At 42.0% G+C, this 69,307-nt stretch overlaps 2 protein-coding genes and 1 long non-coding RNA gene across 3 annotated transcripts; all 3 read left to right on the forward strand.

The window, feature by feature from the left end:
• The first annotated feature begins 5,680 nt into the window (after nucleotides 1-5,680).
• LOC135546040 (cullin-3-like) lies at nucleotides 5,681-33,319 on the forward strand. Its single transcript, XM_064974124.1, has 16 exons — nucleotides 5,681-5,931; nucleotides 9,304-9,501; nucleotides 22,853-22,966; nucleotides 23,622-23,782; nucleotides 24,354-24,468; nucleotides 24,653-24,881; nucleotides 25,327-25,472; nucleotides 25,764-25,940; nucleotides 26,827-26,997; nucleotides 29,458-29,565; nucleotides 29,936-30,060; nucleotides 30,200-30,296; nucleotides 31,678-31,812; nucleotides 32,104-32,290; nucleotides 32,870-33,015; nucleotides 33,128-33,319. Exons 1-16 carry the CDS (start codon nucleotides 5,869-5,871, stop codon nucleotides 33,257-33,259), a joined length of 2,304 nt encoding a protein of 767 aa, XP_064830196.1. The 5' UTR covers nucleotides 5,681-5,868; the 3' UTR covers nucleotides 33,260-33,319.
• Nucleotides 33,320-46,949: 13,630 nt separating this feature from the next.
• Nucleotides 46,950-51,465, forward strand: LOC135545232 (protein FAM124B). Its single transcript, XM_064972861.1, has 3 exons — nucleotides 46,950-46,972; nucleotides 47,166-47,959; nucleotides 49,783-51,465. The coding sequence occupies exons 1-3, from the start codon at nucleotides 46,960-46,962 to the stop codon at nucleotides 50,611-50,613; spliced, it is 1,638 nt and encodes a 545-aa protein (XP_064828933.1). The 5' UTR covers nucleotides 46,950-46,959; the 3' UTR covers nucleotides 50,614-51,465.
• An 8,649-nt stretch (nucleotides 51,466-60,114) lies between these two features.
• Nucleotides 60,115-67,485, forward strand: LOC135546041 (uncharacterized). The gene is made up of 2 exons (XR_010456536.1): nucleotides 60,115-61,867; nucleotides 64,948-67,485. It is a non-coding gene; the product is annotated as an uncharacterized LOC135546041 (long non-coding RNA).
• Nucleotides 67,486-69,307: the final 1,822 nt, after the last annotated feature.

Below are 69,307 nucleotides of genomic sequence, written 5' to 3' on the forward strand. Positions count from 1 at the left end.
TTATCATCATTAGTCATTTAGGTCAACATTGGATCATTCAGAGATCCTCACTGAACTTCTGGGAGAGAGTTTGCTGCACTGAAAGTAAAGGGGCTGAATAATTTTGCACGCCCAATTTTTCAGTTTTTGATTTGTTAAAAAAGTTTGAAATATCCAATAAATGTCATTCCACTTCATGATTGTGTCCCACTTGTTGTTGATTCTTCACAAAAAAATACAGTTTTATATCTTTATGTTTGAAGCCTGAAATGTGGCAAAAGGTCGCAAAGTCCAAGGGGGCCGAATACTTTCGCAAGGCACTGTATATACTGTACTCTATATCATCTTCTGCATCCTTATGTAATACATGTATCACTAGCCACTTTAACTATGCCACTTTGTTTACATACTCATCTCATATGTATATACTGTACTCGATACCATCTACTGTATCTTGCCTATGCTGCTCTGTACCATCACTCATTCATATATCTTTATGTACATATTCTTTATCCCCTTACACTGTGTATAAGACAGTAGTTTTGGAATTGTTAGTTAGATTACTTGTTGGTTATTACTGCATTGTCGAAACTATAAGCACAAGCATTTCGCTACACTCGCATTAACATCTGCTAACCATGTGTATGTGACAAATAAATTTGATTTGATAACCTGTAACCTGTTGTTTTCGGCGTGCATGACAAATAAACTTTGATTTGACTGAAATCTGCAAAATTTGAATTGGGACACTTACTGATCATGTGCCATGGTGAAACTACTTTGATGGGCTTCATCTCCGGCGCCACAGTCTTTGCCCTCTCAAACTTCTGTCAGGATACCGACCTTTTTAAAGCTAAAAGTAACTAATTTAAACATTGTGTGCTCTCTGATATGACATTCATTGAAATCATAATAATTTCAGATATAATAGAATGTGATTTGATAAACAAAATGTTATTTCACTTGCACAGCTGTCCACCTCCTTGACAATTCCCCGTCAGAAGAAGCATAGGTTGATTTTGGCAATCATGCACTTCACTCCGAAATGGCCAACATGCATCTCGGTCAGCACGGCCTCCTTTTCCTCCTTAGTAAAAAATCACCCTCCTGTGTGGCTGGCCATCCTTCTCCGTAGGCAAATATGCAAAAATATTAAACTGGATTAAATTTATGGATTTTGATGGGGACTTTTTTATTATGTTACGTAGATTGACATTACAATATATATTATTTTACAGCAGCAATACCAACACTGTCATATCAGCAAACATTTCTAAAAACCAGTTTTCGCTTTGTCATTATGGGGTTTTGTGTGTAGTTTGATGAGGGGAAAAAAATGGTTTAATCCATTTTAGAATAAGGCTGTAATTTAACAAAATGTGTTAAAAGTCAAAGAGTCTGAATACTTTCCGAATGCACTGTATGTATTGAATAATGGCACAATAATTTGGGCTTCTTTGGGCTTGGGCTCATTAAATGTCTTTAATGTTGTGGTCATAAAATGTATTTAATGTATGGCTCATCAGGCTCAGGTAGCATCAGGCTTGAATTTTAGATCAAGGCTCTAATCAAATCCAGACATAGGCCTAATTATATACTTTTGAATTACACCAGGTTCCCTGGTTAAAAAGTGATTTATTCTCGGGATGGAACATTTGTAAAATACCGGGAAAAATAATCAACCCTACTCTGCATGCATAGCCTACAGTGCATGTTTTTATGTAGAACAAATTAAGTAGCTGTTTGCACTGGAGGTTTTCGCTCCCTCCTGGCATGTGTTAGATAGGTTTCCACAGGTTGATGTTGCTGTTGTATGAGGAGTCCCATCCATCCTCCTGCAGGCATGTATGCAGGAATGTCTCTGTGGCTATGCCACAGTCCTACCTGGATCCAACAAAATGTAGTCTTGTTGGCATGCTAATTCTCGATGCCTTTCTCTGTTTGATTTGTGGAGGAGAATCAACCCCACCCCTCTGGAAACTATTGTATTTTCTTATTCCTTTTTCGACTGAGCCTGGACTCGAACAAGGATCTCTAGTGGCACAGCTAGCACTGTGATCAGTGGAGGCTGGAGACTTGAAAAACTGAGGAAACCCACGTTATAGACACACGGAGACGTCAAAGCGTGTTTCAAAAATCGCCAGAGTAATTGTTTTAACCTAAAGAATTTAGTAAAGACATTTATTGTACAATATTATGGGGAATGAGAATGAGAGGACTACATACACCGTTTTGGGAAGGGATCACAGCAGTGATTGAATGAGGGTATAAGGCATGAATTGAGGTTTTCAGTGACTTGACTTCTGTGCGGGACAGGATTTGACTGGGAAGACAAAAAACAATAACACAACACACTACACAGTTAAGACAAACGAGCTAAGAATGAGTTAATCCAAGCAAGGAGTAAAATCATTTATGTGTAATGTGATTGAGTATACATACAGTAATGAGAGAAAATTGATAGGGGTACTCACAGTGGTTGGAGAAGAATCATTAAATGTAACAGTGGATGAGTGGGAACATGAGACGTGGCTTCAGTTCATGTCAGGAGAGAGTTGACAATCGCAGTGGAGTGAAGTGGTCACTTCTCAAATCAGGGAACAGGAAGAGACTTAGAACTACAAATAGCAGATACATTCCATTACAGCTGCGCCATCGTAGGTTTGAATAACACGTTTGTCCATGAAGTTAAACAAAGACTGCGCATTTCGCCCACTTGACACATCAAAGTAGCCTAAGAAACGTTCCTGAATAAAGCCCTGATCATCTACATACCTGACAATAACTGACAACAGCAAGTAGACTTGAGGCAAACAGAGTTGGGGGGCAATTTTTACCCACTGGGGCCTGGAGTATTTCCTTATCTGTTAACCTAACCAGGAAAACTCTGGACCTTAAGGTCCCTAATCAGGTCACATGTGGGGGGGCGAGCAACCTTATACTTGTTCATATGAATTATATTTAGAGGAGAGTAGGTGTGGGATTTCCTCTACCTAGACAGAGACAACAACTGATAGAGACAATAGAACTCACAGGGCTGAGCTTGCTTTATGCATCATGCAGGCCTATGCAACTGCAGGCCTTTAAAAAAATGTACTTACATCTGTCATCACTATTATGTTTATTGATTCATTCCAGTTAATCATTTTAGATTGAAATCGTATAGGCAGCCTAGCCAGCCCAATTGAAATATAAACCAAATTTGATCACATTCACATTTTCTCCTGACACACAAATGGACTGTAAATACATAACGCTACCAATGAATTACCCTGACCAAATGGAGAGCGCCCATAGTAGGCTGCTCTTATTAGTAGCCTACAGCTGATCAGACTGAAAATGGTCTCGTTTTCATCCCATTCATCCCAGTCAAATCTCGAATGTTTAGGTGTGGCCGAGGCTGCTACAACGTTTATTTAAGAAGTTTTTGCTTGTCTTTGTCCGGAGTGATGTTTTATCATCTTTGCTAAATAAATACCGGAGGAAAGTGGAACACCTACTTGAGCGCCCTGCGTCAACCTCTCTCTTTAATGAATGATCCCAGAAAAGACTGAAAGTTCCATATGTTCAACAAGTAAAGCATCGAAACGTGCAATTACTGCTACAAGCTCTTTGTGGTTGCACTTGTTAGTTAGCGGAACATTCCCTCTCGTGCCCTCCCAATTTTTGCATGCACAAAAACGCAGTGGTGTTGATAAACCGCTTGAGAATATCTCTGTTTCTTCTTACTTTCTCGTTGTGTTGCCCATCTGAATACTGTTGGATCCTGTGTTTTACATTATAGCCATTAACATATATATGATTGAATATTATCTGCTGTTGGCTTGTGTGGATGTATGTATGTGGTATGCAACATAGCTGACTTGAAACATTGTTAAAAGGATCAGGGCCATGGGACTTTCTCATGATGGAAAAATACAGAGAAGCATGAAGACAGGAACTGTTCAAATTAATTGGGAGGGGGGCACATTCAGAGCGGGGTGTTGCGAGAACAAGCGGTCTTTTGTTAGATAACAGGAGCCAGGTGCGAGATAACGGTATGAAGCATGAGAACCTGGATGTTCTTTACAAGCAAGTTACATCTATCAACAGACCCGCCTGAGCGCCTGCAATAGGCTGGACACGTTTAAACCACGCCCAGTCTCTACTGTGATAGGCCAACAGACGGGTTGGAACTGTCTATCACAGTATAAAGAACACTGTTTTACATACGTCTTGTCAGTTCCCTGTTCTGCCCTGCGTGGTTTTACAGTGAGCCCGTATATACGAAAGTTGCATTTGCCATTTATTACTTAGCTAATAAAAAATACATAGTATAAAATCGGTGACTCATTGTTATATTTATCCCGATACCAGATTTTAATTTACGCAACTCTAACAATACGCAGACCTTCGTCATGATCGATGCGGCTTTTTCCCAGAAGCTTGAATCTTATAACGTTATGCTCTCTGCTTTTGTTTTGCCATTTCGCTGAATGTTCAATGTTCTTCAGGGCACTGTGCCCTGCTATCGCCCAAGGCTCAGAATTCCCAAAAAGAAAAAATACAGACGGATTGATGAAAGGCTCCAACGTTAACCAGCTATACTTTTGATAGCAATTGGTATTGAACGCCATCACCTTTTAATCTTTCTTCGTGAAACTGATCTCAGCCAGTCGACCTCGGTTTTAATTCGCACCTTTTCCGTGTGCCCCAGAGAATGAAAGGGGTTCAACAAAAAGTAAAAACAATTTGAGGTAGCGTTGGCGGCGAAAGGTGCACACTCGAACTGGTAGCAAGCTTGTTATCATGGAAAATTGAAATTAACTGCACTAACTGGATACAAAAAGTTATAAAACCAAGAAAACAATGTATAATTAACCTCATCCATAATAATCTAATTTGAATTGAATAATTAAAAAAATGCTCAAATAAATATTTTCAATCTCTATCCAATAATGTCACCAATTCACCAAGCTTCTCAACACATAGATCCCACCCAATAATGCTCTACAGTACAACCTCAATACAACGCACTCGGTTCCTTCTCTGATCCTAATCGTATGATTGGATGGAAAACGTGTCAGTTCATACTGAAAAAGCTTAGATTTTTTGGAGGTCTTCCAGAATTGGTCATACTTACCATGTAGGTCTATGGAAGGGGGTGAGGTCTACGAGCCTCCTAGGTTTTGTATTGAAGTCAATGGATCCAGAGGAGGACAGAAGCTAGCTGTCCTCCCGTACACCTTTGTGCTGACCTAGATAGTGCTTTTGAAGTTACTATAGACCTTCATTGCAAAATAGTGTGTTTTAATCAATTATTTGGTGACATATGAATATATTTAGTATAGTTTTATCTAAAAAGCAAAAATGTTTTTGTGTTTCACTATTTTTATTTTTTATGAAATTTCACGGAGGAGGATGGTCCTCCCCTTCCTCCTCTGAAGAGCCTCCACTGGCAGAGACAGAGCCCAAACAATTCCTAGTAAACTGGGATGGAGTGGGTGGTAATGCTATAAAAACATTTAAGTATTTGGATTTGTCATGTGTCATTTGGATAAAAGCGTCTGCTAAATGTCATATATTATATATAATTATTTAAGTGTTTGGCAAAGCCCAATGGAATTTATTGATCAAAACATTTTATTCATGAGAAAATTACCCCTTCCCAGCCCAGTACCCTTAGTCTCGCGTGAGTTGCATCGTGTGAGCTCTGCGCAGTGAGAACTGTAGCTTGGTTGTCCGCCATTGCTGAGTGTGGAGATCTTACGTTAGAGAAACATTGCCGTTTGGTTGTCAACAACCAACTACGGACTAGTGAGGCTCGAGTGGAAGCTCCACAAGTATACTTCCCTGTACCTAACCAGATAATATTTTCATGAAAAAACAGAACACACAGACGAGGTAACCATGTCCAATCTCAGCAAAGGCGGCACAAAAAAGGACACCAAGATGAGGATACGAGCTTTTCCTGTAAGTACACACCGCTAATAGGACCTGTCCCTGCCAGCAGCAGGCGGTGACTGGACCACCGAGGTTCGAGTAACTAGCTAGCTGGGGAGTGCAGTTTGCAAGGCCGGTCTTTCAGTAAAAACAAGTAGATAGCTAGCTACCCCCTACAAGAGGTTATGGATAGCTGCTTGCTAGCTACCTACTGTTAGATACAGTAGCTAGTAACATTACTGTTGTCAGACAATTATTAGCTAGCGAACGACCAACTGTTATTTTACCCGGAGAAAAACATGGTTTCTAGCTAGTTAACTAAATATTTGGGTTCGTAGCTTTGTTTGAGGCTGAACGACTTGTTTTATTTAAAGTTAGGTCAAATCAGAAACTGGTGGGTTGGACTGGAGATAATTGTTGTTATTCTGCATGACATGGTTTGCTGAATCACGTTCTTTTTGTTAATAAAAAAGCACGTTCTTGAGTTACATGCCAATAAAACCTTTCGATACCCCGACTATCTTTAACTGTTGGATAGATAGCTAACTTTAGCATCGACTGTTACACCTAGTTAATGTAACGTTAGATACTTTGTCTTTGAAGATTGAAGTAGCTAACGTTAGCCTAAGTTTAATTTGTAAACAGTTTGCTAAAACTAATGGACAAAAGCTGATGGGAGTAAGCTATTGGTTGACATCAGTTTTCAGAAGATCAGTATTCAGTTATGATGGATGTCCCTCCACTGAATCCTCAATGATCCCCTATAGTAGCTCTCGATATCCCTTCTCTCCATAGGGTTTCCAGCAGTTAGCTTTGCCCACTGCTGGCTCCATGTGAACTACAATTCCGACTCCGTGTTTTAAAGTTTATAAACGTAAATAATCATTGCTTGGGAAAAGGTTTTCGAAACAAATGGCCCTTTCATATCAGTCAAATAATCTATTTTTAAAATATTTTTTATATATATTTTGTTCCCTCTTCTCCACAATTTCGTGGTATCCAATTGGTAGTTGGTCTTGTCCCATCGCTGCAAATCCCGTACGGACTCGGGAAAGGCGAAGGTCGAGAGCTATGCGTCCTCCGAAACACAACCCAGCCAAGCCGCACTGCTTCTTGATACGGTGCCCGCTTAACCCGGAAGCCAGCCGCACCAATGCTTTGGAGGAAACGCCGTACACCTGGCAACCGTGTCAGCTTGCATTGTGCCCGGCCCAGGAGTCGCTAGTGCGCGATGGGGCAAGAACTCCCCTGTCGGCCAAACTGGACGACGCTGGGCAAATTGTGCGCTTCCCCATGGGTCTCCAGGTCACGGCCGGCAGCGACAGAGCTTAGACTTGAACCAGGATCTCTAGTGGCACAACGAGCACTGTGATGCAGTTTCTTAGACCTCTGCAACACGCAGGAGGCCTGAAAAATTATATTTTAAATAAAAACAATTATTCACTTATTATTCACTTATTCACTGTATAAGTGTATAAATGTGTGCCTCCAGTTGATGAACTACACTTCCTCCCAGTTATGCTTACAGGGGTGTTCGGAACAGGCTAGACAGCTAATTGGCACAGTTGGTCTCCTCTTGTCTGTCTTCTGTAAACAAGCGTGGAAATATGGCCATGTGGGAACACTAACCCTATTAATGTGTGTAGTAATTTAACATTTTGTTTTTATAAAATTATTTCTCGCTGATATGAGAGATACGTTACTTGTGTTTCCAAAACCGTACCTCTTTCGCATTAACGTTTAGAGCAAGCATCGAGCTTAAGGTAGTTAGCGTCTATGTTAATTATTGTGACATCCGGTAGCTAGTTTTGCCAGTTTTGTTAGTTTAATCTTCACCAAGGCAGTGACTCATCATAAACGTCAAATTACCTTAGGCCTTAAATGAAAGGATCATGTGCTTAGCCCAGTGTTTAGTTGAACGTTCACTGCCATCAGATCATGTTACCTCCCCTTGCTGTTCAGATCTCCATATGACAAAACTTTAAATCATTATCATGAAAGGGATGGGAAGGATATGAGTGCTCCTCAGATTCTATCCAGTTTGCCATCTACTGAGTTTCACACTAACCCATGTGAAGCGGCTGAAGCCACTTTGGAACACACTTTTGATATGCAGAGAGATGGTGTAGAATAGATCTTTAAAATTCTTGTTTTATGTCTTGGCTAGGACTTCCTAGGGTCCATTTCAGACATTCAGAGATGTCCTCAGAATCAGCAATTAGTCTGGCCACAGACTAAAATGATGTTGAGTACCACAGAAAATAGGACTGTTTTGTGTAGTTCTGGTCCAGGGTGTTAGTGCACTTCCTCTACTAACGTTGACCAGAGCGAAACAAAACTGTGCAATCATGGTCCGAAAAAGGTTCAGGCCCTGTACCTGGATTATTAGTGGGATACAAGACAGTTAATTTATTGTGGTAAGTTTCTAGGTTTTATAAAAATGACTTGTGAGTAAAAGGCCTATTAGTTGCAGAGGGTTTCACTTCATCGGGATCCCCGTCCCTCACTCCAATAAGAAATCCAAATACCAACCTTGCATAATTGTTCTCGGGTTGAGTAGGGTCATGGATTGTCCTGCTATGTTACCTCCCGGATTCTTGTGAACCCTGTCCAATCACACCGATACTTCCTGTGAAATATGCTTGTGTTTGAATGGTGCCATATCCAGACACCTTATATGCAGCTTTTGGCCAGCCTCACTTTGGAGAGCCTCCAGGTTTAACAGGCTATGTTTGAGTGTGACAGCCAAAGGTGACAAGGGATTTATATCAAGCTGTGAATATGGCCATGTTTATCCGAGTGGGATGGTTGGCTACAGTGCAGTTACTGTTTGTCCAGTTAAAATGAGAATTTGGGGGAAAGGCAAATGTTACGAGGCACAGTTAGAGGTGGCCGTGAGCAATATGATATATAAATATAAAGCACTTTCATTCATGCTATGGACTGGATGGAACCTTATTGGGAATATTGTCATGATATTGCAGTCCTGCACTCTTAGTTCATCACACGGAACACAAATAGGGACACACCTCTGTTTCCTTTACAGTGATTTGTTTTAATATACTTTAAATCATGAATTTTCAGGAGGAGCATTCTTTTATCAATGTTACACTCAAACTGTTAGATATTGCAATATAATATAAGCACTCTTTAAATAAGTAGGGGTTTTGGGGTTGCAGAAGTGCAGCAAGTGTTGACTTGTTTCGTCTCTCTCGCAGGTTGCTGACCTAAAGAAGTAGGCTAGCCTAGCAGGAGACTGATAAAAATGGAGGCTATGCATATGGTGTCTATCAAGCTTGCTTTGCTCCAGTTCTCCCTCAAACGAGGGAGCCAAAGATCCCCGAAACTTTGGCCTGTCAGTCTATTTGTCTGCTCGCCTCTCACTCCCTTTCTCCACTGCAGATGACGATGGACGAGAAGTATGTCAACAACATCTGGGACCTTCTGAAGAATGCCATCCAGGAGATCCAGAGGAAGAACAACAGCGGGCTGAGCTTCGAGGAGCTCTACAGGAACGCCTACACCATGGTGCTGCACAAACACGGCGAGAAGCTCTACACAGGCCTCCGGGAGGTGGTCACTGAGCATCTCATCAACAAAGTAAGGCCAATGAACGCAGGGTGGTAGACTCGTGCTCATCCCAGCGCAAGTCGGGGAGTTGATTCAGTACTGGGTGCTGTTCATTAGGGCATGTATTGGAATAATGTTAAAACGTTTTACAACAGACAATGAAAACGAGCGTTTCTTATTGGACCAGTCCAGCTAGTCCCTCCCTGTTTCAGCCAGATTTCTTTAGTTTGACTTTTCATGAACACTACCCTGGTCTGGATTAACATCCCTTTGCTGGATTTGTGTATGGCAGTAATCACCGTCGTAAAATCACTGGCAGAGTATTTTCTGTCTTACAGGATCTCTACAGTGGTAGAATAGTCACTGAGCTTGACCACAAGATGTTACTCACCTCGACCATAATAACATTTTCACTGCTGAAAAGCAAGGAAACAAACCTTGTCTGTTAATCGAATCCAGGCAATATTAAATTACAGGCCAATTGCCCTGTTCAGTGTTGGGCCTGTTTGGTATGCTGACAGCGTGATGAAGTGGAGTGCTCATATTAAACCAATTACTGTGGAAAGCTCAGAGAATCTGTCTGACTATGGCTGGATGCGGCGAACTTGCAAAAGAAAGCAAACTATCCGGAAAACATGAGTTGCTTCCATTCATTCAGAAGCCTTATATTTAGTGGTTGGAATTTAAATGAGTTAAGTTTGAGGAATGGGGCTATCAGAAGGCCCAGCTCCACTCGGGCCCAAAGGCATCTGACTGGAGATTTGAAAGCTCTCTTTCAGTAAACACACACAGTCCTGATCTATGACAAGCTCGGTTGATTGAAAAAGTATTCTGTTTCGGAGAGCAAAGCAGGATTTTTGTTTTTGCTTTGTGTTTTGTCGAGTTATGTAGGTACTAGGAAGCAGATCGATCTGCCTTTTGGTGCTTGAATCAGTGATTGTGATAGCCTTTGACCTTGGGAAAGTGTTTGTGTGATTTAGTTCCACAAACTATCCTATCACATGATCCCTATAACGTTCATGTTTAAACCACACACACCATGTAGGTCAACATATTCCACTGAATGAGTAGCAGCAGGAAGCAGCATCAGATTATCTTAAAGCCGTGACAGGTTTCTATGGGGTCTGCAAACTATTTGGATACAATGACATTACTGGGCCAATTAAATATCTATGCAGGGCTAGGGCTTTGGCGGTCATTACATTTTTTCAGCTGGTTGATTGTCATTTAAATAACTGCCGGTCTCACGGTAATTGACCATTTAATTAACATAAAGATGCTTTGCATCTCCGGTTTCCACTTATAGCCACTGATGCGGACCTTTGGAACATCTACATTTTAAAACATCTAATAAATCAATTTAATATAGCCAGCACATCACAATAAATATTTTTTTTTAGGCAGGAAGAAAATGTAGCCTATTCCAGAAGAACAGAATAGCATATTCCTTTGGTAGGCCCTGATCTGGCTGTGCCATATGGCAGTTGGGTACACTAGTTCATTTATCAGGCAATATTTGCTTATAATTCCGGTGGCATTATTTTATAGTAAGAGTAATACAATTGAACATAACTGAATAAAATTGGGTATTTTTCTCCCAAACGATTTTCGATGGAGTGCGCACATGCGGCTATTCGGTGTTGAGCGGTTAACAAAGAAACAGGTCCTCCAATATGCTTAATTTACAGTTATTTATTCAACTTTAGTTGTGATAGAAACGTTAGGTTATATGTTTTGATTTCTAATACATTAAGGCTGCATGAAGCAAAGAATGATGATATGAAAAAAGTTGCATGAAAGGGAAGTGCTCTGCTCTTTTTCTTGCGCAGGCTACACACACACCTCATTAGTCTCACATTCAGAATTTGACATGCACTTGATAATATCCTCACGCAGTATTCTCCATTTAATCTGGTCTTTACATATGTGTGGAATTATTTTTTTATTTAGAATGGCCCACAAAAAATGAAAATCATCCATAGCCTGCACTCAAATAGCGAATGGAGGTTATGTGCAGTTACTTTTTTAATATCCCAGGTAGGCTACACTGTTTGTAAAGCAGATTAATGTGCTTAATTTAAATATAGCAGCACGAGAAATCTCATCCTGTGTTCTTGGAATTTATTAAATAGTGGCCAGTCAAAACTCAGTCAGAACACGTTTCACCAGGCTGTGTAGGCTATGGGCTCTCCAACCATGTTCCAGGGGTCTTGAGCATATAGGCTACGTTTTGGATTTATTTGGCCACTTCAGTTGTGATACAAACCTTAGCAAAGCATATAGGCCTATGGACTAGGTTACATAATGCATGCAGCTATGATTTGAAAAATTTGGAAAAAAATGATAATATTTTCATCATTCAGACTATTCTCAATTTAATCTTGTCTTTACATATACTAAATCATGTGAGTGGGTGATTATCATGCACCTGTCGGAAAACAGGGGCAGGGTAAAAAAAGACGTCTTCCATATGCACTAGAATAGCTAATGGATACGCTTTTCCCACGGTTCATTTTCATGCAAGCCAGTTAGGCAACTTTGGTTGAAAAGCGAAGCAATTTGCTTAATATTTGGAAAGCTGAGACGTACATATAGTAGGCCTAGCCTATAGAAAGCTAATGGGATTCTCCTCTTTTTAACAGATTGCATAGCATAGCCTATAGAAACGCAACAGGAACACTTTCATTCCATGCATCAACCAGCTATGAGAAGCTGTCTCTCCCTGTGCAGAAGGTGATCCTATTCTGCTCAAACTCTGAATGCCAGGGCTCTCATGAAGTATTTACTTTTAGATTTAATTTGTATTGATGTCAGAGTGATAGAGGGACAATAGAGTGCTGAGTACCGGCCGTTAGCAAGTTTTCTAGGCTACTAATGACAATCAGAGGCATCAGATGACAGTGGTCATGACTCCTGACTGCCAGTATGGCTGTACTACAGTCACCATAGGCCTATATAGGTTGGCATGCCTAACTTTTTAGATTATCAATCATCGCTCTGGATGTCAATATTTCAGCAGTGGCCTTAAAAAAACACCACCCAATTGGCATCTCAGAATTAAAACAAATACTCTCCCATTGACATTCTGTTCTTGTCCCCCACATTTACAATCAGAGTAATAGGGTAAATCCATTTGAATTCAATCCCTTTTTGACAGCATCCAGTTTGATTTAAACAAAACTTTCCAAACATGTTTTGCTATGGAAGAACTGGTCATAAAGTGGCAAAAATCACTGAAGCAGGAGACTCATATCTCCCTCACTAGCTTTAAGCACCAACTGTCAGAGCAGCTCACAGATCACTGTACCTGTACATAGCCCATCTGAAATAGCCCATCCAACTACCTCATCCCCATACTGTATTTATTTATTTATTTATTTATCTTGCTCCTTTGCACCCCGGTATCTCTACTTGCACATTCATCTTCTGCACATCTACCATTCCAGTGTTTAATTGCTATATTGTAATTACTTTGCCACCATGGCCTATTTATTGCCTTATCCTACCTCATTTGCTCATACTGTATATAGACTTTTTCCACAGTATTATTGACTGTATGTTTGTTTATTCCATGTGTAACTTTGTTGTATGTGTCAAACTGCTTTGCTTTATCTTGGCCAGGTCACAGTTGCAAATGAGTACTTGTTCTCAACTAACCTACCTGGTTAAATAAATGTAAACTTTCAAATATCCCTTTGTTGACTGTTGCAGGGCGTTATATCATCCTCCTTCAGCACCGGCCTGAACCCTAGCTGCCTTAAGCTCTCTCCTGGCCCCTTACACTAAGTCTGAATTTGTCCTGCTAGGTGACCTAAACTGGGACATGCTTAAACCATCTAACCAAGTCCTAAAGCAATGGGACTCCCTATACATTTCTCTCAGATTATTACCAATCCCACAAGGTATGACTCCAAACACCCAGAAAAGGATACTCTCCTCAGTGTTATCCTCACAAATAATCCTGATAGGTACCAGTCTGGTGATCACTGTTTTACAGCCTGTGTTCATAATGGCTGCTCAGTGCAATGTCCTGTCCTGATTTGTCATAGACGCTTGCTAAAAAACTTTAATGAGCAAGCAAGCCTTCCTTCATGACCTGGCCTCTGTATATTGGTATTAGAGGTCGACCGATTCATCTGAATGGCCGATTAATTAGGACCGATTTCAAGTTTTCGTAACAATCGGAAATCTGTATTTTTGGACACCGATTTGGCTGATTTAAAAAAAAATAAAAAAAAATGTACACCTTTATTTATCCTTTATTTAACTAGGCAAGTCAGTTCAGAACACATTCTTATTTTCAATGACAGCCTAGGAACGGTGGGTTAACTGCCTTGTTCAGGGGCAGAATGACAGATTTTTACCTTGTCAGCCCGGGGATTCAATCTTGCAACCTTACAGTTAACTAGTCCAACGCTCTAACCACCTGATTACATTGCACTCCACAAGGAGACTGCCTGTTACATGAATGCAGTAAAGAAGCCAAGATAAGTTGCTAGCTAGCATTAAACTTATCTTATAAAAAACAATCAATCAATCATAATCACTAGTTATAACTACACATGGTTGATGATATTACTAGTTTAATCTAGCGTGTCCTGCGTTGCATATAATCGATGCGGTGCGTATTCACGAAAAAGGACCATCTTGCTCCAATGTGTAAACATCAATGCCTTTCTTAAAATCAATACACAAGTATATATTTTTAAACCTGCATATTTTGCTAAAAGAAATCCAGGTTAGCAGGCAATATTAACCAGTTGAAATTGTCACTTCTCTTGCGTTTATTGCACGCAGAGTCCGTGTATATGCAACAGTTTGGGCCGCCTAATTTGCCAGAATTTTACGTAATTATGACATAACATTGAAGGTTGTACAATGTAACATGAATATTTAGACTGATGGATGCCACCCGTTAGATAAAATAAGGAACGGTTCCGTACTTTCGTGCGTTTTGCCAGCAGCTTGTCGCTGTGCTTCAAGCATTGAGCTGTTTATGACTTCAAGCCTATCAACTCCCGAGATTAGGCTGGTGTAACCGATGTGAAATGGCTAGCTAGTTAGCGGGGTGCGCGCTAATAGCGTTTCAAACGTCACTTGCTCTGAGACTTGGAGTGGTTGTTCCCCTTGCCCTGCAAGGGCTGCGGCTTTTGTGGAGCGATGGGTAACGCTGCTTCGAGGGTGGCTGTTGTCGATGTGTTCCTGGTTAGAGCCCAGGTAGGGGCGAGGAGAGGGACGGAAGCTATACTGTTACACTGGCAAAACTAAAGTGCCTATAAGAACATCCAATAGTCAAAGGTATATGAAATACAAATCGTATAGAGAGAAATTGTCCTATAATTACTACAACCTAAAACTTCTTACCTGGCAATATTGAAGACTCCTGTTAAAAGGAATCACCAGCTTTCATTTGTTCTCATGTTCTGAGCAAGGAACTTAAACGTTAGCTTTTTTACATGGCACATATTGCACTTTTACTTTCTTCTCCAACACTTTGTTTTTGCATTATTTAAACCAAATTGAACATGTTTCATTTTATTTGAGGCTAAATTGATTTGATTGATGTATTATATTAAGTTAAAATAAGTGTTCCTTCAGTATTGTTGTAATTGTCATTATTACAAATACATTTTTTTTAAAGTCAGCCGATTAATCGCTATCGGCTATTTTTGGTCCTCCAATAATCGGTATCGGCATTGAAAAATCATAATCGGTCGACCTCTAATTGGTATAGAATCAAATTGATCCTGTCTGTCGAAGAAGCTGGGACTTTCTTTTTTGATATCTTCAGTGATATTGTTAACAAACACGCCCCCATAAAGAACATTTTAATTAAAACTGGTTCAGACCCTGCTTTGACCGTGATCTTGCAGAGTTACTCCACATCAAGAATTGCATTTGGCGAAAGGCTCGGCACACGCATACTCAGGCTGACTGGCTCTCGTTCAGGTATATGAGAAATAAGTGACTCAGGCTATCCGGAAGGCCAAAGTTAGATACTTCATATCCCTAAGAAGTTAATTAGGAGCAGTTCTCTCTCTCTCTCAGGGTTTAAACCCAAAAAGTTCTGGAAAATGGTTAAAGACCTGGAGAATAAACCATCCTCCACATAGCTGCCCATGTCCCTTAATGTTGTTGATGTGGTTTTTACTAACAAGGAGCACATGGCTGAGCTCTTTCATCACCACTTCATTAAGTCAGGATTCCTATTTGACTCAGCCATGCCTCCTTGCCCGTCCAACATTTCCTAATTTCCCACCCCTTCTCATGTGACTAGCCCTAAAGCTCCTCCCTCTTTTTCCCCTGCCCCGCTACAAAGTTTCTCCCTGCAGGCGGTCACTGAGTCCGAGGTGCTAAAGGAGCTCCTTAAATTTGACCCCCAAAGAACATCTGGGTCAGATGGTTTAGACCTTTTCTTCTTTAACCTTTCTAGCGCAGGGGTTCCGCTAGCAGAACACCTCGACAACATTCCGCTGAAAAGGCAGCGCGCGAAATTCAAAAATATTTTTTAGAAATATGTGACTTTCACACATTAAGTCCAATACAGCAAATGAAAGATAAACATCTTGTTAGTCTACCCATCGTGTCCGATTAAAAAAAATGCTTTACAGCTAAAGCACAACATAGATCAATGTTAGATCACCGCCAAGTCAAAAAAACACACAGCCATTTTTCCAGCCAAAGATTGGAGTCACAAAAAGCAGAAATATAGATCAAATTAATCACTAACCTTTGATGATCTTCATCAGATGACACTCAGAGGACATCATGTTACACAATACATGTATGTTTTGTTCGATAATGTGCATATTTATATCCAAAAATCTCAGTTTACATTGGTGCCTTACGTGCAGTAATGTTTTGATTCCAAAACATCTGGTGATTTTAGCAGAAATACTCATAATAAACATTGATAAAAGATACTAGTTTTATTCACAGAATTAAAGATAGACTTCTCCTTAATGCAACTTCTGTGTCAGATTTAAAGAAAAAGCATAATCTGAGAACGGCTCTCAGAACCCAAAACAGCCAGAGGAATAGCCGCCATTTTGGAATCAACAAAGTTATAAACAACACCATAAATATTTACTTGCCTTTGATGATCTTCGTCAGAAGGCACTCCAGTTCGACAATAAATGACTGATTTGTTCCATAAAGTTCCATAATTTATGTCCAAATAGCCACTTGTTGTTAGCGTGTTCAGCCCAGTAATCCATCTTCATGAGGCGTGAGCATTTCATCCAGACAAAAACTCAAAGTTCAGTTACAGTCCTTTAGAAACATGTCAAACGATGTATGGAATCAATCTTTAGGATGTTTTTAACATAAAACATCAATAATGTTCCAACCGGAGAATTCCTTTGTCTTCAGAAAAGGCACTGGAACGAGAGGTAACTCTGTCGGGAGCGCGCGTCATGAGACCGAGGCACAATGTCAGACCACTGACTCAAACAGGTCTCATGAGCCCCTCCTTTATAGTAGAATCCTCATTCAATTTTCAAAAGACAGTTGACATCTAGTGGAAGCCCTAGGAAGTGTAACCTCATCCATATCTCAATGTGTACTCGGTAGGCAAAGCTTTGAAAAACTACAAACCTCAGATGTCCCACTTCCGGGTTGGGTTTTTCTCAGGTTTTCACCTGCCATATGAGTTCTGTTATACTTACAGACATCATTCAAACAGTTTTAGGCCCATCTCTGACCTTTTTTAACCTGTCTCCCCTCTCTGGTGTGCATCCCATTGCTTATAAAGCAGCCATGGTTAGTCCTTAATTTAAAGGGGGAGATCAAGCTGATCTTATTAACTGTTATAGGCCAATTTCTATTTTGCCCTGTTTATCAAAGTATTGGAAAAACTTGTCAATAATCAACTGACTGGCTTTCTTGATGTCTATAGTATTCTCTCTGGTATGCAATCTGGTTTCCGCTCTGGTTATGGATGTGTCACTGCAACCTTAAAGGTCCTCAATGATGTCACCATTGCCCTTGATTCTAAGCAATGTTGTGCTGCTATTTTTTATTGACTTGGCCAATGCTTTTGATACAGTAGACCATTCCATTCTTGTGGGCCGGCTAAGGAGTATTGGTGTCTCTGAAGGGTCTTTGGTCTGGTTTTATAACTACCTCAGAGTGCAGTGTATAAAGTCAGAACATCTTCTGTCTCAGCCAGTGCCTGTCACCAAGGGTGTATCCCAAGGGTCGATCCTAGGCTGCACGCCTAGGATCATCAACAACATAGCTCAGGCAGTAGGAAGCTCTCTCTCTATTTATATTCAAATCAAATCAAATTTTATTTGTCACATACACATGGTTAGAAGATGTTAATGCGAGTGTAACGAAATGCTTGTGCTTCTAGTTCCGACAATGCAGTAATAACCAACAAGTAATCTAACTAACAATTCCTAATCTACTGTCTTATACACAGTGTAAGGGGATAAAGAATATGTACATAAGGATATATGAATGAGTGATGGTACAGAGCAGCATAGGCAAGATACAGTAGATGGTATCGAGTACAGTATATACATGTGAGATGAGTATGTAAACAAAGTGGCATAGTTAAAGTGGCTAGTGATACATGTATTACATAAGGATGCAGTCGATGATATAGAGTACAGTATATAGGTATGCATATGAGATGAATAATGTAGGGTAAGTAACATTATATAAGGTAGCATTGTTTAAAGTGGCTAGTGATATATTTACAACATTTCCCATCAATTCCCATTATTAAAGTGGCTGGAGTTGAGTCAGTGTCAGTGTGTAGGCAGCAGCCACTCAATGTTAGTGGTGGCTGTTTAACAGTCTGATGGCCTTGAGATAGAAGCTGTTTTTCAGTCTCTCGGTCCCAGCTTTGACGCACCTGTACTGACCTCGCCTTCTGGATGATAGCGGGGTGAACAGGCAGTGGCTCGGGTGGTAGATGTCCTTGATGATCTTTATGGCCTTCCTGTAACATCGGGTGGTGTAGGTGTCCTGGAGGGCAGGTAGTTTGCCCCCGATGATGCGTTGTGCAGACCTCACTACCCTCTGGAGGGCCTTACGGTTGAGGGCGGAGCAGTTGCCGTACCAGGCGGTGATACAGCCCGCCAGGATGCTCTCGATTGTGCCTCTGTAGAAGTTTGTGAGTGCTTTTGGTGACAAGCCGAATTTCTTCAGCCTCCTGAGGTTGAAGAGGCGCTGCTGCGCCTTCTTCACGATGCTGTCTGTGTGAGTGGACCAATTCAGTTTGTCTGTGATGTGTATGCTGAGGAACTTAAAACTTGCTACTCTCCACTACTGTTCCTACTGTTCCATCGATGTGGATAGGGGGTGTTCCCTCTGCTGTTTCCTGAAGTCCACAATCATCTCCTTAGTTTTGTTGACGTTGAGTGTGAGGTTATTTTCCTGACACCACACTCCGAGGGCCCTCACCTCCTCCCTGTAGGCCGTCTCGTCGTTGTTGGTAATCAAGCCTACCACTGTTGTGTCGTCCGCAAACTTGATGATTGAGTTGGAGGCGTGCGTGGCCACGCAGTCGTGGGTGAACAGGGAGTACAGGAGAGGGCTCAGAACGCACCCTTGTGGGGCCCCAGTGTTGAGGATCAGCGGGGAGGAGATGTTGTTACCTACCCTCACCACCTGGGGGCGGCCCGTCTGGAAGTCCAGTACCCAGTTGCACAGGGCGGGGTCGAGACCCAGGGTCTCGAGCTTGATGACGAGCTTGGAGGGTACTATGGTGTTGAATGCCGAGCTGTAGTCGATGAACAGCATTCTCACATAGGTATTCCTCTTGTCCAGATGGGTTAGGGCAGTGTGCAGTGTGGTTGAGATTGCATCGTCTGTGGACCTATTTGAGCGGTAAGCAAATTGGAGTGGGTCTAGGGTGTCAGGTAGGGTGGAGGTGATATGGTCCTTGACTGGTCTCTCAAAGCACTTCATGATGACGGAAGTGAGTGCTACGGGGCGGTAGTCGTTTAGCTCAGTTACCTTAGCTTTCTTGGGAACAGGAACGATGGTGGCCCTCTTGAAGCATGTGGGAACAGCAGACTGGTATAGGGATTGATTGAATATGTCCGTAAACACACCAGCCAGCTGGTCTGCGCATGCTCTGAGGGCGCGGCTGGGGATGCCGTCTGGGCATGATAGTCTTATACCCAACTGGCCTCTCCCCGGATTTTGTGTTCGGCAGGTAAGTGTGCCCTCTAGCGGCTAGATGTTCTTTACCATTCGGTCATCAGATTTGCCACCAATGCTCCTTATAGGACACATCACTGCACTCTATACACATCTGTAAACTGGTCATCTCTGTATACACGTCGCAAGACCCACTGGTTGTTTCTTATTTAGAAAGGCCCTCCACTCCCTTCTAAGATGGTTATCTAAGATATACTGCAGCCCTCATCCTCCACATAAAACACCAGTTTTATCTCAATCTCTTCATTCAAAGTCTCAATCATGGACACTCTTACTGACAGTTGTGGCTGCTTTGTGTGATGTATTGTTGTCAAACCTTCTTGTCCTTTGTGCTGTTGTCTGTGCCCAACAAGGTTTCTACCCTGTTTTGTGCAACTACCATGTTGTGCTGCTGCCATGTTGTGTTGCTACCATGTGGTCATGTTGTTGCTACCATGCTGTGTTGTCATGTGTTGCTGTCATGGTATGTTGTCGTCTTAGGTCTCTCTTTATGTGGTGTTGTCTCTAATGTCGTGATGTGTGTTTTGTCCTGTATTTTTCTTTTTAATCCGAGCACCCATCCCTGCAGGAGGCCTTTACATAGGCTGTCATTGTGAAAAATAATTTGTTCTTAACTGGCTTGCCTCGTTAAATGAAGGTTGAATAAAAAATAAAGGTGCTCAAAGTTGACCCATTTTGCACACCCTACCATACAATGAGACATCCATGTCTTTATCACTGGAAAATATAAACGGTTGAATTTGATATCATTTAAAAGCTTACAGTGTGGTCAAAATATGTGATTGTTTATTGAGGACCTTTTTTTATTTAAATGTTCCTTTTTTGAACCTTTATTGCCTTTTTATTATCAATTATCAAAAAGTCCATGAACTCATATTTGCATAAGTTGTAGCTTAGACCCTATTTCATATCATCTGAGGTTTTTGTGTTGTGCCTGCTATCAGTTGAGACACATCGTACTCTTAAATAAAGGGTGGGTGTCATTTCAATCATCGCAATAGGATAGGTCCATTCTATTAATTATTTCAGACCACTGCAATTTACACCATTGGTCTTGGGCGATATACCATTTACCGGTGGTATTTTGAAATACAGACGGTATGATTTTCAATACCGTCCCCTCCTTGAATGTTTTGGCATTCAGGTCCAAAAAGCTAAGCTAACATTTAAGGTCCTTGCTCAGAACATGAGAACATATGAAAGCTGGTGGTTAAATATTCCCAGTTAAGAAGTTTTAGGTTGTAGTTATTATAGGAATTCTGACATGTCGACTATTTCTCTCTATACCATTTGTATTTCATATACCTTTGACTATTGGATGTTCTTCTAGGCACTTTAGTATTGCCAGCTTAATCTCGGGAGTTGATAGGCTTGAAGTCATCAACAGCGCTGTGAATCAAGCATTGCTAAGAGCTGCTGGCAAACGCAGTAAAGTGCTGTTTGAATGAATGCTTACGAGCCTGCTCCTGCCTATCACTGCTCAGTCAGACTGCTCTATCAAATCGTAGACTTAATTATAATATAATAAACACAGAAATACGAGCTTTTGGTCATTAATATGGTCAAATCCGGAAACTATAATTTTGAAAACAAAACGTTTATTCTTTCAGTGAAATACGGAACCGTTCCATGTTCTTTCGGACGGGTGACAACCCAAAGTCTAAATTTTGCTGTAACATTGCACAATCTTTAATGTTATGTCATAATTATGTAAAATTATGGCAAATTAGTTCGCAACGAGCCATGCTGCCCAAACTGTTGAATAAGTTTAATACTCTGCTTGCACGGAACGCAAGATAAGTGACACAATTTCCCTAGTTTAATATTGCCCGCGAACATGAATTTCTTTTAACTCAATATGCAGGTTTAAAAAATATATACTTCTGTGTATTGATTTTAAGAAAGGCATGGATGTTTATGCAACGATTGTGCTTTTGTTAAATCATCAGCCGTTTGGCGAAGTAGGCTGTGATTCGATGATAAATTAACAGCCACTATATTGATTATATGCAACGCAGGACAAGCTAGTTAACCTAGTAAAATCATCAACCATGTGTAGTCAACTAGTGATTATGTGAAGATTGACTGTTTTTTATAAGCTAAGTTTAATACTAGCAAGCAACTTACCTTGGCTCCTTGCAGCCACAAGGTCCTTTTGACGCTGCACTCGGGTAACAGGTGGTCAGCCTGCCGCGCAGTTTCCTCGTGGATTGCTATGTAACCGGTGTCCAAAAAGGCCTATTACCAATTATGAAAACTTGAAATCGGCCCTAATTAATCGTCTGACCTCTAATTGAGACATAAAGTGGTTTGTGATGATGTGGCTCAGTTGGTAGAGCATGGCACTTGCAATGCTAGGGTTGTGGGTTCGATTCCCACGGGGACCAGTATGAAAATGTATGCACATTTTTTTCATACCCTTCCCCAGATATGTGCCTCGACACAATCCTGTCTCGTAGCTCTACGAACAATTCCTTCGACCTCGTGGCTTGGTTTTTGCTCTGACATGCACTGTCAACTGTGGTACCTTTATATAGACAAGTGTGTGCCTTTCCAAATCATGTCCAATCAATTGAATTTAGCACATGTGGACTCCAATAAAGTTGTAGAAACATGTCAAGGACAATCAATGGAAACAGGATGCACCTGAGCTTAATTTCGAGACTCTTAGCAAAGTGTCTGAATTCTTACGTGAATAAATAGTTTTTCATTTGTAATATATTTGCAAAAAAATTCTAAACCTGTTATCGCTTTGTCACTATGGGTTATTGTGTGTAGATTGCTGAGGATTGTTTTGTATTTAATCCATTTTAAAATAAGGCTGTAACATAACAAAATGTGGAAAATGTCAAGGTGTCTATATACTTTCCGAATGCACTGTGTAAGTACAACAGATTCATCAGTAGGCGATTATAGTGAGCTGAGAGGGGTTCACTTTCCATTGAGATAGTATGCTGGGAACTGTTTCACTAAATTGTTGTTGTTTGATTGTTTCTCTGCCTGAAGTTGATGAGCACAGTGTTCTTTAGAGTCCCATACAGAGAGAGGAAACTCAGAGAGAGGAGCTTGTAGAGGGAGAGACTCACGGACAGAGAGTGTGTCATGCAGAGAAAGCGAGATGGGCTCAGTGTGCCAAGTCATCAGTGTGGTGTTGTAGTATCAAACGAATGCCTCTCTGCCTGACTGTGCTACTGCTTCCCCATAGGTACGGGAAGATGTCCTCAACTCACTAAACAACAACTTCCTCCAAACACTAAACCAAGCCTGGAACGACCACCAGACAGCCATGGTCATGATCAGAGACATCCTCATGTACATGGTGAGTGGCACCACCAGATACCAGAGCCATGTATTTAGAGAGTTATGTTTTAATTCTAGACATACATAGCATTATTTTAATATTCCCCATTTTAAATTAATGGGGTGCTAACATGGCTGCCATAGTATTGTAGGGTCATGTAAATGCATCATTATGCAGAAACCTCAATGTCCAAACTCTCTAAATACATGGCTCTGACAGCTACAAGGTGCAGTCGTAAACCAGGGATGTTTTACAAAAAACAAACATGTTTTTAGTATTTTGTTCATTCATGTTGTTCCAGTCAGCAGATACGTTTTCAAGATACAGCACAAATCTAAAAGTGATGCTACATTTTGCATCATTGTGTTTTGCATCATCACACTTTTAGAAAACGTAACTGCTCACATGCACAATTTGTGCTTATCAGACGTGCACACTTCTTAGTTATTAGGATTTGACTGTATTTCTCAATACAGTGTCATCTCGTAACCCCCCTTGGACTGGTAATGCATTGCTTCCTGGCTGCAGGTCTCAAACGCGCTCCGGGGTGAGGTACAGATCTGAGATCAGCTTCCCGTCCACTAATCTTAAACATAACCATTAGTGGGGGAAATGCAAAACCTGCCCAAGATCAGCCTTGAATGATTCACCCTCTCATTCTCTTGTTTCCCAGGACCGGGTGTATGTGCAGCAGAACAATGTGGAGAACGTCTATAACCTGGGCCTGATCATCTTCAGAGACCAGGTGGTGCGCTACGGCTGCATCCGAGACCACCTCCGACAGACCCTCCTGGACATGATCGCACGAGAGAGGAAGGGCGAAGTGGTGGACAGGTATAATAATATGACCCTATACACAGGTCCCGTTCGACTTCTTTAAAAGTGTACAAACTCCTAGCTTCGTTGAAGGGATCACTGAAATGACATAAGTGTAATCACTGGAAATGACTGGAAGCCATGCGGCGGAAAGCTTGTGTTCATCTGTCCAGTCATGTCTAAGCATCGACTGTTTGAAGGGAGGAGGGAAGGATGCACTTTGAAGGAATTCAAACAGAGCCACAGTTTCTGAGCTGAAGGAAGCAGTGTTTTTCTCGATGAAGAAAACCACAACCGTAATCCATGATTATTTCATTGTGCTCTTTGTTGAATTTAAAAAGTATCTGATAGTCTTTGAGCTGACCCAGACCTAAATGATATCCTATACACTGAGCGTACAAAACATTAGGAGTTGCACCCCACTTTTATCTCAGAACAGCCTCAATTCATAGGGGCATGGACTCTTCAAGGTGTTGAAAGTGTTCCACAGAGATAGATGCTGGCTCATGTTGACCCCAATGCTTCCCACAGTTGTCAAGTTAACCTGACCCTGTCTGTCTGTCTGTCTGTCTCTCTTGCTCTCTCTCAGGGGGGCGATCAGAAATGCCTGCCAGATGTTAATGATCTTAGGCCTCGAAGGGAGGTCGGTTTACGAAGAGGACTTTGAGGCCCCGTTTTTAGAAATGTCTGCAGAGTTCTTCCAGGTTTGTAAGAATCCCCTCCCCACCACATCTATTCATACATTTCATTCGCATCAATGCTATATGTCATGCACGTTGACTTGCATTGATATTTGTTGTTTGCCTACTATTATCATAATATGTACATCATGTGTATGCCCTCTGTCACCCAAGGCGCTCCTAACCCCGTGTTTGTTTGCCCTCCCAGATGGAAAGTCAAAAGTTTTTGGCGGAGAACAGCGCAAGCGTGTACATAAAGAAAGTGGAGGCGCGAATAAACGAGGAGATCGAGCGCGTGCTGCACTGCCTAGACAAGACGACAGAAGAGCCCATTGTGAAGGTGGTGGAGCGGGAGCTCATCTCCAAGCACATGAAGACCATCGTGGAAATGGAGAACTCGGGCCTCGTCCACATGCTCAAGAACGGAAAGACAGAGGGTCAGTTTGCCACACTAGTACTACTCCAGTCCCAGCTATACTTTGCATCCCAAACGGCACCCTATTTCCTATGCAGTGAAATACCTTTGACAGGGCCGATAGGGCTCTGGTCAAAAGTAGTGCACTATATAGGGCATAGGGTGCCATTTGGGACACCAGACTTTTTTCTTTTTCCATGAAAGGGATATTTCACCCCGATGTTAGTGTCAGACATTTGCATACATCTTGAGGTCTTTTGCAGAGCAGAATAATTGAGTAATGTACATTGTGTGAATATGTGTTGTTATCGTGTGCACACTTGGCACCACACGTGCCATTGTTTTGATATCAATGTCAGCAATTCTATATTTATGGTGAAAGATATTGGTGGGTGGTCTTTGGATACGAATGTGTTTGTACTGATGTGTGTGCCCGTGTGCGTGCGTGCGTGCATGCGTGAACACAGACCTGGCGTGTATGTATAAGCTCTTTAGCAGAGTGCCAAACGGACTGAAGACCATGTGTGAGTGCATGAGCTCCTACCTCCGCGAGCAGGGCAAGGCGCTGGTGTCAGAGGAGGGCGAGGGCAAAAACCCTGTGGATTACATCCAGGTAATTTACACCGGAAGTGACATCATTGGCAGGGGGTCCACAAAAAAATTATCTGGCTACATTCCCATTCTGGCTGCATTTCCACACTCCCTGGTCATGGATTTAACAATAGGGGAAACTCCAGTGAATGCTTATACCAATTCAATGCTTTTAAATCCACTGTCGGGATGCAATTTCTGTTGTTATACTCCATATTGCCACTAGATGGCAGATACACGAGCATGTAGTAAGTGCCATTGCTTTCCAATAATGTCATGTGTTCTTCCTTCCTCTTGTTTTTGTTCTCTGCAGGGTCTGTTGGATCTGAAGTCTCGTTTCGACCGCTTCCTTCTAGAGTCGTTCAACAACGACCGGCTCTTCAAGCAGACCATCGCAGGGGACTTTGAATACTTCCTCAACCTCAACTCGCGCTCCCCCGAGTACCTCTCCTTGTTCATCGACGACAAGCTGAAGAAAGGCGTAAAAGGAGTGAGTCGTTTTCTGATGTAATGGGGAGGAACGTTCCTCTCCTCAGGGCACACAAGCTGCGTCCCTAATGACACCATATTTTCTATACAGTGCTCTACTTTTAACCAGAGCCCGATGGCACCATATTCACTACATAGTGCCCTACTTTTCACCAGGTCCCAATATAAGGAATAGGTGCCATTTGATTGTGACACATATTTGGTTGTGTTTCTGATTATTTTGTGCCCAGTAGAAATGAATGGTAAATAATGTATTGTGTCACTTTTATTGTAAATAAGAATATAATATATTTCTAAACACGTCTACATTAATTTGGATGCTACCATGATTACAGTTAATCTGGAATAAATTGTGAATAATTATGAGTGAGGTTATACGCACAAATATGACAATACATTATTTACCATTAATTTCTATTGGGCACAAAATAACCTGAAACGCAACCAAATATAACAGAAAATGCATCCAACACATTTGTAGAGTAACACGCTTGATGTAGTCATTGCATGCAATAAATATGGGACCGAATACTACACTTTTTACTACTTTAATACACATAAGTGAATTTGTCCCAATACTTTTGGCCGCCTAAAATGCACAAAAAGTTATGTAATTTCTTAACGGTTCACCTGACATGGATGAAAATTACCTAAAATTAAAGCCGATGGACTCCACTTTAACCTCAGTCATTGTATCATTTCAAATTCAAAGTGCTGGAGTACAGAGCCAAAACAACCACACATGGGTCACTGTCCCTTTACTTTTAGAGCGCACTGTATAAGGAGTTCAATATATTTGATTAAATCAGTGTTTCAAATGTAATCATTTAAAGTGTGTATGTGTGGTCGTGTAACACTCGCTGTCCTCTCGTTCTGTGTGTGTGTAGTTGACGGAGCAGGAGGTGGAGTCGATCCTGGACAAGGCCATGGTGCTCTTCAGGTTCATGCAGGAGAAGGATGTGTTTGAGAGGTACTACAAACAGCACCTGGCCAGGAGACTGCTCACCAACAAGAGCGTCTCGGACGACTCTGAGAAGAACATGATCTCTAAACTCAAGGTGAGGAAACAGGATGAGGAAGAACAGTATCTTAAGATCTTCCATCCATTAACAGATTCATCAACTGTTTGTTTCAGATATACAGTGCATTCGGAAAGTATTCAGACCCCTTGACTTTTTCCACATCTTGTGACCTTAGTCTTATTCTAAAAGGAATGGAAGTAATTTTTTCAAATTTATTACAAATAAAAAACAGAAATATCACATACACATTAGCATCCAGACCCTTTACTCAGTACTTTGTTGAAGCACCTTTGGCAATTACAGCCTTGAGTCTTCTTGGATATGACACTACAAGCTTGGCACAACTTTATTTGGAGAGTTTCTCCCATTCTTCTCTGCAGATCCTCTCAAGCTCTGTCAGGTTGGATGGGGAGCGTCGCTGGATAGCTATTTTCAGGTCTCTGAAGAGATGTTGTCTCTGGCTGGGCCACTCAAGGACATTCAGAGACTTGTCCCGAAGCCACTCCTGCGTTGTCTTGGCTGTGTGCTTAGGGTCGTTGTCTGGTTAGAGGTGAACCTTTGCCCAGTCTGAGGTTGGTGAAGGTTTTCTCTGTACTTTGCTCTGTTTATCTTTCCCTCGATCCTGACTAGTCTCCAAGTCCTTGCCGCTGAAAAAATACCCACAGCATGATCCTGACTCCACCATGCTTCACCGTAGGAATGGTGCCAGGTTTCCTCCAGACATGACACTTGGCATTCAGGCCAAATAGTTCGATCTTGGTTTCATCAGACAAGAGAATCTTGTTTCTCATGGTCTGAGTACTTTAGATGCCTTTTGGCAACTCCAAGCGGGCCGTCATATGCCTTTTACTGAGGAGTGGCTTCTGTCTGGCTACTCTACCACAAAGGCCTGATTGCTGGAGTACTACAGAGATGGTTGTCAGTGACCATTGGGTTCTTGGTCACCTCCCTGACCAAGGCCCTTCTCCACCGATTGCCTGGCGGCCAGCTCTAGGAAGAGTCTTGGTGGTTCCAAACTTCTTCCATTTTAAGAATGATGGAGGCCACTGTGTTCTTGGGAACCTTCAATGCATTTTTTGGGTAAACTTCCCCAGATCTGTGCCTCGACACAATCCTGTCTCGTAGCTCTACGGACAATTCCTTCGACCTCGTGGCTTGGTTTTTGCTCTGACGTGCACTGTCAACTATGAGACCTTATATAGACAGGTGGGTGTCTTTCAAAATTATGTCCAATCAATTGAATGTACTACAGGTGGTCTCCAATCAAGTTGTAGAAACATCTCAAGGAGGATCAATGGAAACAGGATGCACCTGAGCTCAATTTCAAGTCTCATTGCAAAGGTTCTGAATACTTATGGAAATAAGGCATCTGTTTTCTTAGAATTAATACATTTGCAACAATTTCTAAAAACCTGTTTTCACCTTATCATTATGAGGTATTGTGTGTAGGTTGATGAGAAAATCAATTTTAGAATAAGGCTTTAACATAACAAAATGTGGAAAAAGTCGAGGGGTCTGAATACTTTCCGAATGCATTGTGTTGTAGCACCTTCAATACCTAATAAGTGCAACCTTAAGATTTGCAATATAAGTATATGCCAGACCTATCTTCAAATACTTTGAGTATTTGCGTTAGCCTGCTTGGGGTGCCATGTGGGCGTGGTTTGCACTTTTGGTTATTTTTGATTTGGTTCAATTGCAAAGCTAAAATATTTTAAATTATTATTAAATTGTATTTTGATCCCAGTTCTGGTACTTTACACAATGCAATATATTTTTAACTTGAACTGCACCAGTGGTGGAAAAAGTACCCAATTGTTATACGTGAGTAAAAGTAAAGATGCCTTAATAGAAAATAACTAAAGTAAAAGTATGTCACTCAGTAAAATACTACTTGAGTAAATGTATTTGGCTTTAAATATACTTAAGTATCAAAAGTAGAAGTACCAGTAACTTAGAATTCCTTAGATTAAGCAAACCAGACGTCACCATTTTCTTAGTTTTTTAAATTTACGGAGAGCCAGGGGCACACTCGGACATCATTCATAAATAAAGCATTTGTGTTTCATGAGTACGCCAGGTCAGAGGCAGTAGGGATGACCAGGGATGGTCTCTTGATAAGTGCGTGAATTGCACAATTTTTCTGTGCTGCTAAGCATTCGAAATGTACAAAGTACTTTTGGGGTTCAGGGAAAATGTATGGAGTCAAAAGTACATTATTTCTTTTAGGAATGTAGTGAAGTAAAATTAAAAGTTGTCAAAAATAGAAATAGTGAAGTACAGATATCCCAAAAAAGACTTAAGTAAAACATACTGTCAAGTACTACTTAAGTACTTTACACCTTTTGAACCGTACAAACTGTATGTTGAACTACAGCTCAGCTGAGTGAAGAGTCAGTGTGACAGAAACGATAGTGCGAGTGAAGTGTTGTTTAATAGATCTGTATCATCCCGTATATCTCTTTCTCTTCCTCTTTCTCTGGTTCCCCTGGCCAGACGGAGTGTGGTTGCCAGTTCACCTCCAAACTAGAAGGCATGTTCCGAGACATGAGCATCTCAAACACAACCATGGACGAGTTCCGTCAACATCTACAGTCAACAGCGGTGAGACACCCACTCACAGAACCAGTCCAGTGTTGGTTCTGGGGAACATAGAGCTCGCCAGCTTGTAGTCCTAAAAAAAATAGAAATGAGTTACCTCTGGTTTGTTCAGCCATTCCTATGGGGAAAGAATAGGGTTTTGGGACAAAACATATAAGATCACCTAAGCCTGTCTTTACCACAGACCATATTTTTGGCATTTATCAAAAACTTCATTCATTTTCCCATATGGTTTGTCCAAAGAAGCCATTACTATTGCTCTCTATTTAACCTAGCTCTCTCAAAGCGAAGAGCACATCTTATGGAGCTTTTGATGGTCATTCTGACAATTCGGAACCTCAGTGAAAGACGTAGATCTAACTTCCATCCCCAGGTGTCGTTGGGTGGAGTCGATCTCACAGTGAGGGTTTTGACGACAGGTTACTGGCCAACGCAGTCTGCCACGCCCAAATGTAATATCCCCCCTTCTCCTCGACATGCATTTGAAGTCTTTAGAAGGTTTGTCTATCTCATTTACTTTGCATAGCAGAGGCCATGTAATACCCTGCAGCAGGTTGTGGATGCGGGGCGCTGTCCTTTGTCTGTGTTTGTTTTTAATGCTGTAATGTGTGACTGTCTTCTGATTTTGTGGCCATAGATTTTATCTGGCAAAACACAGCGGCAGGCAGCTTACATTGCAGCATCACATGGGCTCTGCAGACCTCAATGCCACCTTCTACGGGCCAATCAAAAAGGTATGCAGGGGACAGCCTTTGACTGGCTGGCAGGTATACAGACTGATACACACACACACACACACACACACACACACACACACACACACACACACACACACACACACACACACCACTAATATCAACATCAGGCCTTGATAACAGCAGGTGTATGAAGGCTGTACTTGCCTTTGAATATGGCATGAACATTGATGTGTGGGGGGGCTACAGTTGAAGTTTACATACACTTAGGTTGGAGTCATTAAAACTAGTTATTCAACCACTCCACACATGTCTTGTTAACAAACTATATTCAAACAATTCCACAACTAATACCAAATACACAGAAATCTAAAGGGATGGAATAAGAAAATGTACATATAAATACAGTTGAAGTCAGAAGTTTACATACACTTAGGTTGGAGTCATTAAAAACTAGTTTTTCAACCACTCCACAAATGTCTTGTTAACAAACTATAGTTTTGGCAAGTTGGTTAGGACATCTACTTTGTGCATGACACAAGTAATTTTTCCAACAATTGTTTACAGACAGATTATTTCACTTATAATTCACTGTATCGCAATTCCAGTGGGTCAAAAGTTTACATACACTAAGTTGACTGCCTTTAAACAGCTTGGAAAATTCCAGAAAATTATGTCATGGCTTTAGAAGCTTCTGATAGGCTAATTGACATCATTTGAGTCAATTGGAGGTGTACCTGTGGATGTATTTCAAGGCCTACCTTCAAACTCAGTGCCTCTTTGCTTGACATCATGGGAAAATCAAAAGAAATCAGCTAAGACCTCAGAACAAAAATTGTAGACCGACAAGTCTGGTTCATGCTTGGGAACAATTTCCAAACTCCTGAAGGTACCACGGTCATCTGTACAAACAATAGTACGCAAGTATAAACCCCATGGGCTCACAGAGCCATCATACCACTCAGGAAGGAGATGCATTCTGTCTCCTAGAGATTAATATTCTTTGGTGTGAAAAGTACAAATCAATCCCAGAACAACAACAAAGGACCTTGTGGAGATGCTGGAGGAAACGGGTACAAAAGTATCTATATCTACAGTAAAACGAGTCCTATATCGACATAACCTGAAAGGCCGCTCCGCAATGAAGAAACCACTGCTCCAAAACCGCCATAAAAAAGCCAGACTACGGTTGGCAACTGCACCTGGGGACAAAGATCTTGTATGTATGTGTGTGTGTATGTATGTGTGTGTGTGTGTGTGTGTGTGTGTGTGTGTGTGTATGTAAACTTCCGACTTCAACTGTGTGTGTTTATATAAGCATGACATAGTCAGTGATTGAACAGAGGCTACATTGATTACTCCTGTGTGACTGAGTTACCTGAAGGCGGCCGGCCGGTTGTGACCTCTCCTCTCCTCCCAGGAGGACGGCTTGGAGGTGGGGGTGGGCGGTGCCCAAGTAACAGGCTCCAACACCAGGAAGCACATACTGCAGGTGTCCACCTTCCAGATGACAATACTCATGATCTTCAACAACCGGGAGAAGTCCATGTTTGAGGTACAGCTGCTAATTGAATGCGTAGCACATCACAGAATAAAGTCAAGTTTGTAAGTAGGGATGTATTTGGGCAAAGTGATATCTTTATTATATGTGCAGGATGTTCAAGTTTGTGGTCTGGCAATGTCTTTCCCTGAGAGAATAAATAAAGTTATATTGAACTGAAAACGTTAGACACTCTTGTTTCTCTAAAAAACAATTTAGCAGCATAGTGCAGTCATGGATCAAAGGATCCCTCTGCCTCATCTCCATCTATCCTCTTTTCCCCATCTCTCACTCTCTGCTGTGTAGGAGATCCAGCAGGAGACAGACATCCCAGAGAGGGAGCTAGTGCGAGCGCTGCAGTCGCTGGCCTGCGGGAAGCCCACCCAGCGGGTCCTCACTAAGGAGCCCAAGTCCAAGGAGATCGAGAACGGTCATGTGTTCACCGTCAACGACCAGTTCACCTCCAAGCTGCACCGCGTCAAGATCCAGACAGGTAGACAAACCCAGTTAGCCATACAGACCGTTCTTGTAGAACACAGATTTAAAGATCTATGGCATGCAAAACCAAAATGGCACAAAAACAACCAGGATTTATTTTGTTTCAATATTGGTTTCTGAAGCATGGCGTTGAACTGTATGCATACCAACCTTCTAGGGTCATTCTAACCACAGAATTATAATGAGATTCTATTTCTCTGATTCTACCTCAGATAGTTTTAGTGAAAACACAACTGATATCCACTCGTCTGGATAGCCCAGCCAAAGATTTACCTGTGTAGCGGGAATTTATTTTTATTTAACTAAGCAAGTCGGTTAAGAACAAAGTCTTATTTACAATGTCGGCCTAACCCGGATGACGCTGGGCCAATTGTGTGCCGCCCTATGGGACTCCCAATCACGGCCGGATGTGATACAGCCTGGATACGAATCAGGGACTGTAGTGATGCCTCTTGTACTTAGATGCAGTGCCTTAGACTGCTGCGCCACTTGGGAGCCCAATGATATAGTCCTGTGTGTGTAGCTGTCATATGAGGTGCCTGGCTGAAACTGGTTTCCTTGTGTTGGTCGCTAGTCGCCGCTAAGCAAGGAGAGACGGACCCGGAGAGGAAGGAGACGCGGCAGAAAGTGGACGATGATAGGAAGCACGAGATCGAGGCGGCCATCGTCCGCATCATGAAGTCTAGAAAGAAGATGCAGCATAACGTGTTGGTAGCAGAGGTCAGTGGAATACAGTGTATGAACATTGAGGTGTTTTGGGGTACTTCTGTCTGTACCTCTCAGTAATTAGATGTAAGATCCGGTTCTGATTGTGTTTGTACCATCTCTCCAGGTCACCCAGCAATTGCGATCGCGATTCCTCCCCAGTCCTGTAGTCATCAAGAAGCGCATTGAAGGACTCATTGAGCGGGAATATTTGGCACGGACACCGGAGGATCGCAAAGTGTATACTTATGTAGCATAAGGGCGTGAATTCAATCAAACTTGACACAAAAATAAACAATACTTTTTTTGGGGGGGGGGGGGGGGGTCTTGTGTTATGTGTATGAACTTGGAAGTTTGTCTGATACTGGGAAGCTTACCTTTCTTTCATTGGAAAAAAAAGACAAGGTTTTTAAAATATATTTTAGCTAAATGGAGGGATTGGATATAGTTTTGTTACAGTTTCATGTTCCTTATGTGGCCTTGGGGAGAATTTGGGCGGACAGTGGGAAATGCATCAAATGTACTGCATTTATAAACAAAGGAAAAGTACTGCCCAACAAACAAAGGAAAAGAAAACTAGCATAAACAAAACATATACCAAGCGACTGTGGGTTGGCTACACAAAGACCAAGAATATATTTGACATTTCTCCCATTTTAAATGTTGATGTAAATGTGTTTGTGTTTTTTCGTGGCACCATGCTGGTTGTACAGGTTGTCAGACACTATTGGCCTTTTTTCCCCCTTTGACTTTAATCAAAGAGAAGAGGACATGGATGTTGTTGCTGGTTTGCAGAGAACAGGAGCAGTTGCTTGATAGCATGCTTTATCTTATGGAGTGCTCTATACAAGGTGTATGTTTTTTTCTTTTTCAATGGGGCCTATTGTAAAATTGGATCGTCAGCCCAGAAATATTTCTCTCCTTGGAATTGTAGGTTCTTCCCAATGCAGATCACAAAGGGAAGTTCATTTTTTTTCTTATTGCATTTGAATTGGAACCATTTTATCACCATGTTTTAATGTGTATAAATTGTAAATAATTGTACTCACTAAAGTGGACTGTACAGGGCCTAGTTTATCATATTAAGTGTAGAAAAATAAATTGTACAACGAAGGGAATTTTGCCTCCTACCTGTTTCACAACTGCCTTGTGTATTCCTCTCTCAGAGCAGAGAAAGCCACACTAAAATTGTCTTTACTGTGAAAATATCTGCTCTTCTGACCATAATTTAAGCCTAATGCATAAAGGGAACCACAGTCAAACTGTTACACAGCCATGAAGAGGAATTCAACATAACCATTTGTATTGCTTTCAGCCAACTGAGTCTGCACTTGCTTTAGAACTGCAATGTTTCTTACTGAATCCCCTCAAGTGGATGTTATTTCTCAGTGTGCAATTCATTTGGTTGAGGCCACATGACATGGGATAAATGTGCATCTCACAAATAATACAGACAGCTGCTATGACAAGTTAATGTTGATTATTATAAAAAGTATTTATTAATGAGACATTTGTGGCCAACAGACGATGCCAATTATGGTCTCCAATGTTCCAGAATGGCTACCACAGAACTAGAATCATTATATTTCCTATGTCTACAAACAAATCACAAGCTAGAACACATCAAGCATGTGGCAATGTAACAAGGTCTAAAATGGGGCATAGGTGCCAGGGTTGTTAATGCTCTTTAACAGAAATGTGACAGATGATGGCCTCATTTTCTCAGGATTCCATTCTCATTTACATTACGGAAGTGGTATTACCTCCTTTGCCCCTCAAAGTGTAGTTAACCCGTCTGGACTATCCTTTTGTCTGCTCATACGTGACGGTGAGACGACTGCCATCTGGCGCTATTCTGCATATTATTTTCCTCATTTAGAGTAGACTAAGCCCTTTCTCCCATTTTTCATTTATCCTGGTCAACTCTGCACGTATTTATTCATGTGCTCGTGAGTAGACACGACTTTTCTAGTTCTCCTTTTTTTTATAGACTTCCTAAATGACATTCTACTCCCTGTATAAAATAGTTACGTCTCAAGGTACCAGTACAGCAGATGACGTCAGTGTCCCAGCTCGAACGATGCTTGTGGAAAAAAAATACTTTGCTCACGGGCTGACTGAACGGTGCCAATTCTTGTCATCAGTCTAGAAGTTAGGGCCACTACAAAAAAATGTGCTTCTCTCCATAGGACTCGATTGAAGTCCGGTGGCATTATCGGACAATGCTACGAAGATCGATTCTATTCAACGGAACCGTTGAAAACGTGGATTCGGGAGCTGAGACTGCCGAGTAAGTTCCTTAAGCTAGTTCGCTAGCTAGCATTTGTTTGCGGTATCCAAGTACTGGCAAGATGTGAATCATTACCATTTCCCTTTGTGCAGTATAAGTTCCCCAGCTAAATCTACTTCAGTGTTTTCTATCAACGTTACAGGCGGTGTGATTAGCTAACGTTAGTAATTTAAAACGAGTCACATACAACTTAGTGGGTGGGAATCACTAGCTAGCTACAATAGCTAAAGATAGCTTGCCGAACGTTTTTGCATGCAACATCAGCCCAAACAGGCAATTGTAAATGGTCAACCTCTTTCTGGTCTAAATTAGCTAGGTAGCTACAGTTACACTTATAATCTTATTGTGTCAACTTACAAGTAAGATAACTTAATGTGGTTTACTAACCTTAACTAGCTAGCATTTTTGTTTTACTGTTGGCTTGATTGTTGCTGTTTAGTTACCAGCTGGGCTTCAAACTCACCACATAGCCGTTGTCATAGTAACGAAAGATGCATGTTTCCACGGCGAGATGACACTGATGGGCTAGGAACGTACAGAGAAGGAGCTGCCAGATAATAGTCTGGAAGTAAAGTCGCACTGGGAGCCACATTTGAAATTGAATACATTGAGCAAGGTGGAAAAGGTCGCATTAATACACTATGTAAATGTATTTTCGGGAGGGTTGTGGTCACCATTCATGTAAATACATTAAATATATACATCTGTCTGTGCCCAATAATGTTTGTACCGTGTTTTATGCTGCTGCGATGTTTGCCACCATGTTATTGTCATGTGTCTCACTATGTCGTGTTGTCTGTTTTGTCCTATATTTTTATTTAATATATTCTTCATCCCAGCCCCTGTCCCCGCAGGAGGTCTTTTGGAAGGCCATCATTGTATATTAGAATTTGTTCTTAACTGACTTGCCTAGTTAAACACAGGTTAAATCATGGCTAAGGGCGGTATCCAAGCACTCCGCATTGCATCGAACGTAAGAACAGCCCTTAGCCATGGTATATTGGCCATTTACCACAAACCCACGACGTGCCGTATTGCTATTATAAACTGGTTACCAATGTAATTAGAGCAGTAAAAATACATATTTTGTCATACCCCTGATATACCACGGCTGTCAGACAATCAGCAGTCAGGGGTCGAACCACCCAGTTTATAATGTGAATTCACACCACACCACCTCGTTATTGCTTAAATATACAACAGGGTTTGGCAACTAGGTTTGACCTCCAGCCAATTTGTTCCTGAGCTTGTCGGTGGCCAGAAAATAATTAGCCTATTAGCAAATAGGTTACTAGCTGCCCAATTCATAGCCCTACACTACACATTTAACTTGGTTATTGGGCAAATCAATTCAATGACTAATAATTTATTTCTGATTGGTGGTAAAATCACCTATGTCTATTAATAGGACATATGTTAACCGTTAATCGGTTAGCTGTTGAAATGCTTATGCTTATCGGTCTATAGGACATTTGCATAATTTTCCCCCATTACCAGTAAAATATAATCAAAAACATTTCTCTCACTTACTTGCTGTGCTGTTTCGTTGTTCAGTCTCAACCAGGATTTCATCATACATGTCAAGCAGTGAAGTTTCAGCTCTGTCCGTGGCCTCTCTTCCTCGGTGCGCACTGTCACTGTGTCCGTTTCCATCTTGTCCAGCTGTGTCTAATGTTTCACGTAAACCCTATTTCTTGTCTGCATCGAAGTAGCGGTCCTTGTATCGAGCATGGTGGCGACATAGTAAAGAGGCTCGGAGAGAATACCACCAAATCGCTTGTTCACAGCCTCTTGAGTACTTTTGCAAGTTTTAACCCCATGGTATGTGTCGGCAATTTTGCTGAGCAGGCATTTCAATGCCATGACAGAGGGTATCACTTTTGCTGCAGACTTATTTCTCGAGTCAGTTGTTCAAATGGAGCTAGGAGTGTGTTCATGTTTCAAACATGTTCTCAAATGCCATTGAAATGGCAGCAGCGGTATGAGAACCAGCCACCATCTTCAACATGCAATACGGCATTCCTCAGTACGAAAACCTCGTCAATCCACTGTGCTGCCAGACTCCGCATGATCATGGAGCTGACATCACTGGTCCAAATGTCAGTCGTGAAGCTAATAGCAGTGACACCCATAGCAAGTAGCTCATAGATGTGCGTTTCAACAATACTGTGTAACTCCGGTAGGGCAACATCTGAAAAATTGCACCTACTTAGTACTGTGTACCGGTGCTCGACCAGTCGGCGAAAGCCAGCATCATCCACGACAGAGATCGGTTGATAGTCAATGAATTCCATTTCACCTTTTGAGTTGTCTCGCTGAAATGTTCTTATTCTTTGAAATGACTGCTCGACTTAACTTGTTTAGTTCTTGGAAGTGTGCTCTTGGTATTTTTCTGCTTTTGTTCCGTATAAGCGCTGTATTTTTCGTGCCGTCATTATGTTATCTACCTATGTTATATAGGTATGCACGACAGCTTTGACATCGGTTTTGCACATCAGCATTAAACTAGACATCGGGCCGAAGTTTGCATTTTTAGCTAATATCATCCGATTCCAATATGCTTACCGATATATCGTGCATCCCTAGTCATCATGCATATTATTTATCACAGCAAACAGCGCCTAGTTTGGGAAGCGGAATAGCCTACCACCTGTCAGACAGCCCGAGAGTAGCTCCTCAAAAAGTCTGTAGGCTACTGGAGTGAAACCTACTTTTGTAAGACCAGTCATTGCGCAACAAATAACAATTCTAACTTGTTAACTTGTGGCCACCATTTAAAAAGGAGCAATTTTTATTTCTCAATCTCAACTCGTAATTAAAGTACTATCAGCATTTCACCCACCACATTGCAGTGTGAGCTTGAGGCAGTATAACTGTTTGAAACCTGAATATTTTACTTTACTTCAAATAATAAGTACCTTGCTTCAAAGTAGCCTTGCAAAAATCCATCTGTAGAAACAGAGGCAATTATTTTATAAAGCCTTCCTCATTAACCAGCATTTCTCTCTCGCATTTCTATTTGTAGTGTTTTTGATTTGATTACCTATAGAATAACTGGACAGGAGAGAAGAGAAGAGGTTCGTTGGGAAACTTTACTAATCCAAACCATGGTAGTACAACACAGGGGCGTGTTCGAGGTAGCACGTTTTCTCAACGTATCAAAATTAAGAGGTCACAGTATTAACCAATCAAGTAAGTGATAATCCTATCTAGGCAGATTACCATGTTAATAGACCAATATATTACACTCGTTTACACTGTAACATCTCACATATACATTTTAAGCATTACCACAATTGTAAACAAACCCCATTTTGATTTTTCAGTCTTTGAACTGAAGTCTTGTTTTTGTTACTTACAGGTCAAGTGTTTTCGGAACATTACAGATCCTTTCAGGATACCTACTTTCCTAATTTCTTTTGTGGGACTCCTTGAGCTTGCTGGAGTTGGTAAGTTTCCAGTGTTGGCTAGGCAACTTGACTTGGGCCGAGGTTGCTGTCCAGGAACGTAGGTGAGCGGTCAGTACTTTAGCTGTCTATTAGATATCAGTCAGAACTGGAGCTGTCTGTGAGATATCGGGGGATGTTCTCTAGGGTTGACAGCTCTGTCCTCCGTTAAGTAGTCCTGTTTGTCTAAGGCACTGCATTGCAGTGCTAGCTGTGCCGCTAGAGATCCTGGTTCGAGTCCAGGCTCTGTCGCAGCCGGCCGCGACCGGGAGACGTATTGGGCGGTGCACAATTGGACCAGCGTCATCCAGGTTAGGGGAGGGTTTGGCCGGCAGTGATGTTCTTGTCCCATTGCGCTCTAGTGACTCGCAATGCACGCTGACCCTGTCGCCAGGTGTACTGTGTTTCCTCCGACACATTGGTGCGGCTGGCTTCCGGGTTAAGCAGGCATTGTCAAGAAGCAGTGCAGCTTGGCTGGGTTATGTTTCGGGGGGACGCACAGCTCTCGACCTTCGCCTCTCCCGATTCCGTACAGGAGTTGCAGCGATGAGACAAGACTAACTACCACTTGGATACCACAAAATTGGGGAGAATAAGGGATAAAAAAAGTTGTCCCTTTTGGCACCTCTCCATAGCAACATGTGAACAAGTGTGTTTGTCTGTCCTGAATGAGGTAAGTCACAGGTCCCAGTCTCTGGATTACTGTCGCCTGAACTGTCTTCCTCCTGGAAAACTCGAAGGTGTAGTCCACCATGGTCATGGTGTTTCTTTTGTTTGCCTGGTTTTTCTTCCACTGTTTTAGCGTAGTCAGGTCGGGGTTGGTTGAAGGGTGTTCAGACCTGGCAATTCAGGAAGAGCTCGACTGGGTCCGACCTGTGACTGTGAGTGGTACTGCGGTACAGGGGCTGAAAGTTGGCGAAGTAATGCTTGAGCAAGACAGTCTGTTATCCTCCCAAGATGTTTTTCATCAGAGCTCGCTTGAATATGGGGCGGCAGGGTAGCCTAGTGGTTAGAGCATTGGACTAGTAACCGGAAGGTTGCGAGTTCAAACCCCCGAGCTGACAAGGTACAAATCTGTCCTTCTGCCCCTGAACAGGCAGTTAACCCACTGTTCCCAGGCCGCCATTGAAAATAAGAATGTGTTCTTAACTGACTTGCCTGGTTAAATAAAATTAAAATAAAATAAAAAAATATCTGGACTGACCTTTCTGCTGCACCATTCGAGGCAGGATGGTAGGCATGAACAAGGGTCTGCTTGATTCTGTGATTTTATTTTTAAGGAATTGTTTTAAATCGGACCAGTTGGGGTCCGTTATCTGTGACCATTTCTTCGCACAATCTATAGGCTGTGAACAGGCTTCGTACCTTTTCGATGAGGTTCGTTGATGTCATTGGAGACCTCTTTGAATGGCTGTCGATGAGCACTAAAACGTTCTGCTTTTACTTTTCAGCAAAGGTGATGTGAATTCTCTGCCACATCCTCTCGGGCCATCTCCAAACATGAAGTGGTGCAACAGCTGGCATCTTCTGTATTGTTTGTCAGATCTGTCAACTCTGCACTTTCTTCTCTGTCACGGTCCAACCCTGGCCACCAGATGTAGCTACGGGTTAAGGCCTCCATCTGACAGATGCCAGGATGTTTGTGGTGTTAGTCCTCCAACAGTCTCTGTCTATGCTAGGGGTATGATCACTCACAAACCCCAGCGTACACAGCCTTGATCTTCAGACAACTTGTGTCTTCACATGAAGTAAGTACTTGATCCATCATCTATCTTGGCCACCCATTTACAGTGTAACTCCAAACCTTGCTGAGTAGCGGATCATTATTTCTTGTACTTTGTCTTTCTCTTCTCTTGGTAGTCTTGACAACACTGTCTGCATTACTGTGATCAGTTGACTTTCGGTATTCAATGTCGTAGTTGTACGCCATGAGTAGGAGTGCCCATCTTTGCATTCTCAATGCTGCTAAAATTGGAACCATAACCTTGGGTCCCAAAATAGCCAGCAAAGGCTTGCAACCAGTGATTAATGTAAACTTTCATCCGTATAGGTACTTATGAAACTTCATGACTCCAAAGATGATTGACAGGGCCTTCTTTTTATTTTCTGCGTGTGATAGCGTCCGCAAAATAAAAACAATGGGTTTTTCTTCTCAATTGTCCATGATGTAGGAGATCACGGCGCCCACACCATATGGTGATGCCTCACAGGCAAGCTTGAGGGGTCGTTTGGTGCACCAGGACATTACCCTGTAGAAGCAGTTGTTTGCTTTTCTCTAACACTGCATCGCATGCGGCAGTCCAACTCCATGGTTCTTCTATTCTTAACAGGTTGTGCAACAGCTGGAGCAAGGTTGACAGGTCCGATAGTAATCAGTCATAATACTATAGCAGGCCTAAGAACGACTTCAGTTCTGTTATGTTGGTTGGCTTGGGTGCTTTGATGGCACAACTTTTTTTTATCTGTGGGATGCAGTTCTTATCAATTTTATGGCCCAAGTATTCCACGCTGCTTTGTAAAAACTTGCACGTTGAGAGTTTCATTCGTACTCCGTAAATTTCCAGACATTTGAGCACTTCATCCAGATGTTCTTCTTTAGAACCATCCGGGATGAGGATGTCATTCAGGGAACAGGTGACATGTTCGATTGCTTGTAAAATCTGGTCCATGACCAACTGAAACATTGAAGGAGCACTTGAGACACCGTAGCTGAGGTGTATACATACCTGTACAGCCCACTGTGAGTGTTGATTTTCTGTGTCCAACTAGAGCTGCTGGTTGGCGTGCCAGATATCTAATTTGCTGAACGATGTCCCTCCAGCTAGTGCAGCGAATAAGTCCTCAGTGTTTGGTAAGGTTGTAAGTCTCACGCTCTGGTTGGTGACCTTATAATCGCCACATATCCGAGTAGATTTGTCACTCTTTGGAATGATGACAATTGACGCGGGCCAGTAACTCCTTTCGACTTTGATCTTTGTCTCCTCAAGCTTATTCAACACCTTGTCCACTACTTCCTTCAATGAGTATGGCACCGATTTTGCCTTCTGGAAAATGGGCTGAGTGTCAGGACGCGTCATAACCTTTTTGTTTTGATATCTTAGAAATTTGGCCCTTCTGAAAACTACCTGGTGGCTCTGTAGTACAGCTTTGAATGCCGAGTCTGGCTGTCACAGCCTTCTCCACTGAAAACATGCTGCCAGTTCAACTTTTCTCGAGCCAGTTACGGCCCATCAGTGCAGGTCTGTCTCCTTTTGACAATTACTAATGGCAAAGTCGCATTTTGTTTTTCATACTACACTGGCTCTTTAACATACCTGAGCGAAGGAAATTTCTCACCTGATTAGGTAGTCAACGCAGTTACAGGTTTCTTTAACTACAGGTGAGACAGAGCAATGGTAACACACTTCTGAGACCAGAGAAACAGCGGCCCCTGTCTAACTGCATGTCCAAATCCTTTCCATCCAAATTCTGCCCATTGGAAGTAGTGTAAACTGTATTCACTGCATTTACATGATTTGAGCCTCTCTTGCTTTCCCTGAATATTCCAAGAACACCAGGGAGTTAACTCCATTGACAATGCAATCTCACATGCCTTTCTGAATGTTAGATCCTTCTCTGCTAGCATCTTGTGCTCCATAGCTTCAGAGCACAGTCAAATTTAAATAAAATATTGTATCTGTCACATACACATTGTTAGCATATGTTAATGCGAGTGTAGCGAAATGCTTGTGCTTCTAGTTCCGGCAGTGCAGTAATATCTAACAAATTCACAATGACTACCTTACACACACACACACAATGTAAGGGGATGGAATAAGAATATGTACATATATGGATGTGTGATGGCCGTGCGGCACAGGCAAGATGCAATAGATGGTATAAAATACAGTTTATACATATCCTACATTACTCATCTCATATGTAAACATTATTAAAGTGGCATTATTTAAAGTGACTAGTAATACCATTTATTAAAGTGGTCAGTGATATTAGTCTGTGTTTGAAGCAGCCTCTGTGTTTGTGATTGCTGTAAGATAGAAGCTGTTTTTCAGTCTCTCGGTCCCAGCTTTGATGCACCTGTACTGACCTCGCCTTATGGATGATAGCGGGGTGAACAGGCAGTGGCTCGGGTGGTTGTTGTCCTTGATGATCTTTTTGGCCTTCCTGTGGCATCGGGTGGCGTAGGTGTCCTGGACTGGAGGGCAGGTAGTTTGACCCCCGGTGATGCATTGTGCAGACCGCACTACCTTCTGGAGAGAGCCTTGCGGTTGAAGGTGGAGCAGTTGCCGTACCAGGCTGTGATACAGCTCGACAGGATGCTCTCGATTGTGTATCTGTAGAAGTTTTAGGTGACAAGCCAAACTTCTTCAGCCTCCTTTACCACGCTGTCTGTGTGGGTGGACCATTTCAGTTTGTCCGTGATGTGTACACAAAGGAACTTAACTTTCCACCTTCACTACTGTCCCGTCAATGTGGATAGGGGGGTGCTCCCTCTGCTGTTTCCCGAAATCCACAATCATCTCGTTTTGTTGATATTGAGTGAGTTTTTTTCCTGACATCACACTCCGAGGGCCCCCACCTCCTCCATGTAGGCAGTTTGGTTGTTTTTGGTAATCAAGCCTACCATTGTAGTGTCGTCTGCAAACTTGATGATTGAGTTGGAGGCGTGCATGGCCACGCAGTCATGGGTGAACAGGGAGCACAGGAGAGGGCTGAGAAAGCACCCTTGTGGGGCCCCAGGTTTGAGGAGCAGTGGGGTGGAGATGTTGTTTCCTACCTTCACCACCTGGGGGCAGCCTGTCAAAGTCCAGGACCCAGTTGCGCAGGGTGGGGTTCGAGACCCAGTGCCTCAAGCTCAATGATGAGCTTGGAGGGAACTATGGTGTTGAATGCTGAGCTGTAGTCAATGAACAACATTCTTACATAGGTATTCCTCTTGTCCAGATGGAAAGGTAGGATGGAGATGATCCTTGACTAGTCTCTCAAAGCACTTCATGATGACAGAAGTGACTGCTACAGGGCAATAGTCATTTAGTTTAGTTACCTTTGCTCTCTTGGGAACAGTCCACAGAATTCTCACGTAGCTGTTATTTTTGTCCAGGTGGGAAAGTGCAGTGTGGAGTGCAAGAGAGACTGCCTCATCTGTGGATATGTTGGTGCATCCATAATTAATAGGCCTACCTACTCTATTAAAATATATTCATCTTACTTTATTTCTCTAATGCCAAACTAGTGTGTCTTGTTTGCAACAAAAATCGCAGTTTACCAAGAATTATCTGAGAATCTGAGCATGCTACTTTTCAAAAGTAGATTTTTCACCCCGGACATGAGGCCCGAGTCCCGATGCAGAAAGGAGGTAGGCCTATTTTAAGGAGTGCACGTGTAGCCATGAAGTGCTTTGAAAGGCTGGTCATGGCTCACATCAACACCATCATCCCAGAAACCTTAGACCTACTCCAGTTTGCGTATCGCCTCAACAGATCCACAGATGACGTAATCTCTATTGCACTACACACTGCCTTTTCCCACCTGGACAAAAAGAACACATACGTGAGAATGCTGTTCATTGATGGCCTCCCGAGTGGCATAGTGATCTAAGGCTCTGCATCGCAGTGCTAGCTGTGCCACTAGAGATTCTGGTTCAAGTCGAGGCTCTGTCTCAGCCGGCTGCGACCGGGAGACCCATGGGGCACAATTGGCCCAGCGTCGCCCGGGTTAGGGGGAGGGTTTGGCCGGCAGGGATGTTCTTGTCCCATCGCGCTCGAGTGACTCCTGTGGCGGGCCAGGCGCAATGCACGCTGACACAGTCGCCAGGTGTACATTGTTTCCTCCGACACATTGGTGCGGCTGGCTTCCTTCCGGGTTAAGCGGGCATTGTGTTTCGGAGGATGCACGGCTCTCAACCTTCGCCTCTCCTGAGTCCGTACGGAAGGAGGTTGCAGCGATGGGACAAGGCTGTAACTACCCATTTGGATACCACGATTTAGGGGTCAAAAAAATGTATAAATGCTGTTCGTTGACTACAGCTCAGCGTTCAACACCATAGTGCCCTCAAAACACATCACGAAGCTAAGGACCCTGGGACTAGACATCCCTCTGCATTTGGATCCTTCCTGACGGGCCTTCCCCAGGTGGTAAGGGTAGGCAACAAGACATCTTCCACGCTGATCCTCAACACAGGGGGCCATGACTGCATGGCCAAGCATGACTCCAACACCATCAAGTTTGCCGACGACACAACGGTGGTAGGCCTGATCACCTACAACGATGAGACCGCTTATAGGGAGGTGGTCAGGGACCTGGCAGTGTTGTGCCAGGACAACAACCTCTCCCTCAATGTGATTAAGACAAAGGAGATTATAATGGACTACAGGAAAAGCAGGGCCGAGCAAGCCCCCATTCTCATTGATGGTGCTGAAGTGGAGCTGTTTGAGAGCTTCAAGTTCCTTGGTGTCCACATCACCAACAAACTAACATGGTCCAAACACAACAAGACAGTCGTGAAGAGGGCCTATTCCCCTCAGGAATGGCCAAGCTTCCTGCCATCCATGACCTCTATACCAGGCAGTGTCAGAAGAAGGCCCAAAAAAGACTCCAGCCACCCTAGTCATAGACTGTTCTCTCTGCTACTGCACGGCAAGGGCTACCGGAGTGCCAACTCTAGTTACAAAAGGCTTCAATAACAGCTTCCACCCCTAAGCCCATAAGACTGCTAACAGCTAATCAAATGGCTTCCCGGACTATTTACATTGCCCCCCCCTGCTACTCGCGGTTTATTATCTATGCAGTCACTTTAACCTTACCTACATGTACATATTACCTCGACTAGCCTGTACCAACGCACATTGACTCGAATCCGGACCCCCTGTATATACAGTTGAAGTTGGAAGTTTACATACACCTTAGCTAAATACATTTAAACTCAGTTTTTCACAATTCCTGGCATTTAATCCTAATAAAAAATCCCTGTCTTAGGTGAACAATTTTTTATTTTCTGAGTTCTTGGCTGATTTCTTTTGATTTTCCCATGATGTCAAGCAAAGAGGCACTGAGTTTGAAGGTAGGCCTTGAAATACATCCACAGGTACACCTCCAATTGACTCAAATTATGTCAATTAGCCTATCAGAAGCTTCTAAAACCATGACATCATTTTCTGGATTTTTCCAAGCTGTTTAAAGGCACAGTCAACTTAGTCTATGTAAACTTCTGACCTACTGGAATTGTGATACAGTGAAATAATCTCTGTAAACAATTGTTGGAAAAATGACTTGTCATGCACAAAGTAGATGTCCTAACCAACTTGACAAAAAAATTCATTTGATTTTGATGATGTTCGTTTAATGGAAAAGGGAAAACTTCCGATTTATGTTTGTCGTACAAGAGGAAATCTTAGCATTTCTCACATAGGCCTAAACAAAACAGAAAACACTGTGTGCTCCATTTAATTGTCTAATTTCTATGACCTGATGGGAGATCAAAGCAGTGGTGGTCTGGGCTTGTAATCGTGGCGAACTTTGCGCTGTATAGCGCATTTTTTTCAGTACGTGAAGGGGATCCAATCAGTTTAGATTCCGTGAAAAAAATAGGCCTATAGGCTGTTATGTAATAGCCTATAAAAAAAAATGTTTAACCCCTTTTCTCCCCAATTTCATGGTATCCAATTGTTAGTAGTTACTATCTTGTCTCATCGCTATAACTCCCTTACAATAACTATAACTCCCTTGTAATTACAAGTTGCACATCAAATTATTTAGGGTTATATGATTGTCTGCTCTGCCATTCCTCTCCATCACACTAGGGCTGCCAAGAATATAGGTTTGCTATAAGATGTAAATGGGGAAGATAATGGACCAATGAAAAAAATAGATAAAATGGCTCCTGACTCTACCAAGAGATGTATGTAGTGAGAAGAGCCCTTCCGAAAATACATTTAAAATCATGTTTTAATGCAACAACAACAAAATCCAGTGCGGCTTTACTTCCTGGCTATTATGACTCTTCTCTGCATGCTCCTAGCTGCCATGGTGCCTACATTTGATTTCAAGCATGAGGGGTAGCTGGCTCCTAGATAATTTACTTCTGAACAGATTATGGTACAAAGATATATTTTTAGCACGTGCTAAAACAATGGCTTATTGATTTGTTTATTCCATTGTGTGTTTTTGGAATTGTCTTTATAATTGTCTGCCACTCACTTATTTTATAGATCTGATTGCAGTAAGATGACATCAAGCAGTAAGTATTAGCCATTTATATTTCATTTGCACATGTACTTTGTTGGTGTCTCTTCTGATACAGACAATATTCTGTTCAAACTGACTGTCTTACTCTGTAATGTCAGTGGAAGGGTTTTCCCTCAGTTTCACTGTGATCCTCATGTCTTGATTCATACCTCCCTAACCTTGTTCCTCTGTGGCTGTGTTGTCAGGTGAGCTACTGGCCAGTCTGGTCCAGGAGCCCCTGATGATGAGCATGCACCTGCTGGCCAACCCTGGGGACTCTCTCCTGCTGCAGCACACCCTGGACCGCCTCCTCCGCTGGGTGTGCCCCAGCCTGCGCCTCTTCCATGTCTCTGAACGGGCCTGCCCCCTCCGCGACTATGCACGCTCCCGCTTGTGCCCCGTGGCTGGGTACCCCTCCCTGGCTGTGACTGTCTTCCTCCATGAGGCCTATGGCGAGGAGCGCATCCTCCGGGTGCTGGACTTCCTGCAGCGCCCACCCTGGCAGTACCACCACACGGAGAGCTGCGGTGGGAGGACCGGGGGCATCCACATTACCTCCTCCACCTCCCCGGCCAATGCCCTGCTCCGGCCCTACCTCCTGCCCAGCCGAGACTTCTACAGCCTGGGCACGGGGATGCCTGTGTGGGGGGTGCGCCCGGTGCACTGCGGTGGGGAGATGCTGCGGGTGACGCTCTACAGCAGCTACGATAACTTTGACGACGCGGTGCGGCTTTATGAGACAGTGCTGCAGAGGCAGGTGGAGGAGCAGAAGACTGGGTTCTGTTGGTTTACGCTCTACACGGAACCGGGGCTGTGTCTGCAGCTGGCTCTCAAACAGCTCTCCCCAGGGGTCAGGGTGGAGGCCTGCAACTCGGCTGTGCTGCAGTTCAGGGTAGAGGAGATGGGTCAGCTCGTGCCCCTGCTGCCCAATCCGTGCACGCCCATCAGCGCCACACGCTGGCAGACCGAAGACCTGGACGGGAACAAGATACTCTTTCAGGTATTTTAATTGACATGACACTATTTCCTATATTGCACTACAATACTTTTATTCAGACTCCTGTGCGGATCTGTGGTCAGAGATGGTGCCAGTAATATATAGATGGAAATAAGCTACCGTGTATTTTATGATGTGCCTTTTGTCTTAACTTCGCCACACTGCGTCGTCTTGCTGCATTTCTTTCCCTACATTTAAATGAGACGTGTGAAGCCCAGTTGCTTCTCGAGATTGAAATATGTTTGGGTTTAGAGTTGTGGTAAATGTTTAGCTGCTATGTGAAACCTCTGTGGTTTCTGCCCCCTGAGGATCAATTGGAAGCAATTCTCTATGGCTGTGAAAACACCAGAGGCGGTTGGTGGGAGGAGCTATGAGGAAGGTCTGGAATGGTATCAAACAAATGGAAACAATGTGATTGACTCCGTTTCGTTGATAAAATTCCAGCCTTTACAATGAGCCCCGCCTATATTTCCTCCCACCAGCCTCCTCTTGAAACCGTGTAACGCTGGATGAAGTTACTCTATGATTATCTTTTAATTACAGTGAGACTACTGTTCTGCATTCAGGCTGATTGTCTTGTAAAACCATCAGGATAAAGAGCAAAATAATGTAAATGCAGTCTGTGTGCAGCACAGAGATGCAGCGAGCTCCAAAAGTATTGGGACAGTGACACATTTGTTGTTGTTTTGGCTCTGTACTCCAGCACTTTGGATTTGAAATGATACAATGACCAGGATATTTTCATCCATATTCGGGTGAACCGTTTAGAAATTACAGAACGTTTTGAACATGGTTCCCCCATTTTAGGAGACTTATGTGTATTAAATTAGTCAAAAGTGTAGTATTTGGTCCCATATTCAGAGTGCGCAATGATTACATCAAGCTTGTGACTACAAATTTGTTGGATGCATTTGCTCTTGGTTTTCGTTGGGTTTCAGATTATTTTGTGGCCAATAGAAACCTTTACAAAATGAAGTAACAAATGAAGTTGCAAGAGGAACATAAACTGGGGATAAACCAAATAAAAGGTTGCGCTCAAACAACCCAGGTCTCTATATCACCTGCTTAAATACCCTACCCTCAATATGGACCGTACCATTATTAACCAATCATCAATTAGCAGGTTTAAATACAGCCATGAAATCACAAACTGATTCAGGCAATAATCAATATTAATAATCAAAACAAACAGCAAATGCATCCAACAAGTTTGGAGTCACAAGCTTGATGTAATCATTGCGTGCTATGAATATGGGACCAAATACTAAATTTTTGACTACTTGAATACATAAAAGTGAATTTGTCCCAATACATTTGGTTCCCTAAAATGGGGTGATGATGCACAAAAAGTGCTATACTTTCAAAAAGGTTCACCCGATATGGCTGAAAATACCCTCAAATTAAAGCTGACAATCTGCACTTTAACCTCATAGGTATTGTATCATTTCAAATCCAAAATACTGCAGTACAGAGCCTAAACAAAACGTGTCAGTCTCAATACTTTTGGAGCTCACTGTATATCACTGCACTGTATATCACTGCAAATACAATATTTTTGGTTATGGAAAATTTATTTCACAGTGGTATAGATAGTACAATCATTATCTACACTGTACTTGCTTGTTTTGTCACAGAAACTGAAATTAGGCAAACTATTAGAATTTTAGCAACCAGGAAATGGCTGGGCGATTTCTGCATAGTGCATCTTTAATTGGAACTTAGGTTTGTTTTTCCTGTCTCTGTGGGCTCCATAATTGTTGAACCATCCATTCCTTTCACCTCAAGTCTTCCAGAGAAAGTTAAGACTGTCAATCTCTGTCCCCCAGGTGAAAGCCCCAGAGCAGCCTCAGCGAACCCTGACCTGTGCCTTCCCTCTGACCTGCCCCAGCGTCTCGCCCAGAGGGCTATTGAGGAGCGTCGTGTCCACCCCGCCAGCAGCCCACGCCCTGCAGCCCTGCGGCCAGATGACCCGTCTAGGGAACAGGCCGCGCACCGATCCAAGCCTGGATAGGCCTGTTTTACCCGGGGGTCTACGGTGTGGGGGAGGGGTGGAGAGCATGGGCTCAGACAGCTGCTATAGCACCCCTCCAGGCAGCTCCTGCTACTCATCTCAGCGTAGCAGCCCCGCTATGCTATCTGTTAACCACCCCCACGAATCCTCCCCTCTCTCATGCTCCGCCTCCCCGGCGCGGCCCTCCCTGTCCATCTCCCATCTACTGCTGGAGGAGGAGGAAGAGCCGGAGACCAACGTGGACACGGGTGTCCCCGTGACAACGACCCCGTGCTCGGACACAGACTTCACCATGGCGACCAGCTCGAGGGACACAGGCGTCTCGGTGACGCCGCGTTCCGAGAGACCAGCCGCTGTGGGGGCCTCTTCCCTGGAGAGCCTGGCAAGGGAGCTGAGTGCCTGTCTACCGGAAGCTCACACACCTCCACCCCACCACAGGACTTGGGTTGTGAGCAGCTCTACCAAAGCTGCCAGTCCCGGGTGCAAGGCAGGGTCACAAGCCTGGGATAGCGGTGTTATCAGCTGGGCATCGCCGGGTGAGAGCTACTCCAGAGGGCCTGTGGGGCCACAGACTCCTGCTAAGCCAGCAGCAAAGGCTCTGTCACCCACACACAATATAGACCCAATAGATGAGTTCTTCATCTGACTCCTTTCTGCAGTGTAAGCAGACAGGCAGTTGTAGGACATTTTGTCACTATCTAACATAATTTAACTTGATGTTGCCTCCAGAGAGAGACTGGGAAGCTCATTGAAACCATGGAGACACAAAGGACCTAACTTCCTGGTGCTCAGACCGTCATGCCAGTCTAGGTTGGCGTCCAAAATGTCACCCTATCCCCTATGTAGGGCTGGTGGGCTCTAGTCAAAAGTAGTGCGCAGTAGGGAATAGGGCGCCCTTTTGGACGCAAACTAGCTAGGCTAGGACGGGTAAAGCCTATAGTAAATGAAACAATGTTACGCCCAGGGATTTCAGATGCCTAATTATTGTATAACTAACTAGGCTACTATGCATTTTATTACCAGTGGAAGTCGAAATGGATACAAATATGTGCCGTGAGTGGGTAGATACATGTGGTTGTCTGCACTGTGAAAGCTGATCTGTTTGGCATCGGAATGGTAGCGTATCTGAGTGAACTAAATCCTTACCCCAAGAATGCACTGTCTATTAGGTCTGACTCCTGGGTCAGAGGTTAGTATTGTACAGTATCATTATCCTATTTTTCTAGAATTAACACATTGTATTTCAACAATGACTGTTGTATCTTCTAATACAATACTAAACCATTGGTTGTATTGAGTAGACCTTGCCAAACCACTGTGTTGAAAGGACACATTTTGATAAGACATTAAAATGCTGATAATTTATTTATTTTCTGGGAAAAAATTTCGTAAAGCTGCTTGTTTCAAGGACTGTGTTTAGGCTACATATTTTTGTAATCTGTGTTTACAAAGATGGATTGAAGACTAGAATACAACGAAAGACTAGATAGAGAGCTAAGAGATACTGCTTGTCTGAGATGATACCTTATACATTATTAACAAAGTGTTGGCTGACATTACCATGAGGCCTTACAAGGCTGTCTATAACTGTTTACCAAACTGATCGTCTAGAGGCCGATTTCTTAGACCAATTAGCCTTAACTTGGACTAAAAAGTGCTTTCAATGGAGAATCTCCATTGAGAGTGCCTTTTAGTCCAGAACTATGTGTAATCTGATGCAGATGCCGATGTTGAAGTTGGCTCAGAACAAAGTGATGTAGGCCTATGTCAAGCATGTGAAGTAATGACTTAGGGCTGGCTGGAGTCAATCTGTATCGCAGAAGTATTACGGAATATCCAGGTTATAGCTCAATTTAAAGGCGATATTCCTGCGTTCAGAGAGACTGCATTCACGGTAAATGCTGCATATTTTCGGCTCAATCGGAACTTGCCTTTACATTTTAACGCTGATCTTCCGCGATACAGATTTAATCCACCCCTTAGGATTTTTGACATGGGAAAGTGTTGTTCGCTCTTGATAAATCCCAATGCAACTTTATAATCTACTGATATAGGAAATAACTAACTCACTGACCTTTAAAAAAATCAAATAAAAAGTGTTAGGATGCTCTCCCCCTTACTGGCACAGAAGGTCACAGGTTCTAATCTTGCCGATGCCCTTTCTCAAAAAATGTATATTTATATTTATTGGACACTTAAACTAGGAATATTCTTTGTTTAGTATCAGCAACGCTGCTGGATAAGTATACATTTGGATTAAGTCCGTTTCAGTAGACAAAATGTCCTATACAGTACTCTACACTTTATAAGTCTGTAATAAAATAATTTAACCACTGGAAGGCGGCAGTGTTCCAAAGAAGTTATCACACGCGATTTTGTAGAAATAACTTTTAGTTTGGCTCAAAAAAGTGAATTACACATTGTTGGTTTTGTTGAATATCTTAAATGTACAAGTGCAATACCAAAGCATAAACATACTTAAGAAATCTTTAAGAAGACAAAGCTTAAACGTACAGTGCATTCAGAAAGTGGTCAGACCTCTTGACTTTTCCACATTTTGTTACGTTATTCTCCTACAATGGATTCAATTGTTTTGAAGGCACCTAAAGGACTGATGAAACCAAGATTGAGCTCTGGCCTGAATGCCAAGCGTCACGTCTGGAGAACACCGTTAGGGATGGTGCCAGGTTAAGCATGGGGATGTTTTTCAGCGGCAGTGACTGGGAGACTAGTCAGAATCAAGGGTAAGATGAACGAAGCAGGTTACAGAGAGATCCTTGATGAAGAAAATCTGCTCCAGAGTGCTCAGGACCTCAAAGATTGGGTTCACCTTCCAACAGAACAATGGCCTTGAGTGTCCCAGCCATAGCCAGAACTTGAATCTGATCTAACATCTCTGGAGAGACCTGAAAATAGCTGTGCAGCGACGCTGTCCATCCAACCTGACTGCGCTTTAGAGGATCTGCAGAGAAGAATGGGAGGAACTCCCCAAATACAGGTGTATTTAATAACCAAGAAGATTTGAGGCTGCCAAAGGTGCTTCAGCAAAGTAATGAGTAAAAGGTCTGAATACTTATGTAAATGTTATATTTCAGATTTGATAAATTTGCAAGCATTTCTTTACCTGTTTTTGCTTTGTCATTATGGGCTATTGTGTGTAGATTGATGAGGGGGAAAAAAACTATTTAATTAATTTTAAGATGAGGCTAAAATGTAGCAAAATGTGAAAAAAAGTCAAGGGGTCTGAATACTTTCTGAATGCACCGTATATGATATTCAAAAGCATTTTCCATGGAGTTGTTGATTTACCACTGCATGTATTTGTCACTAGGGCCGGGATTCAATCAGAGGCACGTTGTAGAGCGTTTTGTCTATAAAGATATTTTTCTATTGAGCCAATACCTGCAGCATTTACCATGAATGCGATCTTCACGAATGTTGGAACATTAGCTTTAAAATACGAATTGTCGACAGTGCTCTTCAACATGCCCGGCACAGGTGTAACGAGCTCAACAATGTTCATGACTAGTGTCAGTTTTATTGTGTCATGAGTCTTACCAAAGAAAGTCCGGTTCAATGGCACTGATGACTGAGTTTTAGGCCAATGAAGCCGGCCGGTTCCAGCCACGTCTATATTTAGATTGCACAGACATTATGGCCTTTTATATGTTTTGGTAGCCTGGCCTCCAGTCTGTTTCACCATCATTCCACTCCTTGTCATTCAAAACTGTTTGGCATATGATATGGATTACAAGGACTGGAATATTAGCAGAAACAGATTTGTACCCAAGCTAATGTTTCAGCCTTTTGGCTCATCAACTTTGATGTAAGGGCTGTGGCTCCCCACTGTTTGTCACAGAATGTCATTGCCCTGGTGAGTCCTGTTCCTGCAGCCTATCCATTCCAGGTCTTGAGCTCACTGGCCCTCTCTGGTCATGCGCACCTTCACCGGGTCAAACCTCTTGTACTGCTGCTCCCTGAAGAGATAGAGGTGCCCGTCAGGATGTGTCAGCGCACTGTTGGTTACCTGAGGCATCCCTGTCCAGTCAGCCAGTAAGGGTCAGACCTCAGCGTGTGCAGGTTGACCATGGAGTAGCGGGTGCCCATAAAGAGGACCATTTGTCGCAGGAGGACATAGTAGAAGGCACAGTCTGGGTGGTGGGGGAGGCCGGCCTGGCTGCTCCTCCTGGGGAAGCCAGGGTCCAGGGCACGGCCCGAGCAACACCGTACTCTTACCTCGAGAGGGAGCGAGACAATTCCGCACAAACAACAACACTACTTACTCACTGAGGTACTTTAGCCTGTTTGTTCTTTAGCAAAGTCCTCTGCTGTGTTTAATTCATTGTCATGCAGCCACAGTCAGGAGAATTGGCTAAAGCACACTGATCATGTGAAAAGGCCTGGTCCCAGATCTTTCACTGACTAAAGTGAATTTAAGGAGATTACTTTACCTTTTGAAGAAGTATCACTTGCTGTCCAGCGGGGAGAAGGCCTCTGCCTCTGGCCAGTGGGAGGTGGGGCCAGCGCTGCTGGAGAAGGAGAGCCACGCTCACGTTCCCCTGAGCCGACCCCGTCCAGTACGCACTGGCCCGGGAACACCAACACTGTGTGGTTCTGGTCTGAACACACAAAGAAAGACTAGATAAGAATACATGACAATGTTACATTTAAGCAATAAGGCACGGGGGGGGTGTGGTATAGGGCCAGTATACCACGGCTAAGGGCTGTTCTTAAGTGCGACGCAACGCAGAGTGCCTGGATACAACCCTTAGCCGTGGTATATTGCCATTTACCAAACTGTAATATACTCTGTAATATGACCAATAATTTGTAGTTATGTACCTTTAAAAAAAGTTTTAATTTATTCTTCTGAGTGGCAGCCCACGGGTACAAAAATAATCTATATGTGTGACATAATGAATGGAAAATGTGATATGAAATGACTTTAAATAATGTACCTGTTATCCCCCAACCAAAAAAAAGTGTTTGCTCAGGGATCAGAGAATGAGACCATATGGAATGGGAGAAAAGATTTTAAGTAATGGGGTGATAAGCGATAGGCACTGTGATGTTGATGTATGAGCGTTCCATGGCAAACTCCAAGAGAATGGTTTGTCGGTCATCTAAACTAAACTCTTACAAGTGTTACTTCCACAATCTAAACTCAGCAAAAAAAGAAACGTCCCTTTTTCAGGACCCTATCTGTCAAAGATAATTTGTAAAAATCCAAATAACTTCACAGATCTTCATTGTAAAGGGTTTAAACACTGTTTCCCATAAACTATTAATGAACATGCACCTGTGGAAGGGTCGTTAATTGCCTACCATCTGTAAGCTGTTAGTGTCTTAAGGTCACAGTTATTAAAACTTCGGACACTAAAGAGGCCTTTCTACTGACTGAAAAACACCAAAAGAAAGATGCCCAGGGTCCCTGCTCATCTGTGTGAACATGCCTTAGGCATGCTGCAAGGAGGCATGAGGACTGCAGATGTGGCCAGGGCAATAAATTGCAATGTCCGTACTGTGAGATGCCTAAGACGGCGCTACAGGGAGACAGGACGGACAGCTGATCGTCCTCGCAGTAGCAGACCACGTGTAACAACACCTGCACAGGATCGGTACATCCGAACATCACATCTACGGGACAGGTACAGGATGGCAACAACAACTGCCCAAGTTACACCAGGAACGCACAATCCCTCCATCAGTGCTCAGACTGTCTGCAATAGGCTGAGACCGGACTGACTGCTTGTAGGCCTGTTGTAAGGCAGGTCCTCACCAGACATCACCAGCAACAATGTTGCCTATGGGCACAAACCCACCATTGCTGAACCAGACAGGACTGGCAAAAAGTGCTCTTCACTGACGAGTCGCGGTTTTGTCTCACCAGGGGTGATGGTCAGATTTGTGTTTATCATCGAAGGAATGAGCATTACACCGAGGCCTGTACTCTGGAGCGGATCGATATGGAGGTGGAGGGTCCGTCATGGCCTGGGGCGGTGTGTCATAGCATCATCAGACTGGGCTTGTTGTCATTGCAGGCAATCTCAACACTGTGCGTTACAGGGAATCCTCCTCCCTCGTGGTACACTTCCTGTAGGCTCATCCTGACATGACCCTCCAGCATGACAATGCCACCAGCCATACTGCTTGTTCTGTGCGTGATTTCATGCAAGACAGGAATGTCAGTGTTCTGCAGGGCCAGCGAAGAGCCCGGATATAAATTCCATTGAGCACATCTGGGACCTGTTGGAAGGGAGGGTGAGGGCAAGGGCTATTCCCCCCAGAAATGTCCAGGAACCTGCAGGTGCCTTGGTGGAAGAGTGGGGTAACATCTCACTGCAAGAAATGGCAAATATGGTGCAGTCCATGAGGAGAAGCACTGCAGTACTTAAATGCTGCTGGTGGCCACACCAGCTACTGACTGTTACTTTTGACCCCCCCCCCCCTTTTGTTCAGGGACACATTATTCAATTTCTGTTAGTCACATGTCTGTGGAACTTGTTCCGGTTATGTCTCAGTTATTGAATCTTGTTGTGTAAATATTTGTATGAACATATGTTAAGTTTGCTGAAAATAAACGCAGTTGACAGTGAGAGGATGTTTCTTTTTCTGCTGAGTTCATATCAGGTAAATGTCCACTGATTATAATGAACTACCTTGTGAGTATAAATTAATGTTAGGCCAAATATTGTTTTACAGATTCATTTACTTCTCCTATGGGACAAATGTTGGTTGATACTTGATAGATGAAGTCTCCTACGTAAAAAATATGAGAAATCCAAACCAGTTGCTGTGTACTGGACCAAAGGGTTGCAAAGTTACTGGAATCTTCAGGAATTTAGGTAATTAACAGAAAATCAATGGCAATCTATCATAACTTTGGTAATATACAGTGCCTTCGTAAAGGCCCTTTGACTTTTTACAAATGTTACCTTACAGCCTTACTCTAAAATTGATTAAATTAAACATTTCATCAGCAATCTACACACAATACCCCATAATCACAAAGCAAAAACAGGTTTGCAAATGTATTAAAAATAAAAAACATACCTTATTTACATAAGTATTCAGACACTACTACTAGACTTGAAATTGAGCTCTGGTGCATCCTGTTTCCATTGATCATCCTTGAGATGTTTCTGCAACTTCATTGGTGTCCACCTGTGGTCAATTAAATTGATTGTAAATTATTTGGAAAGGCACACAACTGTCTATAAAAGGTCCCACAGTTGTCAGTGCATGTCAGAACAAAAACCAAGCCATGAGGTTGAAGGAATTGTCCGTAGAGCTCCGATGCAGGATTGTGTCAAAGCACAGATCTGGGGAAGGATACCAAAACATGTCTGCAGCATTGAAGGTCCCCAAGACCGGGAGACCCACAGAGCCTGGACTCAAACCAGGATCTCTAGTGGCACAGCTAGCACTGCGATGCAGTGCCTTAGACCACTGCACCCCTTGGGAGGCCCTGTATGCATCACAGTGCTAGCTGTGCCACTAGAGATCCTGGTTTGCGTCCAAGTACTGAATATTTATGTAAATGTGATATTTCAGTTTTTTGAAATATTAATTTACAAAAATGTCTAAACCTGTTTTTGCTTTGTTACTATGGGGTATTGTGTGTAGATTGATGTGGGGGATAAATGTGGGGGATTTATTTTTAATAAATTGTAGAGTAAGGCTGTAACGTAACAAAATGTAAAAAAAAGTCAAGGGGTCTGAATACTTTCTGAAGGCACTGTGTACTTGAATAACAAAACAAAAATGTATTCATATATAGTATTAATTTGTTATGTGTCTATATTGTCTATGAGTTTCTAATAGATAGACATAATGGTTCAAGAGAAAATAGCCCAATTAATGTAAAAATCATCTAATTAACAATGGTATTATTTTCAATTACCTCTGCAACTTGTCCAATTATTGACTTTTTTCACAACTGCCACTAGTTTGACACCAAAACTTTGACAACAAATTAACACAGTAAAATAAAAGAGCAAAACATTTTTCAAATGATACATTATTTCATGCTGAAACCCCCATATTAAACACCAATGGTATTCACTAAGTTGATGGTTGATATTTAGGATAATGTTTTACAGCTTTGCATTCTATTTTTAATTTTTAAATAATCTATTGAATTGTTTCAATTCACATATATTTTACATGTGATAAGACCAGAGAGGGCCCGAGATAATTAGACACCTAAAGGACCACTGGTGGTCTTGTGATCGATTACATAAAATCTTTGAAAGATACCAAAATTCTGGTTGTTTTACAGGTAAACGTTGAGAATGTCAGGAATTAAGAAAGACGTGGCTACTGCAAAATAATGTAAAACGAAACACAAAGCAGCATCCTATGATAAGGCTCTGGACATCACACACTCATTTTGTTTGCAAACAGGCTGAGCAAACATTTGTCTTTGCAGTGGATGATATCAGCATCACCAAGGAGAGGAGGAAAAGCTGACGAAAAATTACACCTGGCAGGAAGAATATAACAGAGATTCTTTGCTGAGATCGATGCTACTGTGTCTAATCTAAACATACTGTATACTTGGGTCAGTCTCTACACAAATCATTTAAAACATATAACAACTGCTAGATTACAGACTGTTAGAGGAAATTATGGTTGAAATTACTAATTATGTATACATTCCAATCAGAACTGACTAGTCCAAATGCTATAATGTACTTTACATGTGAATTTTCTCTCTTGCTCCCATTCCCAATTGTATATAATGTAGTCAGGAGTTTAGTAACAATGAAGGTCTGTTCCTTAGTTCATACATTTGTACAATCTCCAGGTGGTAGGAACGGCCCATCTCCAGGCTGTCTAGAATGTTGATTTATACTGACTGGCCTTGACTTCGTGCTGATAACGCGAAGGCTCGAGAGCTAGAGGGCCCCTCTACTTGTGAAATAGATAGAACGTTTAGAAAATGCTGACGTCCTTTTCAGTTTATAACCTGTGGAAATATGTGTATGTGGTTAGTACTGTTATATAAATATTCATACACATGGCTCATATATTATACAGCACTAAGCTGATCTGCCTGACTCAAGTCATTTCTTGTACCCCTGCTAAAACTGTCCCCCAGGACACATACCCAGCAATAAACTGCCCCCTCAGCTCTGTTATCTCAGCTCTATTGTTTCAGGACCCGGTCCCACTGTCCCCCGACACAAACATACCCAGCAATCAACTACCCCCCTCAGCTCTCTGTGTTTCAAGACCCCTCTGATCTCCGGTGTCACTGTCCCCTGACACACACATACCCAGCAATAAACTACTCCCCTCAGCTATGTTATTTCACGACCCCATTTGCTCCCTTATCTCACGACTCCGGGTCACACACGGACATTCCATCACACACACCTGGCCATAATGGGACACACAAACATCTTCTTGCATAAACACACACACACACACTCCACTCCCCTTTCTACTGGGCAGGAGCCAGGATGGGACGACTTCACGGGGCACCAATAAGGCTCCTGCACAGGCTCGGTCAGGACCCGCCTCCAACCTTCACCAACCAGTCAGAAGACAGAACTACAAGAATCAACCTACGTCATTCTATGTACAAAATCTGTTGCACACTCTGTTTAGGGATCCTTGTCAGCTGCCTCCTTCTGAGCCATATGACTAGGTCCGTGCACGCTTAATTAGAGGACAAGATATCTTTTACATAATAAACTGCCTTTTTGCTATACTTGATTCCACTCTGTCCAGCGTCTTGATTTGGTCTCTCTCTCCGGTAGCCTAATCATCAACAGTACTCACTTGAATTAAACGCTACTACCTGACTTTTAAGACTGGTCTCGATCTATTTCATGTAAAATAATAAACTTACAACTTATTAAGAAATAGATGGAGTGTGAATTTGGTTTTGGCTACAAAACATAGAGGAATTCTAAATTCCTATATCAATTGGTCCTTCGATCCCGGATCTAAATACCCCTCCCTGTTATCTGGAGATAGTACGCTGAAAATCGTGCACGAAACAAGTTCTGACTCGTTTTACTAAAGACCTGACCTCCGAATTGAGGTTAAATTACAGGCCTGCGTATTACTACAGATTACAGAAAAGGTGACAGATTCAAACGAACAGCGCTTTTCCCAGTCGGCAACAGGTCAGTAAATTTTAATTCTCGTTTCTGGAGGGATTTGAGTTCTGCGATTGATGTTCTAAAATTTTAAGAATTCATCAACAAGGGGAGCTTTGCTATTCCCACAGGGGTGTATGACCATCATACAATGGGTTTTGTAGAACCGATATACACGGAAGCAGGTTCGAAATAATCTGTGGTAAAGTGCACTACCGTAAATAAACTATATTTAATCATGAGAGGCACACCCGCCCGAGATTAAGACGGGATATTAAATAGGTACTGGGGGATAGGACGGTGATCTTGTACAAATACTGGGCGTGGGGAGAAAGCAATGGAATGCGCAAGATTAACTGGAATGGTCATTTGAATAGTGGCAGTATTGATCATCGTTCCGATTCAACTAATACTACGGAAAATATCCAAATGAGGAGGAGAGGGAACCAAAATCTAGAGATGAGATAAAAGCCATATCTATAGACAGGAAAGTTCCATGCGAGAGGGAAGTCTAACAATTAGTGGCGTGAGATAACGATTCTTTAAAAGTCCTATGACACAACCGGAAAATAAGATATTAACTAGGGATTTACAAACCCTGGGCTTATAGTTGTATGGTAAGTCCTAATATCTGATTCAAAAGTCAAAGCTATTGATAAGATTTCCATAAAAGAGGTTAACTTAGTCTAGAGTAGTGAGATGGAGACATTAACGTTGAAAGTTCCAAAAATAATATCCTATGGGTGAAATGTGATGTCCGATCAAAAGTATTCTATGGACGTGGTTCACAGGAAGGAAAATACATACTGATTATTTTTAAAGGGACACACACATAGTCAGACAGAAAATTACTAAAAGTAACTAAGTAACGGTAAATTACAAATTTATAGAAGTACACGCACATAGAATTTAAATTAAATATAGAAAGGCATAGATACGTGATTAAATACCATAGCTAAGTAACGGTAAGGATTGTTTAGAAATTCCTCAAAAGAAGTGTCGGAAACGAGCGGGAGATTACCGTTATAGGAGAACAAAGACAATGAATGGAAGGTGATATTACGAATAGCCAGGAAGGGTTTTAAATTAGGACGATTTTCTGGGAATTCCCGGTGTAGAAGTTTTGCGACTACGGACAATTATAATAATAATATATTGAGAGGGGAGTCGTATTGAAAAAAAAGGCATTAAAAATATGGCGAGACAATTGAGGTAATACGCTATTTTGCCCATAATGATCTGGGGGAATAATGTATTGAGATGGGAGTCGTATTTAAATAAATGGATCATAGAAGAGAAAGTCACCTAAAGTTAAATGTAGGGAATAACGGAGAGATACGATTCAATTTTGTGCTATCCGGACGTTATAGCTATTCATGAATCGACTGACATATGATAAATTTAGCACAAAACATGGTACGTTTAAATGTTAGAGTATGGTAAATTGAGAAGTTGGGTTGGTTTTACTTTGATGATTAGAATTTAAAACTGAACGAAATCTGAATAGGGAATATATATTTTACAGAGGCAGGCAGATGTGTGATGACGTTTCACGTTGAACAACAACGTCCCTCAAATTTAAACAGAGAAAGGGGGTTGTGGCATTTAGAGGGAAAATGCGTGCATTATAGCTTAGAGTTACTTTTCAAAAGCGGCCAAAAGTTCCAAATATACATTTCTTTTAAGGAGAAGTATCGTAAAGATAGTCTGAAAAGATTCTACAGCTTGCAGCGGAAGTGCTAGGCACTCAATGGGCTATATGGTGCAACACTTTGGACTATAAAATAGGTAAGAATAGTTTAATCGTGAAAAGTTGTGATTGTTTTCATAGGTATTGATTTTTGGTTTGGTAACGCCAGTGAATTCGAACAAAAAGTAACGTATTCTAAACATGATCTGTTTTCCGTTTTCTTTGCGAGGAAAAAATGAAATGTTTTATCTTAAAGGGACAGTGCAGGGTTATCACAGTGGTTTGAGTGTATGGCAGTGTATAAAATATTTTGGGACGACAATTTAAAGATAGACAGAATGAGTTATATGAAACATCAAGAGATTTAAAACAAACGATGTGAAGGGATTATCAGAATTATTGGGTGTCGTTGTAGTCGTACAAGTTTGGGTTAAGGGGATGTCCCTGTTCCCAGTGACAAGGTATTTTAAAGGTGTACACTCACATATGCTAGTATGAGTTTTAATTAGACAAGTGAATAACGTATTGGGAATAGAGTTGTAATTAAAATACTAAGTCAAAGGCGAGACAGTTACTTAGAGCAAAATGGATTCTAAATGATAACAAAGAGACAATTACGATTTATACCCATTGAAATGTTTTTATAAAATTAGCGAATTTAGAGATATTGGTTGGGGTGGTAAATTATAATTTAGGATTTGAACAGATGTGATAAATTAGGTTTGGTTAATCGAACAACAATTATTTACAATTCATTGAAAGTCGTTACGGATTGAGCCAAGATTGAGAGCTTGATGATGACATCACTAGCGAAGCACTATTGGTCGCCACAGAAATTACACGTTGTGAATGGGGGTAACGGAGATAATTGTTTGTCTGTTAATTAGTGTTTCGAGTAACTTTTTAGAAGTTGATATAAATTACAAAATACATTTGGTTACAGTAATTTGAGAGTCGCCAGGATAGTCAGAGAAGATATTAAAAACTATTAGCTGATACGTTAGGTAGGCATCATAAGATTTGTGGCGTTTGTTTGGATTGAGAGAGAGAGAGAGATTGGGAGAGAGAGAGATTGGATGTCTGAATCGTAAAACATCGTGGTGACTGTGTCCGATGGTTGTGATTCCAGGTTTGATTGTTTGGTAACACCAGTGAATTTGAGCACTTTCCATTGTGTGGAATCATGTTAGGGTATTTCAAGTTTGAAAAGCAACCTCTATAGAAAAACATAACTGCATATGTTTCGGGAAGTAAGCTAGGTTGAATTTGGTTATTCTAGCTTTTCCCCTGATACGTAGACATGCGTAACAGGGGTAAATTGGAGTTTGTTTTTTGTTTTTCTTGAGGAACTAACAGATGTGGACGTGAGTCTCTGAGTAATTTTGCCATCTGAAGCATTATAAGTAGTGAGTTTTCGTAAGTTTGTTTTTAGCTGATAAAAGTGGTTTGTATATTTGTTTGCTAGTTATGGTCAATTTTAGGGTTTGATTTAACTTAGTTTAACATTGTGTTCTGGCCTGTGTAGGTAGAATTCTTTGTTCCGGGACAGAGGGAAGTTATCTAAAATAAGTCAATTAAAGGAGCCATGGGAGAATGCGAATGCATATTTATTAAATATCGGGGATTAAATTACGGATTTCTTACACTGATTGTAAACACATACATTGACGTTGTTTAAAATTTACGATTAATGATTTTAGTTAAAGGGGAATCAGCATTAGGTTTAGTTTATAGTTCATTTTTGAGTTTCTGAATCAGAATTAGCATAGTGAACGCTAGTTAGGAGTGTTGTGTTCTTCTGGGAATATTGATGTTTAGGTGTCTCAATTTTAGATGTTTCCTGGGATTATAATCTTGGGGAGGATGAGGCCATAAACGACAAAATTAAAACAGGTCTGCAAGTATATACAAATAAAACCATTGTTAGGACTATTTGTTTTAGTGCAAAGGTATTTTAAAGAGGCACGCTCACATATGAAACTTTATGAGTTTTTAGTTTATGAGTTTTAATTATACAAGTGAATTTATATTTTATTTTATGACCTATTGATCTTATCGTGACTGTCTTCTGAGGTCTGATCAGCCTCAGGGGAGAGTCATTTGTATAATGAATGTGGTCATATTGAGTTACTAGTTTTAAGGTAAATTCATTATAATGGAGTTTTGGTTGGGGGGTTAGAATTATTGTTTGATCCGCAAATGAGAAAGTGGTTCAGGATTCTGTTTTACAACATTAGCTGTGAAGTTTTTGAATGGGTGATTAATGATTTGGTATTGTAACAGAGAAAAAGTCATATTTATCATTGAGAATAAATAGGGGAAGATAAGAGATTAAGCCAATAGGGCAGGGAATTACATAGAAAAATAAGTTACAGTTTTTAGGGGTGATAGATTACTGTAGATAAGGTATTCCACACTTTGCAACACATATTAAATCCATGTTATTGTCAGATAGAATACGGAGGGTCCCCGAAGGAGAGGGCTTGTTAGTGTATGAAGGATTTTTAATATGTTTAGCATTTATTAGACTTTGTTTTGATTATTATAAGTTTTTAAATAGTATTACATTTATCAGGAATATAGGACATCTGTGATGATCTAGGATTATTGTTAGGATTAAGATAGATTGATTAAGGAAATGTAAGGACTTTAGAGAAAAGCAGCTCATAGACATGTTTTTTTCTAAAAATCAACGATTTTAGATAAAGCCAAACAGTGAGACATGTAGTTCAAATTTGGAAACATGAGAAACAGAGCTACAGACAGACAGGGGAAAAGGCAGACAGAAGAGCCCTCCCCCGCACTGCAGAGACCTTGAAGGTTGGAGAGCAGAGAGGAGAAGTTTTAGAAGGGGAGCCAGGACGAGCAAAGATAACAGAATGTGTAGATAACAGTTACTGAGTGGAGACAAAAGCGAGAATTGGACATGTGGAAAATGAAAGGGGCGCTCCTAAATGATAATGTCAGAACAGAAGGATAATATACTAATCTTACCTAAGTCATTATTTAGAGTAGGTAAGGTTGTTACCTGGGCAGAGCCAGGTAACAAAGGGGGATTGGGTAAATTGTTTTCTAGGATAGGATGTGACCTACGGGATAATTAACTAATAATAAATTTTTTTAGCTAATAAACAGAACAAATGAGAAACTGTTTGTTAACCAAACCTGTATGTCCAAGATTTTATGCACTACAGGTGAACTACAGGTGAAGTCACTCAATCCATTCCCAGAGGCTTGTTGGGGGGACCATACCAAGGACTCCTGGTGACAGCTAGCTGAAAGAGCTACCCGGATTCATATCGCATTGCGGGAGGGTAAGGCACATTGACACTGGCAAACAGTAACAGAGGTCGAGAGGAAAACTGGAATTAACAGAATTCTGGGAGCCATCTCTCGAATGAAAAATACCTTACCTGTCCTTTCCTCACTGTTGTTGTTCATAGAAGTGAAGATGTGTCTGGCTTTTGCTAAGCGATGTGTTCTAGGGGAGAGGGTGGGGCTTCTCATGGAAGCTGTTCATCTGAGCTGTCTTATCGTGGGTGACATATTCCTGATACAGCACGTCCTACTCGAGTATGCGGAGAGTGGTAATTTGACCCATGGTTTAGACGATGAGGAGTTTGTTCCAAAATAAAAGAGATATCGGTGCAGGTTCCCATATTGATCGTGGACACAGGTCATAGCTCATTTGGAGAAAGAGGGCTATATGAATCCACTCACCCAGTATGGAAGAAGGTAGAGGAGAGTGAAGGTGTGTTTTTGATTGTAATCCGGAGAGGGATGCATTGCATAAAGATAAGCCTAACCCTCTAAACAGTAATGAAGGATAATCTAGGGTTGTGGTATGATGGAGATGACCAGGTCTTGGTCAACACCCTAGTACGGTTCTGGGTAGAGGAGTTTGGGTCGGTATGGTAAAGCTGTTCATTAAAGCAGGAATGCCAGATAATGACAGTTGTATTGATTTGCACTATTTATATCCCCAGTTTCCCCTTAAATCAAGACTTCCTCCCTTTACAGTGACAAGAGGAGAATATTACTGTCTGGCCCGGTACGGTACACATGGGAAATACGTGGGGGAAGTTAGTACTTGCAGAGAATATTACAGAGAATATTACCACTGAGAATATTACCACTGACGAGACCATGTCTGATTTGACAGGCTGGTTGAACTCTGGGGATTTCAATAAGGTAAAGCGGGCCAGGGCTGACATCTAGTGGTTGTGTGGGGGAACAATTCTATTAACCACAAATTGGGTGGGGTCATGTGCGTTGGGGATGTCTTTTACACTCATTCAGACACCAGGACATGAAGTTATCTAAACGGGAAAAGATAAGCACTCCATCTGGGTCATTTGATGACAAGTTATACATTGATAACATTGGGGTTCCAAGGGAGGTGCCAGATGAGTCAAAGCAAGAAATCAGATCCTAGCAGGATTAGAGTTAAGCATTTCCGGGGCTCTACTCTCATAAGAACGTGGACTCGATTAATTATATTTATGATAATCAACAGCGCTTTAACAGGTATACCAGTGATGTTATTAAAGGTTTTGTAGAACAGACTGAAGCAACCAGCTGGAAGGCTTGGCAGAATAGAATTGCATTAGATATGTTAATGGCTGAAAAGGGAGAAGTATGCGTGATAATCAGGACCATGTTTGTGCTTACATCCCAAATAACACAGCTCCGGACGAATCAGTGCCCGAAGCCTCAGCTGGTTTGACCACCCTGGCTCACGGGTTGGCAGAAACTCTGGGGTGGATACTTCTCTGAACTAAATTGGGTTGACAGTGTGTATGGAAAAATGTTGTGTTATGGGCTACCTTCATCTGTGTGACTGTGTTAGTTTTGTACGGACGTGGTTGATTGCGTGTATGTATGAAAGTTATTATTTCCAGGACTCTGGAGTAATCTATGACAATAGATGATGCGGTGTGGGACGATTCCAGGTTCTGACCCGTGGAGGACTGAATGCCTGACTACAGGACAAGTGGACAAATCTGGATCTTTCATCATTGGGGAATTTATGTTTGATGAGACTAGTGTTGAGGATAGAATTAGATTGTACTGTTTCAATATTAGACTGTTTTTTAATAAAGATTGTAACAAAAATCCTGTTAAGAAGAGTTATAATTCTGATGTTGGTTTAAGGGTTAAATTAAGGTTAAGGTTAGATTTGATTAATGATGGGTGAAGAGTCGGATAAACATAATAATGTTGGTTAATATTTTTATTTTTATGTTTGAAAAAATTAGATGTCTATTTGAATGTATAATATTTGATCAAAGGGAGGATTGTTAGAGGAAATTATGGTTGAAATTACTAATTATGTATACATTCCAATCAGAACTGACTAGTCCAAATGCTATAATGTACTGTACATGTGAATTTTCTCTCTTGCTCCCATTCCCAATTGTATATAATGTAGTCAGGAGTTTAGTAACAATGAAGGTCTGTTCCTTAGTTCATACATTTGTACAATCTCCAGGTGGTAGGAACGGCCCATCTCCAGGCTGTCTAGAATGTTGATTTATACTGACTGGCCTTGACTTCGTGCTGATAACGCGAAGGCTCGAGAGCTAGAGGGCCCCTCTACTTGTGAAATAGATAGAACGTTTAGAAAACGCTGACGTCCTTTTCAGTTTATAACCTGTGGAAATATGTGTATGTGGTTAGTACTCACTTGAATTAAACGCTACTACCTGACTTTTAAGACTGGTCTCGATCTAGTTCATGTAAAATAATAAACTTACAACTTATTAAGAAATAGATGGAGTGTGAATTTGGTTTTGGCTACAAAACATATAGAGGAATTCTAAATTCCTATCACAGACTCATGTAGCCAAGTCTACTGCAAAATCTCATACACTGTGACGTGACATTATCACTAAGATGAAGGCTCCGTCCCAAATGGCTCCCTGAATAGTGCACTACTTTTGACCAGTGCCCTATGTGAGTCCCTATGGGTCCTGGTCAAAATTAATGCACTACATAGGGAATAGGGTGCCATTTGTGATGCAACCTTAAGAAAAAACAAGGTTTCTAAAGCAGTTTCCTCGGCCGTACACCCAGACCAGAATGGGTAGAAATATGTAGGAAGGTTGTTGGAGGTCAGATACAATATAGTGGTGCTGTGAAGATATTCAGGTCAGACAGACATCTGGTTCCCATCACCACACAGTGCCAGCACACACGTATTCTGGCCGCAGTGTCTAATGTTTTCATCCCATTGTTCTGTATGAGGAACCCAATACCACAATTAGAGGTGATAATCCTTAGAGACTTGATATAATGGGGAGAAGATCTGTATCAACATATATATTACTATATTACTAAAAATGTAATATAGTAAACTGTATGTCTTTGAATCTCAATGAAAAAACAATAGTACGGCCTCCCGAGTGGCACAGTGGTCTAAGGCACTACATCGCAGCCAGTGGAGGCTCCTCAGAGGAGGAAGGGGAGGACCATCCTCAGTGAAATTTCATAAAAATATAAATAGTAAAACAACTAAAAACATTTTCATTTTTAGATAAAACTATACTAAATATATTCACGTCACCAAATAATTGTTTGAAACACACTATTTTGCAATGAATGTCTATAGTAACTTCAACAGCACTCAATGGGTCAGCACCATGGCGTGGCCTGATGACAGCTTTTGATCCATTGACTTCAATAGAAAACCTAGGAGGTAATTATGACCACTTCCGGAGGACTTCCTCCAACCAATAAAAGCCTTTGTCAGTATGAACTGACATGTTGCCCATCCAATCATATGATTAGGATCAGAGAACGAACCTAGTGCTTTGTTTTGGGGTTGTGCTGCAGAGCATTATGAGGGGTTCTATGTGTTGAGAAGCTTCATTGGATAGAGATTGAAAAGTGATAGTTTAGCATGTTTTTGATATTGCTCAATTCAAATTAGTTTATTCAAGTTACAGGAGATGGAGGAGGTTGATTATACATTGTTTTCTTGGTTTTATAACAAATATTTTTGTGGGGAGGGTTTGGCCGGGCAGGTATTTTCTTACTGCACCGTATGGGAGTTGCAGCAATGGACAAGACCAACTACCAATTGGATACCACGAAATTGTGGAGAAAAAGGGCCGAGGCTTTTGTGGAGTGATGGGTAATGATGCTTCTTGTGTGTCAGTTGTTGATGTGTGCAGAGGGTCCCTGGTTACCAATACCAATTGTCCCATCGCGCACTAGCGACTCCTGTAGCAGGCCGGGCGCAATGCAAACGGACACCGTTGCCAGGTGTACTGTGTTTTCTCCGACACATTGGTGCGGCTGGCTTCCAGGTTAAGCGGGCGTTGTGTCAAAAAGCAGTGCGGCTTGGCTGGGTTGTGTTTCAAAGGACGCACGTCTCTCTACCGTCCCGTATGGGATGTGGAGTGATGGGTAATGATGCTTTGTGTGTCAGTTGTTGTTGTTTCTAAACTTTAAAACATGGATTCGGAATTGTAGTTCACTTGGAGCCAGCAGTGGGCGAAGCTCACTGCTGGAAACCCTATGGAGAGAAGGGTTAT

This window comes from Oncorhynchus masou, chromosome 9 (assembly GCF_036934945.1).
Source record: "Oncorhynchus masou masou isolate Uvic2021 chromosome 9, UVic_Omas_1.1, whole genome shotgun sequence".
Classification (NCBI taxonomy): Eukaryota; Metazoa; Chordata; class Actinopteri; order Salmoniformes; family Salmonidae; genus Oncorhynchus; species Oncorhynchus masou.

Bases quoted from the DNA above. Each gene is read 5' to 3' on its own strand.
- LOC135546040 (XM_064974124.1), top strand. From the start codon at position 5,869: ATGTCCAATCTCAGCAAAGGCGGCACAAAAAAGGACACCAAGATGAGG. The intron at 25,473-25,763 runs GTAATTTACACC...TGTTCTCTGCAG, and splicing joins ACCCTGTGGATTACATCCAG to GGTCTGTTGGATCTGAAGTC. The intron at 26,998-29,457 runs GTGAGGAAACAG...TCCCCTGGCCAG, and splicing joins ACATGATCTCTAAACTCAAG to ACGGAGTGTGGTTGCCAGTT.
- LOC135545232 (XM_064972861.1), top strand. The intron at 47,960-49,782 runs GTATTTTAATTG...TCTGTCCCCCAG, and splicing joins GGAACAAGATACTCTTTCAG to GTGAAAGCCCCAGAGCAGCC.